The sequence below is a fragment of the Malaclemys terrapin genome, chromosome 2 (assembly GCF_027887155.1).
Source record: "Malaclemys terrapin pileata isolate rMalTer1 chromosome 2, rMalTer1.hap1, whole genome shotgun sequence".
Lineage (NCBI taxonomy): Eukaryota > Metazoa > Chordata > Testudines > Emydidae > Malaclemys > Malaclemys terrapin.
This window is the reverse complement of record NC_071506.1, coordinates 133,742,029-133,814,117: the sequence shown is the minus strand read 5'-3', so window position 1 is coordinate 133,814,117 and position 72,089 is coordinate 133,742,029. Positions and strand designations below refer to the sequence as shown.

At 43.1% G+C, this 72,089-nt stretch overlaps 1 protein-coding gene across 1 annotated transcript; it reads right to left on the bottom strand.

The window, feature by feature from the left end:
- Positions 1 to 20,191: 20,191 nt before the first annotated feature.
- On the bottom strand, positions 20,192 to 65,166 carry LOC128831407 (zinc metalloproteinase-disintegrin-like ohanin). Its single transcript, XM_054017756.1, has 25 exons — positions 64,988 to 65,166; positions 57,333 to 57,445; positions 56,117 to 56,193; positions 53,992 to 54,070; positions 51,889 to 51,965; positions 50,337 to 50,529; positions 48,930 to 48,992; positions 44,707 to 44,778; positions 43,043 to 43,212; positions 41,870 to 41,954; positions 40,309 to 40,439; positions 38,764 to 38,941; positions 37,108 to 37,197; positions 35,566 to 35,761; positions 33,131 to 33,233; positions 32,405 to 32,561; positions 30,973 to 31,053; positions 29,922 to 30,000; positions 28,230 to 28,332; positions 27,785 to 27,872; positions 27,198 to 27,263; positions 25,126 to 25,182; positions 24,838 to 24,915; positions 23,674 to 23,736; positions 20,192 to 22,664 (listed from the first exon to the last, which is right to left on the bottom strand). The coding sequence occupies exons 1-25, from the start codon at positions 65,037 to 65,039 to the stop codon at positions 22,632 to 22,634; spliced, it is 2,484 nt and encodes an 827-aa protein (XP_053873731.1). The 5' UTR covers positions 65,040 to 65,166; the 3' UTR covers positions 20,192 to 22,631.
- Positions 65,167 to 72,089: the final 6,923 nt, after the last annotated feature.

The window sequence follows — 72,089 nt, the reverse complement described above, 5'->3', positions numbered from 1 at the left end:
TTAAACGTGCTGCCTATTAATTTCATTTGGGTGGAGTGCTTCCTTCTGCAGTGGCCAGTGCATTGTCTATGCACTACCTCTCTCCCACTTAAACCCTCACCACAGGAACTAGGAGTCCTCTCCCATGCTTTTAGCTACACTAACAGTGTGGCCAGTGATTAGAACTGCATGAAAATTTTCCACTGAAACTTTTTTCCAGCAGAAAACGACTTTTCAACCAAATAGAATTTTTCATGGGAAAATGTCAATTTTCATTGAAAAGTTGGGTTCCCCACCCCCATGAAACCCAAAAAAACCAAATTTGTGTGGGTTTATTTGTTTTTGGAGGGTTCAGTGGTGTGTTTTTTGTTTTTGTGTTTTGTGTGTGTTCTTCAGCAGCACCACCACAGTCGGATCTTTGGATTTCAGTTATTTAGATGAAACCCTACAAAATGTAAAAGAGAATTTGAGGAAAACAAACAAAAAATGATGTTGAAATGTTTTGTGGGGATAAAATGAATTTCCTGACTTTCTCTGCCATGATCTCTTTGTAGGCCCAGCTGCAGGAAGGCAGAATTCATCACTTACACATGCATGATAAACTTGAGACTGGGGCTGTTCGGAGCTGGAACCAAACTTTGTCCCAGGCTCATCCCTTTGCAGATATTGTCCCAGACCTGGACAATATGTGCAGCTCCTGCATGCTAGCTGTGTCAGGGAATCAGGGATGGCTCTGGCTTTTTTGCCTGGGGCGGCAAAAAAGCCTCCCCCCCCTGCCCCCCGCGCGGGGAGCGCGGCCAGGGAGGGTGCCGAGCCCGGCCGCGGGCCCACTCTCCCCGACCGGCCGGAGCGCCGGGGGCGAGGGCGGCGAGCCCGGCTGGGGCTCTTCTCTCCCCGGCGGCCAGAGTGCCGGGGGGAGGGCGGCGAGCCCGCCGCGGCTCCGCTCTCCCTGGCGGCCAGAGCGCCGCGCCGTGCCGCCCACCTCCAGGTGCTGCCCCAAGTACATGCTTGGTGGACTGGTGCCTGGAGCCGGCCCTGCAGGGAATGTAAAGAAGGTGGAAAAAGCCACCTAGGAATCTATTGATGTAGTGGCTTCTCTGCGCTAGGGAAGGCTGGCAGAGCAGCCCTGTCCCACCCCAATATAGGGATGTGGCAGGGTCATGGCTAGTGGAGGAGAAGGAATGAGGCTATTGTGGGCGGCTGCCTTGACTTGTGGCAGCTGCTGTAAGTTAGAGCAGTTCATGAGGCTGCTCTATTGCATGTGCTCAGAGCAAAGGTGGCGCAAAGCTTAGTTGAAACTCAAAATCAGGGCCAATGAAATCTTTTGTTTGATGCTGCACGATCTCCACTTTCAGGGCTGGCTCCTGCTTGGCTTACCCAGTCAGTGGGAGTCTTTGCATGAGACCAGCCAGCAGCATTCCATTTCTGTCCTGCCCTGCTTTTTGAAATGTTGTGCTTTGCCGCGTTATGTTGCTAACACCGCATCGAGTTGCGGCAAGTCTGCATGCAAGGTCGTATCCCCTGACGGGGGACACAGCACATGTGAATGGAACACGACAAGCTGGCTCAGACCGAAAGGAAAGCTTTCCTACAACAAGGTGACAGCTTGTATTGTTCTATTACAGGGAAGGGTTAGATCAGGTGATTGCATAGGGGACAGTACCTCGCACGCCTGAAAAGTGGCTGTTTAAATTCAAGTTAAAGTTACAGAGCCCATTTAAAGCAATTTGAAAGGAAAAATAACACCATGCTGTAATATAGCAATGTACATCCCAGGGTCTGAAAATACTTAATAGGAATGAATTGATGAAAACCCAGATTGTCCCTGATCAGGGTAGCTGGGGATGTGCTGTGTAGGGAAGGGCAGGGAACTAAGGCTACAGGGAGCCTGTCTTGGTGTCCCTCTGACAATAGGGAAGAGAGGAAGCAGAGCTGAGTCTAAGGGAAACTGCACACTTCCCCTGCCAGGAAGCATAACCTGAGACAGGAGCATAACCCCTTCCTGGGGTGGCTCTGTGCTGCCCCCTGTACTCAGGGCAGTGCAGAAATGGCACAAGCCCCCCTAGGAGGCACGTGTTATCCCTATTTAGCTGCTGGGAGGGGGGAGCTGAGGCATGTAGAAATTTAGACCTAAATTTCCAAAAATAGCCATTGATTTTTGGGTGTCTCCATTTTTGAGTGCTTAGCTTTGGTCTGACTTCTAGAGAGGAGTATCCGCAGCTCCAGCTGAAGGGGTTGGGAGCTGCGGGCATGCAGCAACTCTGAAAATCAGAATCATGGGCGCATTAAGTTGGACACCCAAAAATGGAGGGTCCTGAAGCTAGTGGAGGTTCTCAACATCCCTGTAAAGTAGGATAGTGTTATAACATCCTCACCTACGGACGAACAAACTGAGGTACAGAAAGGTTAAGTGGGAAGTGTATCTTCCATACGGGAAAAGCTGCTGCGGGTCCTAGGACTACGCATAAGAGAGAACTGCCTAGTGCCTCTTTTTATTCATACCTGGGCCCTGAGCCTGCAAACTGATCCAGGCCAGTGGCCCCTGACACATGCCCAGAGTTCCATAAAAGTCAATGGGGGCTCTGCAAGGGTTCAAGGAGTCTTATGTGTGCATATTAGCTTGCAGTGTCTTGGCCTAAATTTGTCATATGCACCAATAGTCTTTCATTTGAGAACAAAACCTTTATTGGAAGTGGCTTATTTGCAGCCACCATTTGCAAAGTAAATCTCCAAACTTGATTTAATCTCCCCCACTTTGCCTTCCCTAAATTGATTCTTCCCGAAGTGGGGCGTTTAAAACAAAAATCCCTTCTCTCCACTTGCTTATGCACCCATTATGAATTTACTGTCTGTCTTTGCCAATTGCATTATGCAGCCTGGCATGATGGACTTCTTAATAAAGTGAATATTGGACAGACAAAGTTGATAAAAGACATGCCACATCTAATTATGGTTAATGAAGGTGAAAGCTTTTTGTTTTGGTGTCCTGCCCATGCCTTAAGTGCGATCCATATGTATTCTCCATCAATCATGAAGTCCGCACCAGCTCGGTGATAAAATTAAGTTTTGGTGGTACAGCAACAAAAAAAGAGAGAATGCAGGGCCAATGGTTTATAGGCAAAACAAATGGCATTTGTTAATTCTTTCTGTGCAAGAAAGGTCTGGTCCAACGCCCATTGAAATCCGTGCTAAAATTGCCATTGACTTCAATGGAAATAGGATTAGGCTTTATGTTTGCAAATTTCAGAAATGGGGCAAAGAGGTGTGTGGTTGTGTGTGATGCTGTGATGGAGTTATTTTTTCTAAAGTCGTTTGCCTATTCCTGAGTGGCTGGTTCCAGAAAACCTGCAGTATAGCAGTAGTGATGGAAACTTGTCAGTTCCACTTATTTATTATTTGTACTATGGCAGCAGTAAGCATAATTGGGGCCTCATTCTGCTAGGCATTGTATATACACAGAATCAGGGACAGCCTGCCCCACAGAATGTACGTAAGGACAGGTTTACATTACGGCAGGGATCGATGCTCTGAGATCGAGCCACTGGCGGTCGATTTAGTGGGTCTAGTAAAGACCCGCCAAATCAACTGCAGATCGCTCCCCAGTTGACCCCTGTACTCTACCCCTGCAGTGTCGACACCACGGTAACTCGACCTAAGGTACATCAACTCCAGCTGTTATTCATGTAGCTGGACTTGCGTAGCGTAGGTCAACTTACCGCGGTAGTGTAGACATAGCCTAAGACAGACAAAGGAAGTAATATCACCGTTTACAAAAGGGGATCTGAGATAAACGGAGGGCTGAAACTCTACCAAAATTTAAGCACATGCTTAACTGTAAAGAGACTTCAGCATGTATTTAAAGAATAATATGCTTGAATCCTTTGCTGAATCAAGACCTAAGCAATTAGCCCAAGGTCAAACAAGGAGGCTGTTGCAGATCTGGAAATAGAACCCAGGTCTCCTAAGTCCCAGTCTTGTGCTTTAACCCCAAGAACATCTGTCTTGTCTGCGTTCCACTTCTTATTTTTCTATTTGTATGGGACAAAATTAATTTCTAGAGCTGGTTGAAAAGTGCTTAAGTATGTTTCACAAAAAATTGAAAAATGTTCATTTCAAAAAGTTCTTAAATTTTGCAACTGAAAAAAATTAAACCCCTGGTTGTGGGGGGATGGGGGTTTGGGATGGGAGGGTGGTTTTTCCTCCCTTGTCGCTCCATTTCCGCTCTTTCCTCCACTCTCCCTTTTTCATTGTCAAAATGGAAAAAAAGAATAAAGGGAGGAAAGGGGAGAACTTGAAAGTAAAGGTTGGGGAAGCATAAGTTGAAAAATGGATAAAGAAATCTGATTTTTAATCAAAGAATTTTGTAAAGATGAATGTTTTTCTTTTTAATAATGGATGATTTTTCATTGAAAAAATATTTTTAGAATGAAAAATCCCAACCAGTTCTAGTGATTTCACAAGTAACACAAGATTAGTTGATTCCCCTCCAGCAAAAAATGTGGATGACCAAAACATAAGAACCACCAAAGAATAACCAAGAAGAAAGACTTGAATCGTGAATGGTTTCTGCTCCATGTATGACAATTATATCTCAGGGTAGCAGCTGCTGGGCAGGTTTATTGCTGGTTTCTGACTTTCCTCCCCCTCCACCCACCAAGAAATCAATACTAGATAATTTAAATTAACCAAATCATTAAAGAGGCCTTACACATTTCATGCTTGGCTCTGTTCAGTATCAGGCCTCAGTGACCAAATTGCAGATGGTATGGGTGGGGGAAATAAATGGCTGTTTAAAGGGAAGTTAAGTGCACAACAGGAAGAAAATTGGCAGCAGGTGACCTCTAGAAGAAGAAAGAGGAGAACCCATGTACCCCCAATGCAGATAGAGGTCAGAGTCTGTTTTCAGGCTTTCTGCACAGGTATTATAGTGGAGAATGTTTTGGAAGACTCATCTGAGGGAAGGGATCAGAAGGAGACCCTATTGACCGGAAGGCATAGGATGCATTGTCCTAGGGATCGGGGTTCCAAGACCACCACTCTCAAGAAGAGGAGACAGGTGGTGGTGGTGGTCGGGGACTCCCTCCTAAGGGATACAGTCATCCATCTGCCATCCAGACCGTGAAACTCTAAGTGTGCTGCTTGCCTGGAGCTAGAATTCAGGATGTGACAGAGTGTCTGCTGAGACTGATCAAGCCCTTGGACCACTACCCCTTTCTACTTCTTCATGTGGGCACCAATGATACTGCTAAGAATGACCTTGAGCTGGTCACCTTGAGCAAACTACATGGCTCTGAAAAGAAGGATAAAGGAGTTTGAGGCGCAAGTCATGTTCTCATCCATTCTCCCTGTTTGAAGGAAAAGGCCCAGGTAGGGACCATTGAATTGCGGAGGTAAATGCGTGGTTACGCAGGTGGTGTCAGAGAGAGGGCTGTGGATTCTTCAACCATGGGATGTTCCAGCAAGAAGGATTTCTAGGAAGAGATGGGATCCACCTAATGAAGAGAGGGAAGAGAATCTGCGCATGCAGGCTTGCTAACCTAGTGAGAAGGACTTTAAACTAGGTTTGCTGGGGGATGGAGACCTAAGCCCTGAGGTAAGTGGGATACCGGGAGGAAACACAAGGAGGAGGGTGCAACAGGGGAGGCCTCCTGATTCATACTGAGAAAGTAGGGTAATCGGCTAGTTATCTTACATGTCTATACATGAACGCAAGAAGCCTGGGAAACAAGCAGGAGGAATTGGGAGTCCTGACACAGTCAGGGAACTATGAATAACAGAGACTTGGTGGGGTAACTCACATGACTGGATGGGTATAAACTGTTCAGGAAGGACAGGCAGGGAAGAAAAGGTAGAGGAGTTGCATTGGATGTAAGAGAGCAGTTTGTTTGCTCAGAGCTCCAGTATGAAACTGGAGAAAAGAGACTCAACAGGCTTTGGGTTAAGTTTAAAGGCGAGAGCAACAAGGGTGATGTCATGGTAGGCATCTGCTATAGACTACCAGACCAGGTGGATGAGGTAGACAAGGCTTTCTTCAGACAACAAACAGAAGTTTCCAGATCACAGGCCCCGGTTCTCATGGGGGACTTCAATTACACTGACATCTGCTGGGAGAGCAATACAGCAGTGCACAGACAATCCAGGAAGTTTTTGGAGAGTGTTGGGGGCAACTTCCTGGTGCAAATGCTGGAGGAACCAACTAGGGGCCATGCTCCTCTTGACCTGCTGCTCACAAACAGGGAAGAATTGGTAGGGGAAGTAGAATTGAGTGGCAACCTGGGCAGCAGTGACCATGAGATGGTTGAGTTCTTTCTTCCTTTTGTCAGGATCCTGGGCTTCAGAAAAGCAGGCTTAGTCCCTCATGGAACTGATGGGCAGGATCCCCTGGGAGGCTAATATGCAGGGGAAAGGAGTCCATGAGAGCTGGCTGTATTTTAAAGCAGCCTTATTGAAGGCTCAGGAACAAACCATCCCAATGTGCAGAAAGGATGGCAAATATGGCAGGCGACCAGCTTGGCTTAACAGAGAAATCTTTGGTGAGCTTAAACACAAAAAGGAAGCTTACAAGAAGTGGAAGATTGGACAAATGACTAAGGAAGAGTATAAAAATATTGCTCGAGCATTCAGGTGTGTAATCAGGAAGGCCAAAGCACAATTGGCGTTGCACCTAGCAAGGGATGTGAAGGGTAACAAGAAGGGTTTCTACAGGTATGTTAGCAACAAGGTGGTCAGGGAAAGTGTGGAACCCTTACTGAATGGGGGAGGCAACCTAGTGACCGATGATGTGGAAAAAGCTGAAGTACTCTATCCTTTTTTTCCCTTGGTCTTCACAGACAGGGTCAGCTCCCAGACTGCTGCACTGGGCAGCACAGTATGGGAAGGAGGTGAGCAGCCCTCAATGGTGAAAACAGGTTAGGGACTATTCAGAAAAGCTGGACATGCACAAGTCCATGGGGCTAGATGCAATGTATCTGAGGGTGCTGAGGGAGTTGGCTGATGTGATTGTAGAGCCATTGGCCATTATCTTTGGCAATCGGGGGAGGTCCCGGACGATTGAAAAAAGGCAAATATAGTGCCCATCTTTTAAAAAGGGAAGGAGGAGAATCTGGGGAACTACAGACTGGTCAGCCTCACCTCAGTCCCTGGAAAAATCATGGAGCAGGTCCTCAAGGAATCCTGATCACCTTCCTCTTCTCCAAGTGCTTCAAAATGGAACAGTCAACATGGATTCACCAAGAGAAGTCATTCCTGACCAACCCCATTGCCTTCTATGATAAGATAACTGGCTCTGTGGATATGGGGAAAGCAGTGGATGTGATATACCTTGACTTTAGCAAAGCTTTTGATATGGTATCCCACAGTATTCTTGGCAGCAAGTTAAAGTATGGATTGGATGAATGGACTATAAGGTGGATAGAAAGCTGACTAGATCGTCAGGCTCAACGGGTAGTGATCAATGGCTCTGTCTAGTTGGCAGTCAGTATCATGCGGAGTTCCCCAGAGGTCGATCCAGGGACCGGTTTTGTTCAACATCTTCATTAATGATCTGGATAATGGGATGGATTGCACCCTCAGCAAGTTCACGGATGACACAAAACTGGGGGGAGAGGTAGATATGCTGGAGGGTAGGGATAGGGTCCAGAGTGACCTAGACAAATTGAAGGATTGGGCCAAAAGAAATCTGATGAGCGGTTCAACAAGGACAAGTGCAGAGTCCTGCGCTTAGGACGGAAGAATCCCATGCACTGCTACAGGCTGGGGACCAACTGGCAAAGCGGCAGTTCTGCAGAAAAGGACCTGGGGATTACAGTGGATGAGAAGCTGAATATGAGTAATCTGTGTGCCCTTTATGCCGTTAGCCTTCTTGGCAACTTGGGCTGCATTAGTAGGAGAATTGCCAGCAGATCGAGGGAAGTGATTATTCCCCTCTATTCGGCACTGGTGAGGCAACATCTAAGTATTTCATCCAGTTTTGGGCCCCCCGCTACAGAAAGGATGTGGACAAATTGGAGAGTGTCCAGCGGAGGGCAAAAAAAATTATTAGGGGGCTAGGGCACATGACTTGTGAGGATATGCTGAGGGAACTGGTTTTACTTAATCTGCAGAAGAGAAGAATCGGGGCGGGGGGGCGATTTTGATAGCGGCCTTCAACTACCTGAAGGGGGGTTCCAAAGAGGATGGAGCTCGGCTGTTCTCAGTGGTGGCAGATGACAAAACAAGGAACAATGGTCTAGGCTGGATATTAGGAAACACTATTTCTTTAGGAGGGTGGTGAAGTACTGGAATGGGTTACTTAGGGTGGTGGTGGAATCACCATCCTTAGAGGTTTGTAAGGCCCGGCTTGACAAAGCCCTGATTTAGTTGGGGTTGGTCCTACTTTGAGCAGGGGGTTGGACTAGATGGCCTCCTGAGGTCTCTTCCAACCCCAATCTTCTATGATTCTATGAAATAAAATAAATAAAAATGAAGGGAAGGAAATAATGACCCAAAGTATAATCAAACAAAAATAAAGATTATCAGGTCATGTTCATCTTCTTCCATACATGTATGCAGTATATTCTGTATCTGCTGTGAATATCTATGTATGCAGTATTCATATATTGTGTAGACATATATACAGTACATATAGGAATCTTAAACTGTCTGAGATTTATGAAACCTGAAGTTTGTGTTTGATGGTCCTTGATTTTTCAGGGACTAAGGTACTAGATGTGTCTCAAGTTCATAAAAATGACTATTTTTTTAAAAGTGGCCTAGGTGGTATCTTCATGTCTCAATAGAATATAGTCTACAATCTAGAATGGCATGGGGCCTGTCTACTTGAGAGATGGCCTCTCTCCACGTACCTACTGCCATAACCAGCAGACTCTGCAATGCCCCATCTCTGCTCTATGCCTGATACACATCCCAAGTAAACCAGCAGAAAGATTTACATTGACTTCAACAGGCTTTCCATTATGCCCTGTAAGAGGGTCTGATCCTGCACCCACTGAAATCAATGACAAAGTTCCAATTGAGTTAAGTGATGCAGAATTAGATCCAGAGAGAGGTGACTGGAGGTAGTATGTTCCTGGGGAAAGCCCCTTGGCTCTGAAGTAGCCTGAACTTTATGGCATGTTGGAGAAACCATCTATCTGGGAGGAGGACTTCTGGGGAGAGCTGATGGGCTGGGGATAGAATTTACTGTTTTATTTGATAGCTCACATTTGCTGTGTCATGATGTGGATGACATTTCAATGTGGTTTGCAAGTGTAACTGTTAGGGTGCTTACCACTGGTGTATAGGAGAATCTAGCTGAGTCTTTTAAATGTGAAAAGAACTCTCAATAATGTTATAATAATGCTGTATCTTTTTTTTTTTTTTATTCCATCAGTACAGACAGCAGCAATTCTTTTCAGTCAGGGGACAACATTTGCTGTGTTTGCAGCTATACTGCATTTGTACTAGCTACTTGGAACCACTTGCTGACGTGCAGTTTCCTGACTCCATCCAGTGGCAAAGAGGAGGAAATGCAAGATGGTTCTTCAGCGGCTTTTAGGAACTAAAGACCCCCAACTTCATTCCATGTGCAGCTCACATGACCAGCATACAGTATGTATGTGCCTTTTGTCTGTCTCAGTGTGATTTGTTTGTGCTCTACAGTGGAACACGGGATTTATCACATTGGTTCATTAAGTCTGATATCCTTCCCTCTGGCGGTAGTCCAATTACTTCATCCTTTAGAGCAGGGGTAGGCAACCTATGGCACGCATGCCAAAGGCAGCACGCAAGCTGGTTTTTTCAGTGGCATTCTCATTGCCCGGGTCCTGGCCACCAGTCCCGGGGGCTCTGCATTTTAATTTAATTTTTAAATGAAGCTTCTTAAACATTTTAAAAACTTATTAACTTTACATACAACAATAGTTTAGTTATATATTATAGACTTATAGAAAGACCTTCTAAAAATGTTAAAATGTATTAGTGGCACACGAAACCTTAAATTAGTGACTAAATGAAGACTCGGCACACCACTTCTGAAAGGTTGCCGACCCCTGCTTTAGAGGCAGGTGGTGGTGGTTTGATTGTAGATAGGCAGAGTATTCTTTCCTCACCCTTGGGGAGGTTTGAAATCCAAATGCAGATTCCAACCCACATCTTGCACCGTGAGCCCATCCCCAATGAGATCCATTTACCCTTGGCTTGGCAGGTCTGAGTCTACTATGATTCCACAAGCACAGAATATGCTACCGAACCCATGCCGCAGATTCATGTTCCACTTCTTAAAAACAAGAACAAGATCCTCAGCTAGTGTCACCTGGCCTTAGCAACCCTCACCTGCCTCCCACTTAAAGGGCTTTTAAAATTCCTCCAGATTTGTTGCCCTTGTCCACCTCTGGCCCTGCTGAGGTATGTGCTAGCTCCTTGCACTATGTAGAACTACTTCTGATGAATGCCTCATGCTAAGTACGAGAAGGCAGGCTTGTAGCATGGCTGAGGGATAAGCAGACTCTCCCTTGTTGCGGTAACACAGGTGTAAAAACGGAAATGGGGATGAGGCTAGCAGTTAATATTGGTTGACTCAGCTTGGAAGGATTTTTGTTGGTAAATGTCAAACTACAGTCTATGGCGCATAGCGGCTTACTCATGAGTAGCACCTTACTCCAGGAGTAGCCTTGTTAGAATGAAGGAGACCACTGTACCTTAATAACTTTTAAAAAGCCAGCATTCTCTCCATATTGCTCTTACATGCTTCTGGATATTTTGCAGATATTTGAATGGTGCATATGAATGTGACACTTTCCCTTGGGGATCTTTGGGCCAGCAGATGGACTATACCTCTCAAAAATCCATGCTGGTTTGCATTTTTTAAATAATGAGCAGTCAATATTTCCCTGATTGCCACATTCCCAAGAAGCGAGGCAATTGGATAAAACACACTAACCTTCTAAGGCAGGAAACTGGCAAGGTAAATGAAGAGTAAGAGTAAAATACATAAGTACAAAAAGCTGAGAGGCAGAAGAAATTCAGGATGATACCAGTTAAAGCTTGCATTCATTTCTAGGTAATGATATATGGGACTGACCCAAAGTCCACTGAAGACCATGGAAAGACTCCCATTGGCTTCAAAGGGTTTTGGATCAGGCCCTATTTAAGGGTGGTGTGGGGGGAGTTGTCTGCCAGTTTAGGCTAAGCAATGGAAAGCTATATGGTGTGCACCAATAGTCTATGCAAAAGCATCCTTGTGTTATTGTTATCTCTTCCCTCTTGTTTGTTTAATCCACCTCTTGTTTCATGCCATTAGCCAAGACTGTAAGCATGAGACTGTCTTGTTACTAAATATTAGGGCTGGCCAGAAAACAAGAAATCTTTTTTCAAAAATATAGAAGTTTTCAGATTTGTTTGCGTTCTGATGTGGAATGAAAGCAAGACCTCTTTAAAAATTGTCATGGAAAACCAGAGAGACACCTCCCAGAATAGCGGTGGTTTAGACCAGGGGTTCTCAAACTTCATTGCACCGTGACCCCCTTCTAACAACAAAAATTACTGCCTGAGCCCAAGGGCTTCAGCCCCAGGCAGTGGGCTTTGGCCTGGGCAGTGGGGCTTGGGCTTCAGCTTGGCCTCAGGCTTCAGCTTTAGCCCTGGCCCCCAGAAAGTCTAAGCCGGCCCTGGAAACCCCATTAAAATGGGGTCGCGATCCACATTTTGAGAACTGCTGGTTTAGAGCATTCACCTGGGATGTGAGAGACTCAGCTTCAAGTCCCTGCTCTGCCAGATTCATGCTATAGAGACTGACTGTGCCTCCCTCTCTCTTGCCAAATGAATAAGAACATGAGTGTGGCCATGTGAGGTCAGACCATTGGTCCATCTAGCCCATTATCGTGTCTTCTGATTGAAGCACCTGGCACTGGCCACTGAGACAATGAACAGAATCCTAAAGTGATCTGTCCTCTCTTGTCCAGTCCCAGCTTCTGGTAGTCACTTGTTTAGGGGCATCCGGAGAATGGGGTTGTGTCCCTGACCATCTTGGCTAATAGCCATTGATGGACCTGTCCTCTATGAACTTACCTAATTCTTTTTTCAACCCCATTATGCTTTTGGCCTTCACAACATGCCCTGGCAACAAGTTCCACAGGTTGACTATGTGTTGTCGAAGAAGTACCACCTTTTGTTTGTTTTAAACCTGCTGCTTGTTAATGTCATTGGGTCACCCCGGATTCTCCTGTTATGTGAAGGAGTAAATAACACTTCCCTATTCTTTCCTCCACACCACTCATGATTTTATGGACCTCTATCCTAACCCCCCCTTTGTATAGGTAAGTATTGATACAAAATGGAACAGCTCCAACAGGAGGGATTGAGAGACTGACTCCATAGCCCAATGGTTAAGATACTTCCCTGGGATGTCAGGCAGTGCAGCGAAGCAAACTGGGGTCTCCCACTCCCAGGTAAGTGCCCTAACCAGCGAGCTATAGAGTTAATCTCAAGCTATCCTGTTGGAGAGTCTGTGTGTTTCTCTCTGGCCCAATTAATATTTAACTATTTTTATACAAGTGGAACAGATCCAAAAGGTGAGACTAAGCAAGAGAGAGGGGGACTGTATAGCTTGGTTTTTAGAAATTCATCAGGGATGTAGGTGATCCAGATTTAAGTCCTCACAGGGACTTGACTGTCTCTCATACATCCCAGGTGAGTGTCTTATCATTGGGATTTAGACTATTCTTGGTCTTTCTCTCACTCTCCATGACCAGAAATTCTATCGCGGACTTGAGAGACCCTTTCAATGAATGGACATTTTCTAACAAAAATGTTTAGTCAAGAAATGCTCTACTAAATGTGTGTACAGCTCCTAGCACAATTGGGTCAGGCCTGGCTGGGTAGTACTAGTGACAATGGTTTTGGCTCAGATGGATTCATACCCCCCAGTGCAGAGATGGATAAAAGCTGTAAAATGTATGGATTATGAACATCCTACAATTCTGGCACCAGGATCTGTCTTTGTTAGGAATGGTTCAACCCTCGGTCATGGTGCAAATCAGGGGAGAAAGGTGGGATCCTATCTCTTGTAACAAGCACAGCTTGGCTGCACTCAGGAATCTGGCCCTTTCTATGCGCTAATAGGGCCTGATCATCAAAGATATTTTAATTATTAGTGGCGTCCAACTTGAGACACCTCCTAGAGACCAATGTGCTGTGCATCTGCAATTCCCTTAGACTTCCATAGGAGCAGTGGGTGCTCAGCACCTCTGCAAACCATGCTCTAAGGACCAGGTACGTGAGTTGCAACTAGGGTTGCCAACCCTCCTGGATTGTCCTGGAGTTTCCAGCAATTAAAGATGAATCTTTAATTAAAGATTGTCATGGGATGAAACCTCCAGGAATACATCCAACCAAAACTGGCAACCCTAGTTGCAACCAGTTGTTTAGCCTGCCTTTGGACAAAAAGGGAACAATTTCTCCCAAGCTATATATATTTCCTGTCCTCAGTTATCTCCTTTCTCTGTATTCTGCCAGCCCTCTGATAGATGTCATTAATATTTCAGGTTTGTTTTCCATTCTGATCCATGCCCGCAGTGCACAGCTGACTCTGGCATGAAAAATTCACAGCGAATTACAGCTATCCGGAGATCTGGTGATCGTCAAATGATTCAGACATGTGGGTCCTGCTGTGCTACGTTTCCCTTTTTAGGACACCCTCCTGCTCTGTTCTGTACCTGGTGGAGCGTAAGTTTATTTGCTTTCCATTTCAAGCTTTTGCTGTTCTCAAATAGTTACAGTGCAAAGATCAATTTAGGTGGAGTGCTGCTTTTGATATCTAACAAAGTAGAGACATATCCACTTCAATTTTTTGGCTGTACTGTGGCAACATTATTATTTGCATTAATTACTGTGGTGCGTAGAGGCCCCAGTGCCCTATGTACTGTTCAAACAGAATAAGGGATGGTTCCTACCCCATAGGTCTTATGGTTTTAACAGCCAGGACAGACATGTGAAACAAAGGGAGCATTATAGATGAGGAGCTGAAGCATAGAAAGCAAGTACTTAGCATCCACAACTGAGGGCAGACTTTCCCAGAGAGATCAGCACACTACGTGCACATCTTGGTGCTAAGCTCTTCTGAGAATCCAGACCCTGAGGATGCTAAGCTCTAGAAAATCAGGGCCTAAGTGACTTGCGGAAGCTCACACACAGTCTGTGGTAGACCCAAGAACTGAATCCAGATCTCCTGAATCCCATCCCTCTAGACTATCCCTCCTCTTTGTTTTTCTTCCTGTGCAAGTCTCGGGTCTTACTTCTACAAAGCCTCGTCATCTGGAAACTGTCTTGTATGTCAGGGATTCTCTGAATCAGCTGATGTGTATATAATGTTTAGCAAATCCATACAGCACTAGAACATAAAATGCCAGTAAGCTAGGATTAGGAACATGTTCCCCTGTAATATTTTTAAAGAGTAACGTGGAAAATGCATCATGCTGGTGCATTTTAGGACAGAACAAAATGGGTCCAGCATGGTGAAAAGGGAGTTATTTTCCACCTGCATTCAGTAAAAGATCCAAAGATAAAACCTTTTTCCCCAGCTGCAGTATAGGTTAAATCCAAATAAACCCTACATGGACAGGGCCCATTAATTGAGAACATTTTTAAGTCCTTGGCTGTGGCTTCTAGGCTATTTGAAGTGCAGATGCCCTCCCTGAAGTCTTCTGATGCTATGTTGCTCTCTAATGGAATGAGCACTGCATCCATTTACTTGCCTATCTACCATATAATGCATCTGTCATCATGTTGTCTGATAGTCTTGGAGCAGTTGGCTTTCCTTGGGTCCTTTATCTGGTAACACTGAAGTGTTTCAGAAGAATGGGGACCAGGATCCAAACTATACCTGCTTCGTAAATCTAAAATCTCCCCTTTATCAAAGTTGTGACTGTGAGAAATGGAAATTAAGGTACATTTCTTTTGCCTCCTTCTGATTGTGTTTTGTGGTTTTTACTTAATGGGGCAGTGCTCTAGGTAATCCCAATGGGGAAACCACCACTGTACTTAGCTAAATAGTTGCAACTTCAATAGAGGAGTCCATTTTAGATTTACAAAGCAGGGGTAATAGTTTGGATCCATGTCTCACTTCATCTGAAACTCCAAAGATTTTTCTTGGAGAGTGTGAAGGTTGGATAATTGGCTCTGGTTCATGTTTGGCTGGAGTGAAGCAAATCTCTCCACTGTACACTAAGTCACTTCTCCTGGTGGGCTTTGATTTCTCTTGTTTGAAATAGATGATCCAAGTTCCTTCTCTTTCAGTGTAAGGAGACATTGACAAATCCCAGGGAAACCACTTCCACTCTTTTGATAGCTGCTATAGACGCATCCATCAATCCTCCAGCCTCCATTTCCCCCCTCCCCCCAGACCCTTTGAAGGCTGGAGTCATGTATTATGCAGAATTATTTATGGATCTAATACCAATTATCGCATGCTGATAGCCATGCCACTCTTCTAACATTTGATCTAAACTAATGTAACCTGGTAGCCATGGCAGTTGCTGGCAGCTCTACAGATAGCACTGTGCCTCACTGAGGCCTTCAGTTTCACAATCGCCTAGAGGAAGATTAAAGGCGTCCAATTATGCAACACTTGGGAAGCTTTCAAGAAGTGGATGATGGAAGATCGTCATCCCTCTCCCACTAATAAGTAGCTAATTGCTGAGGCTCACACATGGAAATGTACCAGTATACAGCAAACTACCCTGCTGCAAGAGCTGTTTCCGTCCCATAGAAATTGTGAGCCGTTAGGCCCAGTTGGATATTGGGTAGTGGACAGTAGCTTTTAGGGTCTGGATCTTCAGCTGCTGTCAGCTGGACTATCTCCATTGATTTCAATGGACGGTGGCACCAGCGCTGAGTTAAAATTTTTCAGGCACATAGTTTACTCACATATTTGACACACACATTTCTGGCCATTCACAAAACGGCCAGAGCTGCTGGTGCTGCTTAGGGTTACCATTCGTCCGGATTCTCCCGGACATGTCCGGCTTTTTGAGTTAAAAATAGCATCCAGGGGGAATTTGTAAATGTCTAAAAATGTCCCAGATTTCCCCCCCATGCAGAGCGGGGCACGGCTGACAGGGCAGCCGGCCGGATCCTGCCACTCGCAGGGGGCTCCGGCAGCCAGAGCCCCTCCTCCCCCTCCTGCTGGGCTCTAGAGCTCCTCCCCTCTGCAAGGACTTTGTGGGTATGCAGGGGAAAGGGAGTGGCCGCTTTTTGCAACAAAATTTCTTGAGGACTCGGGAGGGTGAGTGCAGGGTTTTAAAGTCAATGGAAACAGCAGGAGGGGCTCTCACAGCACCAGTCCAGAAGGAGAGGGTACTGGAAGGGGGGGGAGCACTTATCCAAGCCAGAGAGGGGATTAGAAGTTCTTCCTTTTGTTTGTAGTAGTAGTGTAGTGGAAGGGGTGGTGCATTTCCCCCACAATTCTCCCTTACTTGAATCCCTGAATCTGTGAAAGCTGACCCTATCTCTGTTAACTACAGCGGGGAAGGAAGCTATTTTCCTGTGCCGGGAACGTCTTTGAGAGAGTGAAAAAAATGTTCCAAGTTGGGATAAAAATTTCAAACTTTTACAAACTGGAAATTGGAATTGCAACATTTCATTTAGAGAAGTTCAAATTTAGTCAATTTTTTCAATTTCAACCTTGGTTTTTTTTAACTTTTTTTTAAGACTAAAATTTCAAAATGAAAAGTCATTTCAACTCAAAACAAAATTTTCTGATTCAAAAATGTTGAAGTGGGACATTTCTGACAATTTTGGAATTTTTTTCACCACTTTTTTTTTTTTTTTTGGAGTCAGGAGATGCATTGGAACTGCACCTGTTTCACAAACTGTTTTGGATGCAACAAATAGGCATTTTTTGCCCCCCCCCCCCCCCCTCCAAAAAAAATTCACTGAAATTCCCAACCAGCCCCAGTGTTTACTCACTGATCCCACCAGGCCAAGATCTCTTACACCTGTAACTGTAAAATATTGCACCGTGGTCATGATGCCAGAAGCTAGGAATGGGCGACAGGGAATGGATCACTTGGTGATGACCTGTTTGGTTTGTTCCCTCTGGGGCATCTGGCATTGGCCACTGTCAGAGGACAGGACACTGGGCTGGATGGATCTTTGGTCTGACCCAGTATGGCCGTTCTGATGCTGTCCAGTGCTGGTGTGGAATAGAACAGGCGCACAGGGTGGCTTGGCCCTATGCATGTTGAGCACATGGCTGGGGTGCTCCCTAGTACTAGGATTGAAACCACAGATGGGAACAAATAGTATGACGAGGGTCTCACTTAAGAGAGAGGAGTATGTCTACACTGCAATCATAGGGTGTGTCAGGACCCACAGCTCATTGCACTCAGTTGATTCAAGTTAATGAACCTGGCCTCCTGACAGGCTAAAGACTCTAGCAGTTAAATTCTTAAGCCCTGCAGCCTCCCAGGTTGCTGGCTGCTCTGTAGTGTTCCTTGCCCACAGCTGTGTTTCTGGTTGCACATCCTGTTCCTGTTTTTTGGCTCCCTCCTCACTCCTGGCACTTGCTCCTGCCTCTGTCCCTGGTCCCCACACCTGGTCTCTAGCTCCCATTTCTTGGTTCCTGCTTCAGCTGATACTCTGGTTCCGACCTCTGACTTCCAGCTCTCAGCACCATCTCACTCCCAGGACTTAGTATTGGCGTCTGACACTGGCTCCGACCTGGACTTGGTATTCAGCTCCTAATCTCGTCCTGGTCCCCTGGTTCTGCCCCCACCCCAGTTCTGGCTTGCTCTCTGGACTTGGTAACTTTCTCCTGAGTTGGGTTCTGACTGTATGCCCGGTCACCCAGTTCCAACCATTAGGCAAGTCTGTGCACAGTCCATTCCTTACAGGATACAATTACAGCTTCAGCTGACTGTGATGCAGCAGGAGAGTGAGAGATGGGAGCCCCAGGATGATCAGGCCTTGTTCCCTGTGGATTAAGGAGAGGTTAATTAGAGCACATGGAGCCAATTAAGGCCAGGCCAGAGACCTAATAACCCCCTGCTTCAGTCAGACAGGAGGTGGGAAGGAGAGCTGACTGTAGTCTGGAGGGGTACTGTTATTGACCAAAGGATCAGAGTACCAGGGGAAAGGAAACCTGTGCCAGGGGGAGTCCCTCTGCTTGGGCAGGAAGACCAAGAGAAACCCTGTCCAAGGGCAAAGAGGGTAAGAAGTCCGCTAAACTGAAGGGGATGGGACCCGGATTAGGGGGCAGACCCGGGTCCCTTCTCCCACTCTGCTTCTCCCCGACCAGGGCACTAGCAGAGCCATTGACACCCAAGAATAGGGGCAGGGGCAGTGCCCTGACCCACCACATTAAGAAAAAGCATGGGACCCACCACTGGAGTGTGGGCCATTTGCCACATGATGTAGCTGAGCTAGCTTTAATCAAGCTAGGCCAGGTCCCAGAACGTCAGTGCGGCCTAGCCACATGAGTAATTACCCAGGGTTCCAGATGGATTTGTAAAAGCCACACTGAAGCTTGTACTGCTGTCTTCATTGATCTGGGTCCCGAGCTTAAACCTAGTTAGCTATCTCAAGTACATCAGCTCAAACTGCAATTGCACCCTGTGACTGCAGGATAGACATACCTACGTTTCCAAAGATGCACCTGTTCTCTGGCCATGCCCCCTTTTCAGCTGAACTCTGGTGACAACACAAGGGTTTGAGACTTGACAAACGCTCAGACCTACCAGCCCTCCAGCATAGCCTTCATTTGCAACTGCGCATTATGTAATTGTTGCCAGATCAAAGATAGCAAATATTTGGGGGCAGAGCCTCAGATGGTGTAAATCAGTGCAACTCCATTGGCTTTTAATGGAGCTTTGCTGACTTACACCAGCTGCGGGCAGCAGAACAGGCCCTGGAAGTTTTGTCATCTGAAAATGTCACAAGTATTCTTCCATCCTGTATATTATTGGCTCAGATTGGGCTGCTTTCTGCTTGCAGTTGAGGCTTTCTAACAGCAGATGTCATGTTTGTATAACAGAACAATGGGGATGTACAAATATACTCTGGAGTTTATATGCTATGGCTGGCAGGAGTCTATGCTAGAGTAAAGATAGAGAGCAACATATTCATAGATTCTAGGACTGGAAGAGACCTCGAGAGGTCATTGAGTCCAGTCCCCTGCCCGCATGGCAGGACCAAATACTGTCTAGACCATCCCTGATAGACATTTATCTAACCTACTCTTAAATACCTCCAGAGATGGAGATTCCACAACTTCCCTAGGCAGTTTATTCCAGTGTTTAACCACCCTGACAGTTAGGAACTTTTTCCTAATGTCCAACCTAGACTTCCCTTGCTGCAGTTTAAACCCATTGCTTCTGGTTCTATCCTTAGAGGCTAAGGTGAACAAGTTATATGCTATTGCTGCATACATGCGCTATTGTCTGGAAGACTGGTCCAATTGAGAAGCAACTCTTGAGCATTGGGCGTTTGCTTTACTCATTTCAAAGTGCTCCGATACTATGATGATTGTGGTCATATAATTATCTATATAGCCACCAGCTAGATACATTAGCTGGATAGACCAAGTGAAAGAAGGTGGATTTTTACATCAAGCATTTAGGGGTTTTATTCTCTCTGATTCAGAGCAATCGGGCCATTTCCTCAGCTAATACAAACTGAATTCAATGGAACTATGCCAATTTACATCCGCTGAAGATCCATCCCATTGCATTAATACAAAACTTTGCTGGGCACTTTGAGCAAAATTTGGAGTCCCGTGGATTTTATAGGATTATAAAGTATCCCACTCCTCTTTCATATGTATTATGTGCAATGGAGAATGTTCTACAAAAAATACTCTGTTTTTGTTAGAACATTTTAATACAGAAATCTTTGTAAATACATTATTTATAGGTAATAAAAATAACATTTTAAAATCTTCATACACCATGTTTAAACTTGCTTATATTAAATACATCTCTAAATACAAATGGAGAAGAAATGATCCCATAGTAGGAGACGCAAATGGTCTCACAATAAAGTTGAATCTAAAAATAAATGTACACCCAAAACTGACAGCTTACAAGGCAAGTAACAAAACATTATCATTTCATAGCTTTGTTCTTTATTTTATAGTGCTTGATTGACAGCCCAAAGGAAATCACAGCATAAAAGGAGGAATGGATATTTTTCACATTTTTGTTTTTGTTTCAGAGAAACGTGGGCAGGTCAATACTTCTATCTACCTCTTTTTTTTTTTTTTTTTTAACGTAGCTGTTAACTATCAATAAGACTTTTGTAAGCCAGAATTTCAACTAGTGCAAATTGGCACAACTTTGCTAACATCTATGCAGCTTAGATTTACACCAGCTGAGAATATGGCTCATTTTAAAGAACAGGCCAAACGGAGTGCTCAGAACCTGATCGGGATTTGAGTTAGGAGGCGATTCCAAATTTCACGTGGAGGCTAATTCAAGGCTATGACTTCACTTCGGTGGTTCTCTAGCCGGGAGAAGATCTCCCTTAGCAACACTTTTGTGCTCAGGTGGTGGAAATCTGCCATCCTGAGCCACATCCTAACCAGTTCTGAAAATGAAAGGACCATTCTGCTTTTGAATCTGACCTAGAACCAAACTTGGTTCAAACTGGAACCTCTATGAAATTTTGGGTGCTTTGGATACAAGGTTAATCTTATTTTTTGTAACATTTTTCCTTGACACATACTCCCATGTGCTTTAACCTAAATATATTGATGCTAGTAACATCAATCATATCAATGCCACAAGTATCAATAACAGCAGTGCCAGCAGCCCAGAACTAATGAACAACCTTCTAGTAACATCTTAGTGTGCAAAGCCCCATACCCAGGAGCAGTCTTACAATAATAAATCAATGTGCCCAGCCTAGTACTCATTAGCACACTTACAATAATACAGCAGAGTGCAAAGAGTAATCCTACAATTAAGAAAATACCAGTGTGTCACTGCCAGGGCCAGCTCTGGCTTTCTGGCCACCCCAAGCAAAAAAAAAAAAAAAAACGTGGCAGCCAAAACGGCAAAGCAAGAAAAAAAAAAAAAAAAAACCTGCGGCGTGGCCAGAGCCAGGGTGCAGAGGGACTCCCTGCCCTGCAGATGTGCCCCGGCTAGCGGGGGGAGGGGGATGGAGCAGGGGGGAGAGAGAAGGGGGGCGGCCAGGGCTTCAGCGGGGCGCTACCACGCGGCCCCTCCCGGCTAGCGGGGGGATGGGGACGGAGCGGGGGGAGAGTGAGAAGGGGGGCGGCCAGGGCTTCAGCGGGGCTCTGCCACGCGGCCCCTCCTGCCGCACCGCCTGCCGGGAGGGCTCCGTGCCGCTCCAGTCGGCTGGGAGGGAAGGACGCAGGCTGCCCTGCTGGGCTTGCTGCAGCTCGCTCCCGTCCTCCACGCCGCCGCCCCCTACAGGGCGGCCAGAGCGGAACAACAACAACAACAACAACCAAAAAAGCGGCCGTGCCGCCGTAGGATTGGGCGGAATGCCGCCTCCTACAAGCTGCCGCCCCCAAGCACCAGCTTGCTCGGCTGGTGCCTGGAGCCAGCCCTGGTTGTTGCTGGAATGGAGTGGGTGAAGTAGATATTTCTGGAACTAAGTGGTGAATAAAACAAATTAAGGGATTTTATTTCATTGTCCTTGGAGTTCAATTATGGCATCTGAAGTTCCATGTCAGGCTGGCAAAGCATGCTCTCCAGGAGACCTGTGATCCAAGCAACTAGCTGGTTGACTCTCATACAGTCTCTGATCATGTCTCCAATCTTCCCAACTCAAAATGGCTCACTGTGGGGCCTTTTAAGTGATTGAGAATAAAGGGGTACTATAATCCCAAAGGATCTTTTCCAAACCAAAATACTTCTCAAGCATTGCCAATCAGTGCAAGAGCTAATGAACTGACCAACAGGAAGGTAATCCAGCCTCATGCTTCAATGATACAAGCTGACTTCCTCCAAGGGTCAGGAAGGAATTTTGTTCTACTATGGACAGCTTTGCACCTCCTTTTGAAACATCAGGTATTGTTCACCACTGAAGGTAATGTTGGGTCATTGATCCAGCTATTTTGATGGTCCTTTAACTTTACATGTAGTTTGCAATTTACAGACTTTCCCAAATCTTAGACTATAGAATCATAGGACTGGAAGGGACCTGGAGAGGTCATCTAGTCCAGTCCCCTGCACTCATGGTAGGACTATTATTATTATAATATAAGGTATTATCTAGACCATCCCTGATGTGTTTGTCTAAGTTGCTCTTAAAAATCTCCAATGACAGAGATTCTACAGCCTCCCTAAGCAATTTATTCCAGTGCTTAACCACCACCCTGACAGTTAAGATGTTTTTTTTGTAATGTCCAACCTAAAACATATACTGAGCTGGTTTAATAACTCACATATGGTCTACCCCTCAGTGCAGTTTGCTATTCCCCTAGCTTTTCGTCAGGAAAGCCAGGAATGGCAGGCTGATGTCACTATCCAAGGACTACAACATTATTTGAAAAAACACATTTTCTTTCAAGGAAATTGCTAGTCCATTTACAAAAAAAAAAAGTTATTGGTACTATCATCATTTCCCCTTGGCAAAGGCAGGAACCACAAGGTGAACAGAGATGGAAACAGTCCCTCAGAATGTCAGGAATCTCGATCAATTCTTCTTCAGTAGCTTCATACTCTGGGTTTGACTGGTGGTTTTAAAGCCTGAGTGAAAACAAACAAATGAACAAATCAAGTGACTGGCACAAGATTTTCCACAAATTCTATTCAGCATTGCACAATGTGGTGAGATGCATTGTGGGGGAGGGGGGATTCATATCTCTGTAGCCTCAGAATAGCCATTGCTGCAGATTCTAGACTTGATGGACAAATGGTTTGATCTTATATTCCAGCAACCCTATTATGAGCCAGATCTCGTACCTTTACTCATTCTGAATGACACCTTACTCTGAGAATGGTTCCACTGAATCACATGTTGTATAAAATGCTCCTCAGCATGAGTAAAGGTAATTGAAATTTGGCCCACAGTTCTACAGAATAATTTTTGTATTGCAGTAGTACGTAGAGGCCCCATTATGCTAGACATTGTACTCATATATAGCAACATGACAATCCCTGAATGAAAGAGTAATCATTCAAAGGCACCGACTCTGCAGAGACCTGTGCACATGCTGAGACTAGTCAGATGCTTAAAGTTAAGCATACAGGATAAGTCTCTGCAGGGTCAGAGCCTAGATCGCGTGCAGAGTAGTGCTGCTAAGATTCTGTACTTTTATCACAGGATTCAAACCTTTCACTGTAATGCAAACAGGAGAAGAAAATTAGAAAGTAAAAGCATTTTAAATACCAACTACTGGACTGTGCTGATAACAGTATTGACAGCTCTGTGTGTCCAAAAATCTTGGTTCTGCGCTGCTCCCCCATTTCTCCCCCCAAAGTAAGCAGACTGGATTCTCTTTGTCTTCACATTTTTGAGCCTTTAAGGAGTCATATTTTATATCTCTTCTCCACAGCCATGAGTGCTAAAAACTTACTGTTTTTGAGTTTGTTGTAACATGACTCCAGGAGGATGGGCCTTGTGGAAAAAAATACCAGGAATCCTGCAGCTCACAGTGAAATCCTGAATTGGCAGCACTGTGTTAAGATTTATCTTGATCTCTATTTTGCCTTCAGTCATACTTGGAACATCAGGTGTATGGTGCACTTGACTTACCTGTGGTGGGGGTGCAGGTTTGCCCTTAGGGACTGGTGAAGGAGTGGACTTCGTCTGTGCTACCTGTGACAAAAATATAGTTGTTTTCCTTTTAAAGTGAGTACAGAGCTGAGGTGCTATTGGGGTTCTCTCCCATATTTACCAAGACATTTCCAGAGACAAAAAGTAGATAAGCAAGTAGCATTGTGATCCTAAATATCTTTCCCCTACACACATAACAAATGTAAACAGACAGAAATACACGTCTTGATTCTGGAAAGCACTTAAGTATATGCTTAACTTTATGCATGGGATATAAATTCATCTCTATCAGCAAAGGGTGGTCAGTAGGGCTATTCAGCTACTTAAAGCCAGGCACGTGTTTGAGGCAATGACTGAGGAAAGCATCTCTATTCTGGATGGCACTTAAGCACATGCTGAACTTTAAGCATGTGCTTAAGTCCCATTTGAAGTCGATGGGACTTGCACTTAACTTTAAACACATGCTTGTGCTTTGCTGAATCAAAATCGTAATGAAAAATCCTTGCTTGTGCAAGCTGTAGCGTTGACTGTGATGGGATTACTAGCAGGAGAAGAAATCGCTAGTCTGAATAAGGACTGGAGGCTCAAGCCCTGTGACAGCAAGAGTTTGAGTGGTGGTTTGGTTGGGTATTTTGCTTTTTAGGCAAACTTCCTGGCCTTTTTCTCATTTACACCAATGGTGCCTTTCTACAGCTCTGTTAGTGCGATGTGGCCTTAGTGTAAATGCAAACCAGACCCACTGTGTTTAAAATTATTTTCTCCTCAATTGTATTAAAAAATTATCAATGACCTCTTCTCTTCAGTATATCTGAGGCCATTTTAGTGACTACTCGACCCGCTATACATAGGAACACTGCAAAAATGGGACCTAACAAATCTATTAATTATTTGTATCATTAGCCATCCGAGTCACAGATCAGGACCCCACTGTGCTAGGTGCTTTACAAACACAGAACAGAACAAAAAGATGGTCCCATCCCCAAAGAGTTTACAATCGAATTAGCTTCCATCAGTTTTAACCATAAAACTAGAAACTGAAAACACTGGCTAGTGTCCACTACATCATGATTATATCACATGTGTAACTTGGTTAGATAAAATACATGAGAAAAGAATGGACCAGGATTATGGAAGTCTACTTACAGAATTGCCCATGCCAGGAGAAAAATCTGGTTTGGCAGTAGGAACTGGAGGTGGTGGAATGGTTGGCTTTACGATAGGCTGAAAAAGAAGAAAATAAAATGTTTGCTCTGAGATATTGTGCGTGAGAGAGAAAAAACATAAAGGCCTCTGTCCCTAATTCAGAATTGTCCCAACCTTACAAGTCTAGAGATGAAATCCTGGCTGCATTGAAGTCAAGGGGAGTTTTGCCATTGATTTCAATGGGACCAATATTTCACTCTTCTTTAAATCCACTTACGAGGTTCTCACCATTTTTGTATTTTGGTGGATGGCTGGCCTGCCATTGGATCTCTCCTCTGGGATATTCTAGGGAGCAACAATAAGTTACAATATGTTAGTGTTGCAGAACAAAAAGACAGCTTACAGTTTTCTGGCAGACAACATGCTGAACTATTAACATCAAACAGCTGAATATAGCACAGATTGTAGTACTTGACATCTAGGACGCTACTGATAAAACTTATCTGTTCCCCCAGGCTTTTACCAGAGGGGATGTGGTGGCAAATTGAAGTTGGAGTTTTTGTCCTGGACTTCTCTTTAATCCTTTGGAGCTGACGTATCAGTTTAACTATTTGTGTTTTTAATTGCTTTATAATTGATGAGCATGCACCTGAAGATGGGAGAGGGTTCTTTTTATAAATATCAAGATAAATCCGATCCAATAAGCATTCTTTAAGGTGTATGCTCTGCCTGCAGCCTTAAACATTCAAGTCTATGAACTCTAATCATTGTAGCGCCGAGATTATTTTGCTCTGGCTCAGATGTCGCCACTAGAGATGGGCCTGAAACACGCAAATTTGGATTGGGAGGGGGGAAGGGGCACAAATTTCCCAAAGCGTTAGGGATTGTTTAGATCTAGAGCTTTGTTTTGGGCCCATTTCTAATCACAATAGGGCCAATCCTGAAAGATACAAATCACCTACTTCGTGATGCTGAGCATCCATGAGTAGATGATGTGGCACTAAGCATTTTGTGGAATCGGGCTCAGTCCTGTCTCTTGGCCAATATTTACAAAAGCCTTATTAAAGTGGCATGGCTTTGTATATTGAATCTACCCAAAGGACTTGCCTAGGAGGCAAATGGAAGTCTTTCCATCGTGTCAAGCTCTTATAGCTCATAGGTGGCCTCATAGCAAACTCATGAAGGTGCACAGAAACAAGTCCATCAAGCAGACAAACAGAAGACTTGCCTAGACATACTGTGGAATTGAAAATTGGTGTAGGAGTCTGTAGACCTGGGATGCTTTGCAGTTGTGCATATATTGGATCAGTAGCATATGCTTTGCAGTTGCGCATATATATATATATATATATATATATATATATATATATATATATATATAATGGATCAATAGCATATCAAAATATGTGATGATAATCTTTTACTCTCTGAGGCCTATTCTTCCATGATATGCACATGCAAGTCCCCTGTTAGCATTAATGGGAGTTGGACACCCATCATCAAAGAGGAAAGATCTCCAAAATGTATTGAAGTATATTAGAGCTAAGCAAAACTGGTAGCAATTTTTGCACAAGGTATATTTTTATTTGTTTCTAGTGATTTCACACCCATTACATTTTTCTTTCCCGCAAAATTTAAAGAAATTACTATCTCTGCATCAAAAGCTTAAGATTTCTATGTTAGACTTTTTGAATTTTGAAAGGGTCCGTTTTCCTGTGAAAACTTTGAAACCTGGCAAACTTTTCTGTGAAATGTGCTCCGTTCTTCAGCAAAATGAGAGAAGCATTAAAAGGTTGAGAGCATTTTCACCTTTTCTTGTGCATATATCACCTACTGCTGCTAGCAATTAAAGGCCAGATAGGAGCTCACAGGCTCTCACTGTTGGGCAGCTATTCAGTTATTTTCTCAGTTGCGAGTTCTTTGTTCCTGACTGAGCAAATTCCTTAGGCATATGCTTAACGTTAAGCCTATGAATAGTCTCATTGAATAAGCAGATAATGAACAGATTGGCTAAGTAGGTACATGAGTGCTTTGCTAGACTGGGATCTATAATCCTGGGATGAGTTGCCAGTGCCCATTTTGCAAGGAATGCATTTGTTTGGATATGAATATATTCTAGACAGCAGGCGTGGGCTGCATTATTCCCTCTTTCTAACCATCTATGTTAGCCCTGAAACAACACAGAGGGGCCTGATTCAATGTCCACTGACATCAATGGAAGTCAGTCCACTTTCCATGGACTTGGGATCTGGCCCCAGCGGGGGCTGACCATTACATCCCTTTGAATGCTGTGTTTGGCTTTATCAAAAATAAAATTGTTTTTTTTTTTTTTAAAGAAAACAGTCTCCAGTTGTGCTTACAACATAGACTTGTGGCTTGTTTGCCTGGTGTGGAGGAGTGGGAAGGAGGAATCTTGTGTCGTGGACCTGAAAACAGGAAAAGAGAAGCAATTTGACATGAGCCTTACTTTAAAATCTTTATCTTGCTTATTGATTTTGCTCGCAGCCCCCCACTCCAGACTGACAAAGTACAGAAATTAGACTCTAAGCCAACTGGTCTACCCACTAAGCTACACTCACACCCTACCAAAGCTGGGAATGGAACTCAGGAGTCCTGATTCCAAGCACTCTGCTCTAATCACTAGATTAATCTTTAGATTCAGGCCCTTATTAATTATAGAAGATTAGGGTTGGAAGAGACCTCAGGAGGTCATCTAGTCCGATATCCTGCTCAAAACAGGACCAACACCAACTAAATCATCCCAGCCAAGGCTTTGTCAAGCCAGACCTTAAAAACCTCTAAGGATGGAGATTGCACCATCTCCCTAGGTAACCTATTAAGTAACTGCAGATAAGTTTTGAAATTTTAGCCATTCTATTACAGTGATGCGATAATATATGTGGTGCACCAAGCAGTCTGTAACTCAACCATACATCCAGATTCTCACCTGGACAGGTGCAGCATTCTGTCTTCTCTTCTGTTCTTGCCCTGAGAAGCCTTGGTTTGTCTCTCCAGATACACCTCTGCTCTGGCCACTACAAAGACATTCCATGTGACTTATAATTTGCACTTCGGTTTGTATGTGTTATCTCAATTGTCTTAAAAAAAGAGGCATTGTACCATGGAAAGCATTCCGCATGTTGAGTTTAAATAGCTGACTTACTACTGACTTATATAGCAGTTTACTTTTTTAAAGAGCAATGTATGGACATTAATTAGTCCTGAGAGGTCAGGGTGAGACCATGGCATTTTCAGGTTCCGGGGTTGACATCTCACATCCTTCCTGCACAGTTCAGAGAAGCCTGAGGGAGCTAGGAGCCCATCTCCTACTGAAAAGCTCCAGCCTAAATTCCTTCAAGATTTTTTTGATTCCAAAAGGATAAACATGGTACCTCTGAGCTTGCTTCTTCTTAGCGTTTCGGTAGCGGATGATTAAAGCAGCGCTTATCACAATGACGGCAAGGGCAGCTAGCACACCGGCAATGATGGCGAAATCTGCAGAGATGATACATTGCAACATGTGACTGTTTCTCAACAACACTGAGAGGTAGCATAGGCATGTAGATATGGCCTCCTCATTTTCCTACGGTAAGGGCTTTCTTAAGGCTAAATTGTGTTCCTGTCACAAGCAGCCACAGGAGGGAGACAGACTCCACTCTGTTCTTCTGCATGACTAGGTAGTGCTGTGTCTAGCTGAATCCTGGGTCTGGGCATGTAAGGGGAGAACAAGAATTGCATGTCTGCTCGATATTCACTCATCACCTCCCAAGGGAGATGGGCGGAAGGTTGGAGAGTAGATCAGGACATTGTGTCAGCCAGAGGGCTGCCAGGGGGAGGAGGATGTGTTGCAGAAAAGGCTGACGCAGCATATTGCTCCAACCAATGAAAGATGGAAGTCCAGAGAAATAGTGATTTGGAGTGGTGTCTCTGAGACACAATTTTCCGTCTCCCCAGTGCCTCTCCTGCGGATGTGTAATGTCAGATTGTCGGTACTGGGAGCTCAGCCTTCAAGCTCAATTTCGCACATAATGACCTTAAAAAGCTTCCTATTCAATAACACAAGTTGGGGAGAGGGCAGGTGAGGACTTAATAAAATTCAGTATGTTTGGGTGTTTCTGTCTTCAAAGCATTTTACACATACTAATCCTCACAGCGCCTCTGTGGGACTCTGGACCAAATTCAGAATTGGTGTAGAAGGCTTTCCTCTAACCAACCACAATAGGTATGCAGCTGCTTACACCAGTTCTGCATGTGACCCCCTCTGACTGCAATTTAGCTTTTTATTTTGTTGGAGATACTTGAAGGCAGGAATGAGTCATCTTCGCTGCTTAAAAAGGTGTTTCTACCAGGGGGTGACTAACATATTAGCTATCCTGCTGTAAAGTTCTAGTGGAGAAAACGCACCGTAGTTTTACCACGAGGCAAAATTACGGGAAGTCAACTGTGGGCAAGCGGTTTAGTGTTGTCCTCACCTAGCTACTCTGTGGTAAAAACTACAGGGAGATGGTCTCTACCAGGATTTTACAGGTGTAAAAAACACATTTTAAAGCAGTGAAGACAGAGCCTCCTTCCTTCCCCTCCCTCCGCGATGTGCCAATTCTTTAGGGCTATCAGAAATAACAGCTTTTGTTAGTTACTCAAATAAGCAGCTATGACAGACATGCAGAGAGCAGATACGTGGGGAAAGAAGGTGCTGTCTCCTGGTCTACACTAGGAACTTAGGTTGGTATAACCGTGTCATTCAAGGCTATGAAGAATCCACACCCCTGAGCAAGATAGTTAAACCAACCTAACTCCTGGTGTAGATAGCACTAGGTCCATGGGAGAATTCTCCCATCAACCTAGCTACTGTCTCTCTGGAGGTGGACTACCTACCCTGATGGGAGAACCCCTCCCGTTGGCATAGGTAGTGTCTTCAGTGCTGCAGTGTTTTAAGTGTAGACAAGCCCTTATGGTCATAGCTTCAGCTGGTGCGAATCCCTATTGTTTCACTAAAGTCAGTGGAGCTGTGCAGCTCACACCAGCTCGGTTTGGCCCACAGTTTATAGTCTGACCAGTATCTCACTTTATCACAGCCTACTCACATTGAACTGTTGTAGAGCTATCGCAGTTGGGTGGTGCCCATCCTTCTTCACACTGGCATACCAGTTCATGGTCACACACCTAAGGAAACAGAGGTCTGATATTAGTCTTTAAATCAGGGTCAAGAGAGTGAAGAAGCTGGCTTAATGCCAGTGGCTAGTGTTAATCCACATTCTTACCAGTGTAAGAACAGAATTTGGCCCATTATACATAAGTATATCAGGCCTGATTGAAAGCCCATTGAAGTCAACAGGGATCTTTCCACTGCCTTCAATGGGCTTTGGATCAGGCTTTCAATGATGGTCCCACTGCAGTGAAGTGTAAAATTCCTATTCAGATGGATGAGAAGTTAGCTCACGTAATCATAGTACTGACTTCTTACAATGCACATTCACAGGCTTGATTCTCCACTCTCTTGCACCTCGTACAGTCCCGTAACCATATGCAAAGCCAATGCAGAGTGCTCCGTGTCCATCTCCATGGCATTTTACACCAATGTAAATTACTACACAAGGTGTGTGGCAGCAGAGAATCAGGTCCTACATCTCTAGACCTCTGAGCACTTTATAAAGGAGGGTAAGGCCTGGCCTACGCTTAAAATTTAGATCTCTCTAACTACATTGCTCAGAGGTGTGAATTTTTCCCAGGGATAGAGCCCAGGTCTCCTTCCTTCCATCCAGTTTGCTACTCCAGGACTATGTTCCCTCCTAAAAATCATTTATGCTATCATTGTATGTGATCTCCTAAGCAAAGGTACTGATATATTATTGGGTTACACATGCTCCTGTGAAACCATAATTTGTTAGTCTCTAAGGTGCCACAAGTACTCCTCTACTTTTTGCGGATACAGACTAACACGGCTGCTACTCTGAAACCTGTGAAACCATAGGAAGTTTCGGACTCGGTTCATTTGGATTCTTTCATTTGATCACACGTTCCCAACCCCCTGGACTTAAAAAAATCCTATAGCTGTTACTGTAACATCATGACTGGGCTTTAGTTCACACACAAGAGCTTTTCTTAGTGTCATTGGCAATAAGACTCAAATCTTACTGCATGGCCATTGCACTTGGCGGAACAGTTGGTTGACTTGTAGGCTCTCTCGATATCAACACATTGTCCCTTGCTGCACACCTGAAATGCAAAGTGCATGTGTGATCAACAAGAAGGGACTTTCAGCTTTCATAAATTGCATCACAATGTAGTAATTGTCTCAACTATAATGTGGTGAGTAGTGTAAAGGGGCATTAAAGTGTGTGTACAAATGTATTTTACATAGACGTAAAGGGTCCTTAATAGAGCTAAGAATCAGACACTGTATAAAGAAAAACAGTGTGATTCTCAGTTACACCAAAACCACTGTACACTGCTAAGGGTGTTAAAGTGGGAGTCAATTATATTGACTCCACATTTCAAGCTACAGCAGCATACAGGGGAGTTCATGTAAATGAAAATTGGGGCCCAAAGCATTATTTTATTGTACCTAGGGTTGGTAGAAATGTTATGAAACTGGAAATTTTGATGTCATTTTTCATTGAAACTTTGAATTGTGAATAGGTTACTAAAAAGGGAAAATGTGTGTTTATATTAATATCCCCCTTCCCTGTTTTCCAAACCAGCTTTGACTGTGGCTAAGAGGTGTTACTAAATCTTTTATATATCGTGTGCTGAGTTTGTACAGCACCTAGCACAATGGGGTTCTGGTCTATGACTAGGGCCCTGAGAAACTATCCCAATACAGCATCCTCACATTTATCTGAATAACCTGGGCTGGGGGGGGGCACAGATTTTATTTGGATAATCAGGTGTTGGGATAATCAAGATGGCAGCCTTTCATCCCAGTGCCCTTAGTGCTCTCTCTTGCAGTCGGAAACAGCTGGACAGGGTATAGACTTTGCTGTAATCACAAGTCCCGCGGCCCCGTTCCCCCCGGCCAGAGCGCGGCAATCCAAAGTGCCGCCGAAGACTCAGAGCGCCGCCTGGTGAGTACAAGCCCCACGAATCGGCCCTGTACTTGCTAAAGCCAGCCTTTCCAGCGGCTGGGCAGGGGGTTCCACTGGGGGAGAGGGGTGCGTGCATTCCAGCGGCTGGGCAAGGTGGCTAGCTGGGGGTTTGCACACAGGCAGTTGTTTTGGGGTCTGGGATGAGGAAGGGATTTGGATAATGCAGAGGTGTGAATAAATGGGAGTAACATTCTTATGAGCTTTAGACACCTTAGACTCCACATGTCCCATTAGTAACTTTATCCCAGTGCAGACTGTAAAATGCAACCAAATCAGAAGGTAGCACTTTTAATGTGTACAGGAATAAATGATGGCACAAAGAGTGAGGTAGTAGAAAATCAGACTTTACGCAGTTGAGTCACCTTGAATATGACTTTTAAAAGTCCTTTTTGTCTTGTAAGAGTATCTGTGATTATAAACAAGAAACAACTAACGAAACAAATGGAAAAGAAACGATGGGCATAAAAACTTCTTTCACTAACCATTCCATTGCCACATTTAGTTCCAGCAGCGACCATGCCTGTGTCTTCATTATTGTCGTTGGGAAAACTGCCTTTACATGTGTCAAAAGATAGTAGGTTTCCAGCTGTAGGCATTTGTGAACCACCAGTACAGAATAACTTCCCACACTGTATATCTCTGTGAGGAAAACAAGAGTTTATTTTCTAGAATAATGTCAGAGCACAGCAAAACTCAGGGATATGCCATATCCCTGAGTCCACACACAGACTAGAACTGAAATAACTAAAGATTTGAATAATAACCCATGTTATTTCAGCTCCAGTTTGTGTGTAGACAAGTCCTGGTGCTCAATTCTCACTGACTTCCATGGGGAATTGAGGCTGCTCACAGTACTTTGCAGGACAGAATGTTTAATTTAACTGAAACCCGCTTCAGATTCTCTTCGGGTTCATTCTTCCTTACTCAAAAGCTTCTCTCTCTCCGACTGATCTCACTCTAGTTTATTATGCGCTCTTTACCTGAATCAGAATTGTATTTAGAAACTGTACTTCTCTTTCTTCATCAGAAACTGCCCTGCTTTACTGCAACCTCCAGCTTAAAAAGAGAAAAACAAACCAGCCCCAATATGAAAGGAAGAGCTGTTAGAAGAGAGTTCTCCTAGTTTCTTGCCTCTTCATATGGACATGAATTACCTCTGTTTCCTAGAACCCCATAGACTTCAATGAGGTAAGTACTTTTTTGCTTACTTTTTTGCACAGGGGATGAATGTGCCGTTCCCCTTTTTGCAGTGTCCATAATAAACTCCGTTCTGGTTAGTCCTATAACAAGAGTCTACAGCTACTGTAGCACCTAGGAAGGAGGCAAAGAAGACAGACAAGCTATGAAGAGCATGGAAAACAGTATGCCATGGGCCAGATCCTCTGCTGATGGAAAAGTGGTGGAACTCCATTGACATTGCCAGCTGAGGAAATGATCTATTCTGTTGACATCACACATACGTCTAATCGGATTTGCAGTGGCACATCACACAAATGAATCCTGCACTATAGCAGCACCCATGATGTTCTAGGTGCTAGCATATCTCTGTAAGAAATAGACGAGAGGGATAAAGTACATTCAGATCAGTGAGTGTATATTTGGCCAGAGGACATGGCTGGGACACACCAATCCCCAGCTTTTCATTTTGACTCCTTGAGGCCCATGGTGTAACTTCAGGTGGCTCTAGATTACGCTGGAGGACCAGGCTAGTTGACCAAGTTTAGGGGAGGGCAAAGGTGAGCTTTATGCCCCTCTGTTCTCTGCCTCACCCCCAACCTGCACTGTCTGTTCCTTGCACATAGCTGAGGATCCGGTCCCATGTAAACCTATATAAATGCGGGGGTGCATGGCTGTAAATGAGGGCAACATTTGCAGATAAGCCTTTAGTGCCTGAAACTGTGAGGTAGGCATGGTCCAGTGAATAGGGCACTGGAGTGTAAGTCAGGAGGCCTTAGGTCTATTCCCAGCTTGCCACTGACCTGCTGTGTGGCCTTGGCCATGTCCCTACCACTCTCTGTACCTCTGCTGCCCCTGGGTATGCATTGCCTATTTTGACTATAAGCTCTTTGGAACTGGGACTCTCTCTTACTGTGTGTTAGCCCAGTGCCCTGCACATTGGAGTTGCTAAGTGTGATGAAATTAATAATACCCAGTGAAGAGCAGCTGACACTTCTGAGGGCTGGGTTTTAAGACAACAAGCACAATATGCTTATGATCTAAAGATTAATTTGAGTTCTTTGTCTTCTAAAACATCATCAGTAATGATGCAGTTGGAACCTAGTTTAGAATTTGTTGATAACAAGCAAGGGAGAATGGCATCTTGTTTGCTCTCCCTGCCCTGTAGTGCCACAAAAATAATTTTTTGATTATTAAGTAAAAAGGGAGCATGATCATCATCATCATCATCACATCAGTGTGAAAACAGAGAGATTTCTTCAATTTATCATGTAAATAATTCCCCACTCAGTCCCTGGCTACCTTTTTTCCAATGTTGTGCAAAAGAGGAATTGTTTTCCAACTTCCTCTTTCCCCAGAAACGCATATTAAAAAGTGTCTGAAATGGGGCACTGAGCTTATGAAACTGGTAGGGATCATCTGATGCAGTGGCGGTGTAAAAATACTAGATTAAGCGCACACGACACAACAATCAAAAAAACCCCAACGGAATGAAATCTTTAAAGCTTTCTTCCTCCTTTTTGGGGGAAGGAGGGGAGGTGTGTGATAAACCAGCTGCAAATACTGAGGGTTTCTCTACAAAGAAAAGTTAGTGAGGAGTGATCTAGGGTGTGAATTTAAAGCCCAGTAGCTACTCTGCACTAACTCACTTACTCCACATTGAGGTTGCCTTTGGTACGTATCTACATAGCCGCACAGTTTGGACTACAATACGGTGCTATAGCTCTCCTGCGTGGACACCGTTGGCACAAACAAAAAGATACCTAGTTCGTGATCCTGGACCTTTTAGTTCACGCTGGAAGTGTCCACGTGGGGCAGTTACAGTACAGCACACTAGCGCATGCTAATAAACACTGCAGTTCACACCCCGAGAGTCTGAAGCCGGCCACCATCAACCATTTGACTTACCAGTAGGGTGCAAGAAAAACTCCGTGGCTTGTACACACAAGCACTCAAGGAACCTCAGTACCAACAAATCTGCGCTGAGGCATTAAGACAGAAAAGGGAAGTTAATTTCACTGCACTCTCTCTCCCTTTTTTAAAGGAAGTATTAACAGATTTCCAAAAAGCTTCTGTGGGCTTTGTTTTCTAAATGAATGTGACTATGAGAAAAGGAGATTAACCAGGTTCTCCAATGGAAGAAAGGCTTAAAACTACCCAGCCCCTTCATGCCTTATACACATGTTTTGCCATGCTGGGAAAGTGGTAATTGAATACTTGCAAAAACCAGTTAATCCTGATGATAAACCGGGCTGACAAAGTAAATACAGGGCTGTAAATACAGCCCCCTCCACAACAGGTGGAATGTTAAGACTCTAGGACTACACCTGCATAACTTCATAGCACAATTATATTGACGTATTGGCTCCCATTCTCAAAATGTACTTGACAAATTGTCACACATCTGTCCTAAACTCCTCCCCTCACCTTAAACAATCTGATTAATTTAATGACAGCATCCACTCACCTGATCCCCAAAGAGCAATGCATTGGCTCAGCAGGGTGGGGCATTTCCCCATGTAACAATAACCCTGGCCATCTCTGCAAGGGTATCCATTGACTCTGAATCGATCCACTGGGCACTCGTGGGACTGGCCAGTACACAGCTCGGGCAGGTCACAGTCATGCTTTATAGGTCGGCAAAGAGTCCCTGCTCTTTTAAGCTGTAGCAGAGAGAGAGCGCAGTGGTCTTAGGCATGCCATTCCCCCAAGTCATTTAAAATACCCAGCAATGGACTTACCCCAGGGTTGGACAGGACTTAAAAGTCTCTCATGGTCTGAACACCCATGTTACCCATTAAGAGCAAAGGGTGAGTTTGATGTATCTGAAAACCAGGCCACCTGGAACCAATTGTGCAGTCCTTCCATGCATGCCTCCCTCCCTCCCTCCCTCATTGAAACTAGTAGAACTTCCAATTCCCAGAGAAATCAGTGGGACTTGTGCATATATATATAACGACTGCATCATTGGGCCCTTTCATGGAGCCTGCTAATCAATGACATTGGCAGGCATCCTATAAACTCACTGGTGCTAGCTATAAAATGCTTCTAGGAAGTGATCTTTAAGAGTCATGTGCCATTGCTCTGAAACACCTAATATAATTTCCAGGGAGAGGATTACTTTAGCTTTGGTGCAGATCAGTTATTTGCTGGCTACTGTTATTTCCAATGAGGTTCAGAGATATCCCTGGTTAAGCAGCAACCGCCATTTTAAAGAAGGCTGGAAAAAAATAAGCTACATCATACTATGAGAATCAGAGATGTGACAAACCCAGCACAATGGGTGTTAATAATAATGCAAATAAACTACTTTGCGGTTTATAGCAAAAGGTATTCGGCATATCACACAGGGACAGCCATGGGCCTTGCCGGAGTGGCAATGAGCATTGTGTACCTCCTATGCTCTCCCCTACACACCTTTTCTAAGCACTCCTGGCTGTGTTATGGCTAAGTTAGACTGCAAGCTCTTTGGAGAAGAGCCCTGTGATTATTTAGTTGTCCTTAACATACCATTGCCACCCATGACTTAGTAGGAAGGATATAAGGGAAATGGATGATCTTGTGGTTAAGGGACAAGCATGAGAGTCAGATGTGGATCTTATTCCCTTCTCTTCCACAGCCACACTGCATGAATTACATAAACTTTCTGGGCCAAAGCCTCAGCAGGTGTAAACTAGGGTGGTTCCACTGACTTCAATGGAGCTATGTCAGTTTATACTAGCTGAGAATCTGGTGCTCCATGCATCAGTTTACCTATCTGGAGAGATGAGGCAAACAGGAATGTTGGGAGGTTAAGTTAATTAACATCAGGTTGAATTAATCAATATCAGTGGAGCACTTTGAGGTACTCCCTGTGGAAGGTGCTTGAGAAGTGCAAAGTATGATTATTGTTACAATGCTGCATCAATGATAAATAATAGCCATTGTTTCATTTTAAAGGGGTCCTCTGGCTTTGCGCAAAAACACCACCAAAATGTGAAGAAATAGCTGAGAGCAAAAGGGGTCTCACTTGGCAGTTTTCACAGCACTCTCCAAATGCACATTTGACATTCGGCTTCAGCTTGCACGTTGCAGCTTCACAGCAGTTATTTGTGCATTCCTGTGAAACAATAACAGAGAAAGTTATGGGCACGGTACAGTGCTCTGTATTTTGTTTTTTTTTTTTCCCAGTAGCACATTTCTGATAGGACAGCCTGTACTTCGCTTAAAGAGAGAGCAAGACGCATTTGTACAACACGTATCTAAAATGGCTTTACGGCAAAGCAAACTGATACTGATCATTCTTTAGGAGGATTGTGCGTGACAACGAAGCATGCTTGATTATAAAACTCCAGAATCAAGTGGTGCAGGGAACGGCTGATTTTTTTTTTCTTCTTAGGCACAGATCACATACAGCTTTTCCTTATTGTAACTGAATCAGCTTGCAATTCAGCTCCGCCTCACCACTCAGCTTTCTGCTGTCCCCCAACACACACATTCTGCCTTGACAATCAGCTGGAAACGCGGTGTTCTTAGAAATATGTTTCCACATAGCTGTTTTTGTGGCCCTAATGACTGTACTGTGTGTCTTGTGGCATTTGAATGGATATTCCATGGAAAAATGCTACTGAAGCATATTCTGGCAGAAGTTCATTCTGGGAGCGAGCAAGAAAATTCTTTCATTTGGGTCGGCCTTGATTCTTCCAGCTATACTTCAGAAGCACGTAAAACTCAACAAGCTGTAATGCTGGCTTAATTGAAGATTAGGGTTAATTTAAGGTGCATTCTGAGCTCCCTAAGGCAGCACTGACTGAAGCTCCCCCTTTGCAAGACTGGTAACCTTCCCTCCTGCAGAGTTCCTCTGCTTCTCAGGGTTGAAGACAAAGGGCCTCATTTTCAATTACACTACTGTGTAAAGGAGCCTTAATGTAGGGGTAATTGTGAAGTGGATGGAAAATGCTACCAAATCAGCACACCTCCCAACACTGCCAGTGGCTAAAGTGGGACAGGTCCTGCCCCCAGAGGTGGGATACTGGTGCGGGGGTCGATGGGGGCGGAACGGGGGAGCTGCAAGTCCATCCTGCGCTCACTCAGCACTGGCAGCACCTGCAGTTCCTGTACTGCAGGGCTGGCTGGGCTTGGCTCCAGTGGTCTGAGCACATGCCTGGTTTATGGAAGGGAGGGGGTGTGAAAGGCCAGTGAAGGGGCAAAGCTGGGAGTGAGGAGAGAATGGGAGAGTAGGGAGGGGAGAGGCTGCCAGGGAGGAGAAGGGGGACGGGGAGCAGGTCATAATGCTTGCAGCCCAGAATGGGAAGCCAAGCCCAGAGTCGCTTTAACTGGGAACAGGGGCATTTGTGAGTTAAAATGGAACAGCCCCATGAAACCTGGGACTTTGGAAGGTATGAAGCAGAGTAGTAGCATTTCATAACCTTGTTGCACTGGGCTAAATGGCTACACAAAGGGCAGAGCAATAGAGAATCTGGCACCTTCTCTGCAGCTTGGAGTTTTCTGCACCCTCAAGTAGCAGAAAGTTTCAGATTTCTCCCAAGACCTCTGGACAATCAGGGGTTACTTGTAGAAGAGTGAGGTAGACTTAAAAAACAAGGCTACGTTCAAAGAGCCAGAAGCTTCTCTAGGGTTTCTACCTCTCGATAAATATTATTTTTTCACAACTATTCATAGGTACCTCTGGAGTTCCACAGTCACATTCTTCTCCTTTCTCTACAAAGTTGTTCCCACAAACAGGGGGTGCTACTATGTCTTTCAGTGCAGGCATATTGGTAATGCATACTGGTGTTCGGTCCAAAATGTATTTCTGAAAATCCTGGAGGCTGCATGCAGTAAAATCCTTGGGGATGTTGTAGCTGCATAGATGAATCAACATGATTTCAGTGACAACTAATTACACAACAACACACAGAGAGGGTATAGGATATGAATGAAATGAATGCCCTCGTCCCAATTAATCAAATACAGTAGTTTCCCCAAATACTCTTAAAAACCTGAAACATTTAATTTAATTTCTGGGCGTTTACAAATATTTTTGCTGGGGTGAAAAAGTAAAAAACAAAAACAATTTTTTTTTGGAGATACTGATAACATGGAGAGATCATCATCTTAGATCATAAATTCCTAGCTCTATAAGACCAATGTGATACAGTGGTTACTTCTGGCACCTGAAGTACCCAGTTTTCCCTACTATGGTCCTGTGGCAGCAAGATTAATCGGGGATCTCTATGTCTCAACCACCAACATCCTAAAGTTTCAAATCAATGTTGAATAGTTTGACCTCAGGAAGTTCTCCTCCTCTCTTACTGGAGTTTTGGCACATGGACTAAAGTGGCAGGATTTGTTTTTCTTTTTTTAACCAAAAATATATTGCCTCAACCACCCATGCTTCAGACATGAAAAAGGAGGAGAAAAATAACATAACAAAAGGGGAGAGAATAAAAGACGTGTGGTTGTAAGAGAAACACTGGTGAAACAATTGAAGAGAGAGAGTGGGAGGCTTACACAGAATGAAAAGCCACATTTCTAGAGGAGTCAAGCTTGGTCTACACAAATTGTAATCAGCTGGGATCTGATTCAAAGCCCGTCTACATCAATGGGAGTCTTTATGCCGACGTCAGTGGGCCCTGGATGAGTTGAGTATAGATGGGATCACTGACAGAAGTGCGGCAAACCCACATTAACTAAATGCTGAGAAAAGAGCAATTCTGCAGCTAAACACAAACAAAAGGAAGTGAACCATCATCACGAGTATAAAGGGAAGTTAATCTTAAGCAAGCCTCTGTGGGAACTGTGAATATTGATGTCTAGGAGAAGTGGGTTATATAAAATTGTACTGGAAACCTCAGGGATGCTTTCAATTGGCTGCTTATTGGAGAGGCAGGTACCTAGGGCAGGTCTCTCTATAAGAGAAATCCACTTAAGTTACAAGCAAGATTTTCAGGATCTGAAACAGGATATGCAAAGACCGGGTAAGTTCTGTCTCACCGCAAACACATGAAGAGTCATGCTTTCTGGGCGCATTGTTTCACACGGTATAGTTATTGTAAGTGTTTGTGGCATAGTTGACAGATCCATTTCAACAGTACACTCTGAGCCTTATCCAAAATGAAGCAAATGGAAAGACTCCCATTGACATCAATGGGACTTGGATCGGGCCTAGCTGTATTTTAAAGCACTCATGGACTTTGTTGTTCCCTTATTGCAGATGCAAATGCCTCACCTGAGTTGTGCTGCCATGATACAAGATCCAGAATTGCATTTGCAGAAGCTAGTATCATGATTCATGCCAAAATTATGCCCCATCTCGTGTGCCATGGTGGCTCCAATTGAAATTGGATTGGAATTATGGTCCTGAGGTGATGGGAACAATAGAACTGTCAGTTATTTCTATAAGCCTGCAAGCCGATTTGGAACAGAGCACAGCATAAGAGAAATGACATGGCTAAGAAATCGGAATCCCAAAATAAATATCCCCAAATGCAGAAGAACTGGCTATTTTACTTTGTATAAACCTGGAAAGGGATTTTTTTTAGTTGTTTAATAATTGCATCTTAATTAGAAAGCAACAAAATTATTTAGCTCAAAATTCTCTCTCCATCTGTCTCTCTAGACTGGAATTTTCAAAAGAGTCTTAAGACTAGAAACTATACCAGTACAGTTAAAGCAGTAAAACTCTTTGCCTCCCTTCAGTGTGGATGCAGTTAAACTGGTATACAAGTGCTTCTGCCAGGATAGCTTATTCTGGATCAGGAAGTGAAGCAAACTATAGCAAAACATGGCATCTTTATACCAATATACCTGTATTCAGATTAGGGTTTACACTGGAATACCTATATCAGGGGGAAAAAATCACACCCCCAACTGATCTAAGTATATTCTTAGTGTATACCAGGCCTAAGAGAGATAGGCAGACATTTTTTATTGAATTGTAATAGGAATTAGGCACTTAAATCCCTTAAACTTCTTTGAAAATCCCGGCCCCTCTCCCTCTGTCTATCACATCTAACACTGTAATATGTTTACATGTTATTAAATGATGTGTGGTAGGGAGAAGTGATAAGGGGTAAAGAGAACGACTCTTGCTAGGGATGATTCATGTTTTTTATATCTCTTGTGGTTGTCTGCTTTTAAATATATGCTAAGGGCTCCCGGAACTCTAGCTGGCTATCTCTTTGGTAAGGAGTTGCTTTTGGGTGGAAATCTAAATAAATAAGCAGTTTGATAATAGAATGGCATAAAAGTCAAGGTGTGCTGCATTATTCCAAAATCCCCATCAGACACTGCAGTACATGCTGCTACCTCTTGGCCCCTGTGTGTTCTAAAGTGTGTTCTGTCTGGTTTCACATCCAAATCTCAACTGCTTTAAAAATCAGGGGGTATTTGGTTTTAGAGATTTGGCTCGGTCCTTTAAAGCATTTGGCTCAGTCAGTGAACTTTGGGTCCAGAGGTGAACTTCCCCTGCTTTCAGGGAGAGGTTTTGCATCTAATGTTCTGGTTTAGGCCCATATCTAGTAGTTTTTTTTTTTTTCCAAACCAGTTCATCCATCTCTAATTTAAGATGCTCAGTGTTGTGATTTGGGGCATCCTGGTCAAAACTGATTCCATCGTTTATCCCTTTCTTTTAAATCGCGGTATATGGTTCTGCTCTCCCTTATATTAGTTTATAAATAAACAACTCTGTACGCTCTTCAGCCTGATGCAGCAATGAAATGTACCCCAAATAATGCCATTCCAGTGACGGTTGCCTGCTGGTTAAATGTTACCCAAAAAACCAACCAGACCTGAACAATGCCTGAGGAATGAGTAGAACTGCACATGGTTCCCACAAAGGCCAGGCCTACTGTTGGCCCATCAAAGTCAATCGCTCTGTAAGGAAGCAAAAACACACAGCGTGAAGCCCAGCGATCTGTCACAAAGATGCAAATCTGATGACGTTGCTGGTGGTTTTGTTGATTGAACTGGAAGTTCCCTTAGGCACGGTCCCCTTAGTCAGAACCATGTGATGGGGAGAGATTTTCAAGGGCACAAATACTTAGGAGCCTGACTCTCATTGGCCTTCAGTGGGATTTAGGCACTTATCTGTCATTTGTGCCCTTGACTCTCTCCCTGAGGGTCACAAATACGACACTGCAGCTGAATGATCCTGAATTTTGGATCTGAATTCCAACTTTGCAGCTCAGATATATCCAGTTCAGCAAAGCACTTAAGCACAGTTTTAGTTTTAAGTGTGTGAGTGATTTCACCCCTTTTCTGCAAGACTAGATTTATCAAAGCATTTAAATATTTGATTAAATTTATCCTGATTCAGCAAACCACTTAAGTACATTTTTAATGCCAAGTATGTGCTTAAGTTCCACTGATATCAATGGGACATTAGCACATGCTTAAATGTAAACATGTGCTTTGGTAAACCAGGCCCAGTGGGCTCGTGCCAGAATACTGAATTGGGCACCTCTCCAAAGTTTGGATTCAGATCAGAATCTGGGTCTGAGCTCTGTATTTCACGCCCAAATAGCTAGATAGCCAGCTGCAAAATTCATATCCAGCTCTTCATTTGGATATTAAACTTCCCCCCTCCAAAATGCCTGGGTGCTTAGGTCCATCTCTATTCATTCATTTTATCTGCATTTATACCAACACTTTGCATGGTACCACATTTTATAGTATTCCTGTTTTGCCGGAGCTCAGACTAGATGAACATAACAATCTCTTTTGTCCTTAAAAACCTATAGGTGAAATGCTAGCCCCTTTGAAGTCAGTGGCAAAACTCCCGTTGACTTCAACGGGGCCAGGGCTTCACCCTATCAATTTGTGAATATTACAACTCACTGTCTGAAATGACAAAACTAGGACCCTTATAGACTGCATCTCTGGTTATCTTTGTAAACAAGTTTCTGGGTACAAATTCTTCTGGCATATTTAGAAATAGAAGTGGAAAAGGACATGATATGTACGTGAGTAACTGAGCATTGTCATTATTCTTCCGTTTCAGCAGTTTGGTTTGACGCCATGTTGAGAATTTGTCCAAGGTGGTGCCGGCTGAAGAATTCACAGTGAACGGATCCCCAGCTGACCAGATTTCTAGACCAATCAAAGCCACATGAATGTTTATGGCTTTATAAACCTGCAGTAAGGAGAGATCATGGACAGAAGAAGTAAGAAGAAGTAAGTGAATAACGTAGCTGAAGTCGACGTACTTAGATCGACTTACCGTGGTGTCTTCACCGCAGTGAGTTGACTGCTGCCGCTCCCCTGTCGACTCTGCTTGCGCCTCTCGTGGTGCTTGAGTACAAGAGTCGACGGGAGAGGGCTCGGGGGTCGATTTATTGCGTCTAGACTAGACGCGATAAATCGATCCCTGCTGGATCGATCGCTGCCCACCGATCTGGCCGGTAGTGTAGACATACCCTAAGTAACTTCTAATTTTTTCGGACAGCCGGGACTTATTCTGATAACATTTGGTCATTTCTAAAACTAGATGAACTTTTCTGAATTCTGAAATTCCAATGAAGTTTTGAAACTTAAAAAAAAAACAGAAAAAATATGATTTTTCTTAATTCCACCTCTTCCCCCTTCCCTCCCCCCTCCCCAATTTTTTGGACCAACTGAAGAAACTGTCAAAATAAGTCCCATTTTGGAATTGCAGCAGCATATTTAAAGAAATTACAATCTTAAGAGAGGAAAAAATGTGGAAATTTTTCACACCTTCTTTTTAATGAATTCTAATCAGTTCTTTGTAACAATTGCTAAGACACTGACACCATAAACCCTTCCTTAAAATATTTGATTTAGGTATGTAATTCTTTCTCCCTCACTTCTGAACATACAGCAGGGGATATTATAGACATGTGGCATTCATTCGGGACTAGATCTCTAGCTGCTGTGCTAGTAAGGCTCCTCTAAGAGCAGTATAATACATGGGGCATTAATGTAAATGAGCATCAGGCACATGGAGTTGAATGAGATCGATTTATCATATGCTTAAAGTTAAGCACATGCATAAGCATTTGGAGGATTGGAGCCTAACTGTATAAAAATGCAGTCTATAAGAAACTTGGCATAGAGTTTCCTCTTAAGGAAGAATTTTCTTTGAAAATTTGATGGAAATTGAAAGGTTTTGTGAGGAGCTGGTCTTTTAATTTAAAAAAAAAAAAGACCTTTGTAGCATTTATTATAATTTTGCCTTTTACATGAGCATGGATTGCCACTGACTTGACCTCGTGTAGTAAGTTGCTTGAGTGCAAAGATGGTGTAAGCCACTATGTTGATTTGGCAGCATTTCATACCCCCTTTTCACTGCTGTGAATAAAATGTGCAAGGCATGGAGCAGTAAAGAATCAGATCCAGTGTCGACAGTTGTTTTCAGCCAAATCATTGTGGACTATGAGAAAAAATTCATTAGTTTGATATCATGGTTCTGTTGCTTTTATAGATGTGAAGGCACAGATTCTCCTTTCATTTTTTCCATCTGATCCTTTATTTCTGCTTTATTCACTTTCATAAATGCCAGCAGATCTGATTTTCTTCATTCTTTTCTAGGTGTAATTACAGAAAACTCCCGAGATTGCAAAACTTAATCAATTCTGTAGCATTTTTACTTAATAATAACACAGCTTACCATGTTGATGTAATTGATTATTTCAAAAACCCGTGTTCTTATACTCGTCATGTTGCGGTTGTACTTCCTATACTGCAAAAATAAATATGAAAGCATCAGTAACAGGATAAGGGGAAAAAATAAAACAATGATTGGGGAAAAATGACCTGAAACATTTCAAATAAAACTGCACCACAAATTAGTGGTCTTTGTTAAAGTGAAATGAAGGTATTAGTATAGCAACTGATCTCAGTTTACTATTTATCTCCTGTTCGTATCATATTGTATATTTCAAATCCCTCACATTGTATGATATTCATCCCTTGCAGAGGGAGAGCACAAGGCCTACTGAAGTCCCCCCTCTTATGCTCTATTTTGTGCATTTAAGTGAGACTTCAGTGGTGCATAGGCCTTGTATTGCCTGTCTGCACAGCAGTGAATTTCACCCCTTAGTTGTTGAGATGTGAATAGCTATTTGAGAGCAGATGGTGATGTTAAGAACATAAGAGTTGCCATACTGAGTCAGACCATGGTTCATCTTGTCCAGGTGGGGTGACCATATGTCCCGATTTTACAGGGACAGTCTGATTTTTGGGTCTTTTTCTGCTCCTATTACCCCCCACCCCCTGTCCCGATTTTTCACACTTGCTATCTGGTCACCCTATGTCCAGGACCCTGTCTCCAACAGTGGTCTGTAGCAGAGCTTCAGTGGGAGTGTACAAAACGGCAATTATGAAGTGATTTCTTCAACTGTCTTCAACTCCCAGCTTCTGGCAGTCAGAGGTTTAGGGTCACTCTGAGCCTAGCGTTATGTCTCTGACCATCTTGGCTAATAGCCATTGATGGACCCATCTTCCATGAACTTATCCAGTTCTTTGTTGAATCCAGTTATACTTTTGGCCATCACAATATTCCATGGCAGCGAGTTCCACAGGGTAAATGTTCATTTTAGGGTGACCAGATGTCCCGATTTTATAGGGACAGTCCTGATTTTGGGGCCTTTTTCTTATATAGGCTCCTATTACTCCCCACCCCCGTCCCGATTTTTCACACTTGCTGTCTGGTCACCCTAGTTCATTTTGTGGAAAAAATACTTCCTCTCGGTTTTATTAAACCTGCTGCCTATTCATTTAATCAGGTGCCCCCTAGTTTTTGTATCATGTGAAAGAGTAAACAGCACTTCTCCATTCACTTTTTTTGCACCATTCATGATTTTGTAGACCTCAATCATATTCCCCCTTATTTATCTCTTTTCTACATACACCTACACGCAGCACTATAGGTACTGCAGCCCGCAACACCTACTGTACTGTAATCACAATAGTGTAGGTTGAGAATTTAAGGCTCAGGGACTAGGCCCCAAATCCTGTCCCTCATTCTTGTTTTTCTTTGTCAAATAACAGCCGTTCTAGATATTAAGCCAGGTCTTCAGCTGATGTAAATCAGCATAGTGCCATTGAAATTAATGCTGAGTTACACCAGCTATGGATCTGACCTATTATTTTTAATGCACAGTGCCTAGAGACTAGGATGACCAGCACCTGTAAACATCTAGTGGTACGTCTACACTGCAGCTGGGAGCGAGTCTCCCAGCCCAGGCAGACAGAATTGTGCTAGTGGAGTTTAAGCTAAATATCAGTGTGAACTTCATGATTTGGACTGCGGCTTAGGCTCTCAAGCCTAGGAGGTCTGGTGGGCTTACTCTAAGGGGCCTGCAAACACTTATTATCAGGTGTAGCATTACCATAAGTGTTTATTAATATGAAATCATTGGCATTAGTCCTCATAATAAACACGAAGGGCTTGATCCAAAGCCCATTAAAGTCAGTGGAAAGACTTTCCTTGATTTCAATTGGCTTTGGATTGGGCTTTACATCTGGTAGTGTTTTGTGTGCTAAAATAGAAGGTACACACCCCAGGCCTGATTCTGATCACAACCGAAATCCACTTTTCACCACTGATTTCAGTTGGTTTAATTCTGATTGACACAAGTGCAAGTGAGGAAGAATCAGATTTGTAGAGTGTTAGAGGATGCTGTACAAAGGTGACAAAGTAGCCTCAACTCATACAGATCTGAGTTTCTTCCTGTCTTTTTAGGGTCTGGTTTACATTAAAGCCCCTTTACACTGTTCTGGCAGAATAAGGAGCCTTAGACTAGGTGTAAAGTAAAGTTCCACTCACTCTAAGGCCCCTTTCCACTGGGGTGGAAAGGGGCCTTAGTACAAATGAGAGTGAGGCCCTTAGAATCTAAAAAAAAAACAAAAAAACGGTAATAGCAGGTTTTATGAAAATTAGTTTAAAAGAGATTGCTCCTGGACTGATGTCAAGTTTCTGCCTTTGGCAAATATTTAAGGCTGAGTAAACTTCCCCCTGAAAACTGGGACATATGATGGAAGTGTCATACTTTCACAACACCAAATATAGTAATGTTCTTAGAAAATATGCTGATGGGGGGGAAAAAAGAAGAAACGACGATTTGGAAAAAAAATTGTTCTAGTTTTTGTTCATTATTTTTCATGCCAAGATGATTCGCCTTTCCTGGTACTGCGCTGTTTTAGTTAATGGAAACACATTCATCCGTGATGTAGCTTCCGAGTGTTGGGTCCAGTGGATGAGAGGAGCATGAATGTGAGGAGATGAGAGGAGCATGAATCAGTAAGCATGAAAGTGTCTATCAGAAATATTATCAGCTGTGGACCTGATCCTGCAAACACAGGTTGCTTAACTTTAAGCCCATTGGTTGCAATCGAGACTACTCTTGTGCTTGAAGTTTAGCACGTATTTGTTTGCAGGATCAGGGCCTTTTTATAATATCCATATTTTACCTACACAGCAGGTTGTGTAACCGATCAGCTACGATTCTCTCGTATTCAAAATCTCCTTCTTTATTTGCAAACCTCTCCTGGCCCATAAATACTTTTGGTGGCCATAACTCTCTCTGCTCCTCTCCATATTCCCTCTGCTCAGGTGAGCCCCAAATCTTTGAAATGCTGCTGAAAATACTTGTTAAAGGTATTAGGGACGAGATGGTGGTCAGGATCACACAGGCTAATGAGCTGATCCTACACGCTATTCTGCACATGTGGACCCCTGTGCTTCCACAGAGTCCCACTGAGGCAGGGGCGGCTCCAGGTACCAGCGCACCAAGCGTGTGCCTGGGGCGGCAAGCTGCGGGGGGCGGCCTGCCGGTCCCTGCGAGGGCGGCAGTCAGGCAGCCTTTGGCGGTATGACTGTGGGAGGTCTGCCGGTCCCGCGGTTTTGGCGCCAGTTCGGCAGCGGGTACGCCGAAGGTGCGAGACTGGCAGACCTCCCGCAAGCATGTCGCCGAATCCGCGTTACCAGCGGACCTCCTGCAGGCATGCCGCTGAAGGCTGCCTGACTGCAGTGCTTGGGGCGGCAAAATACATAGAGCTGCCCCTGCACTGAGATAGATGGGGGTTCCACCTGGGCACAGTGATTTGCTTGTGTGGAGCAGCTTGTGGGATCAGGGTCAAAGTGTGTCATGTGGCTGGTCCACATTGAGGGTGACAGCCTCCTACTACTACCAGCTAGCTCATATGATATCCTGCCCTGTGCCTCTTAAAGGCACAGCACAGAACCTGCAGCTCAGGGGGACGGAGAAGACTATGGTGGCTAAGTCACCTTCGGGTCCTGCCTGCTCCAGGACGCCTGATATAATGTAGATAGCCCTGGGGGTCTGTCTCAGTTATGGCAGCCTTGCCTGGGATTCTGCAGCCCCTGCCCCAGCACGCCCCATAAGCTAGGGCTTAAGAAGGATCTTCAGAGGACAGACTTACAGCTGTCTCCCTCAGTGCCTGCTCTAGGGGAATCCTCGCATAGCTAGAACTGGGGATTTTAGGTCTTCTTCATTCCACTGTAGCGCTCTTATGTGGTGCAACTGGGGATGGCATGTGGGTTAGGCTCTGACACTAGTTGCAGGGCAACAGAGATCCAGGCCATACACGTATATTGTCATCCAAAAAATGTCAATGTGTTGACGAACATTTTCCAATCAGTCTTACTCGAGATCTATATTTGGCTGTCCATTGTGAATTTCAAATCTTCATAGGGCAGGATCTTCCTTGCTCAAAGTTGGCTTAACTCTGCCCACCGCTAAAGTCAAGGATAATACTCCCATTTATCTCAATGGGAGCACAGTTAGACCAGTGCTGAGTGCTTTGAAAAATTAAATCCATAGTTGTTGTTGTAAAGGTAAAATGAAAAATGTTTGTCTGAATACTCACCGCAGCATTGTCTACAACTATGTAGACTTCGACATACTTCTTTGCTTTCAGGTATTCCTGTTTCTAAGAAAAATATTTTGCAAAATATTGTTAGGACCTGTTCCAATCTGCCCCCTTTAGATTCAAGAAGAATATTTTATAATCATATAATCTCTCTCTCTCTAAATTACTGAGAGTGGAAATGCTGTCATCCCCATTTTACACTTGAGAAGCTCAGGGTCAGATTTTCAAAGGTATTTAGGTGCCTAAAGATGCAGACAGGCACCTAGTAGAATTTACAAAAGCACCTAAGTCAGTTAGGTGCATAACTTCCATTGATATTGTTTGGCACCTAAGTCTCATTGACTAAGCCTAAATACCTTCGTAAATCTAGCCCATAGTTCTTTTTAAAATGAAATTAATTAAATTTTGGCCTTAGATCAATGTGCAACTCATATTGACCAATAATATTCAAACCTGTAGTGGGTGAACTCAATCCATTGATTCCCCATTGGCAATTGCATGCTTGTATCTGCAGGCAGAATTTGCCTTTATTTGTGTTTAAAGCTGCCTGCTACTATGTTAATTAACGTTGCACAATACTAATGAAAGATAAATTGGGTTGCCTCCAGCTGTGTACAGGTTTCAACAGCATGAGTCACATTTCAGATCTGTGATTTCATATTAAAAATGTGTACCTGTCAAGGCCACATTTTCAAAATGCCTCCAAAAATGTGTGTGCAAACTGTGCCATTTCCATGTGGAAAATGTGCATTTGCAGATGCAATATTTGCACATTAAATTTGGGGCATTTGATGTGTAATTTGGATGGAACTGCGCATTTTTCATGCATAGGGACTGATTCTGATGTAAAGGAGCTGTAACTGAGGATCAGGCCCGTGGTTACAGAAGCTGACTTTAGGATTTTATCTGTACTGCTTTAAAACTAAATTAGCTGAAAACGGATAATATTTTCCTCCCTTTCTAAGCTGTGGGTCCCAATTAAAACAACAAAGTGTAGCAACCTGCATGGAACTTGGAGGGAGGAGCACAGGTTGCAGGAGAGAAGTGTTCAGAGCAGGCACCAGGAGTCAGTCTGTGTGCACATGGCTAGAATGCTAGTCACAGTTGCAGAATCTCTATAAATAGGTGCTTTAATGAAGAACCTATTTAGTCTTACAAGCACGTAATTCTCTTGTGGAGTTACCCAGCACAGACAACATGAAACACAGATTGCCTCTATTCCAGCAATAGCATGGTGAATCCCTAACTACACCTAAGATCCTGTCTCACATTGCCCTTCTGGGTAGGAATAATTGATTATTTATTTTCAAAATATGGTGTAATTCACCACTTTATGCCAGAATCACAAAACTAATTCTCAGAAATGTTCTTAGTGATTTAGTTTATCTTCAGGTCGGTACTCACTTCCAGACTGGTGCTGGATCTAGAGGACTTTTTGATGGGATCTTCTAATTCCCACGTAGTGTTGGTTACGCCGCAAGTTTTTGGGCCTTCAACATCTTCCAGGTTTTCATATTTAAAGACTGCATGTTCCTCGCTGTCTGTGAGCTTCAGGGGTTGGATAAGGTATCTTTGACCATGGGTCTTGAAATATCCTCTATGAAACATTTTTTTAAAACCTTCAGATTAGAATGAAGGTGAGGATCTTTGAGAATCCATAGGATTTTATCAGAATAATGATGACTCACATTTGTGAAGCACTTTTCTCCCCTAGTATAAGGATCACACTACACACTAGTGTAATGGTACATAGTAGAATTTTAACAGCCCTCAGATACAATATACAACAGGAAGTAAAAAATGCCATGACAAACTGAAATTCTAGGGGAAATTAGGTTAGAAAAGTAAAACTACTCAAACTGGAATTAAGCCAGTGGAACAGAATTTTGTTCATGACTTTTATACTGATAAGATCTGACCAGAAAATGGAATTTTGATTCCATGGGAAATTTGATATTTTGGCGTTTGTGTTCATCCTAATTCAAGAAGAAAAGATTAAAATTATGCAGAACTTTTATTTTTAATATTTTAATTGGAAATGTCAAAATGTTTTGTTTTGACATTTGTGATCAAAATAAAATGTTTTCACATTCCAAAATCAGAAGGTTTCATTTCAGTGTGTTAACATGAAACAAAACATTCAGACAGAGAATTCTGCTGAAATCAATCTTTCCCAGAAAATTTCTGTGTGGATGAAACCCCATTTTCTGATGGAAAAATATTCCTTTGAAAATTGTTTGACTAATGTTCCCAGCCCTTCAAATTGTGCAATGGAATCTTTAATGGTTACAAAAGGACAGATCTTTGAATTGATTGTCTCGTGCAAAAGACTGGATCTCCATCAACACAGCTCCACCTAACACCATATTCAAGCACTGGTTCAGCATTGAATGAGAAGATTCAGCATTTCCTGCTGAAGCATCAACATAACTTCCTACTACAGCACATCGGTGTTCCTTTAGTTTCCTATCTAGTATTAGAACCAGAGTGAAAATATGCCTTTGCACCCCCTCCAAACAATTGCTGATACCCTCTAGCTTTTTCTTATCCTTTTCCCTTTTCTTTATAAACAGTTTTCTTCAGAAGGAGATCTATAGGATAACTACTCAGACCCATTCTCATAGTGATTTCCAGGGGTGGCTCTATGTTTCTTGCCACCCCAAGCACGGCAGTCAGGCGGCCTTTGGCGGCACGCCTGCGGGAGGTCCGCTGGTCACGGCGACCGGCAGGCCGCCCCCCGCGGCTTGCCGCCCCAGGCACACGCTTGCTGCGCTGGTGCCTGGAGCCGCCCCTGGTTATTTCACGCTTATAAAGCTAAACCTTTGAGATCTTACTGATTCATAGCACTGGCTGCAACTGTGACTGTAAATAAAGAGCAAGTGAACAAAAAGCCTTGTAGATTAAAAAGTACATTCTTGTATCATTTCACTGTGAAGACCATTAGCAACAATCTTACTTCAAACCACTGCAGGCACTGATGCTTGCTTCTGAGTCATTATCATTTTGGATGTGACCGTCGTAAAAACAGTGGTCCTGTTAGGAAGCAATGATAAATTGTCATATTGGGCCAGATCTTCAGCTGGTGTGAACTGGCTTAGCTCCAATTACATCCGTAGCATTATGTCATGTTACATTATCTGCGGATATGTCCCATTTGGAGATTATAATTTTTCTCTGAATAGTGTAGTTTTTGTTTTATATCAAATCTGAGTTACGGTGTTCTGGTCAGAAAGGAGACTGGTACCCCTTCCACCATCCACTTTCATTGCATATGCTTTCAAAAGGAAATTGTGACCTGTGGTACCTCCTGCTTGAAATGGAAATAGAGGGTGACAATTCCCAGGTTAGTTACAGCAGCTCTGTTGTTGGTCTGTTGGCACAAAGGTGCCCTAACTTTGGCAAGTCTAACCAGCACAGGCTTTCCCTTCCATAGAAGAATCTTCCAGTGGATTACAGTTGCCAAGTTTATTTGCCTTCTGTTGGCCTGATTCAGCAAAGCACTTTTTCATGTACTTAACTTTAAACATGTGTTTCCCATGTTCTCAAAGTTAAGCATGTGCTTAAATGTGGAATAGGGTTAGGATTACCCCTGTATTTAAAGTTAAGCACATGCTTAAGTGCTTTGCAGAATCAGGGGTCAGATTATGTTCTTTCAGTATGACCCCAATGCAGGAAAGCACTTAATTATGTGCTTAACTTTAACACGATTAAGTCTTGTCAAGTCCCATTGAAGCTAGGCCATTAAGAATATGCTTAAAAGTGAACATGTGCTTGAGGATAAAATTTTCAAAGATGCCCAGGTGATTTAAGAACCTAACTTCCAATAGAGCCACGTGGGTTCAATGGGATGCCTAAGTCACTTGGGTACTTTTGAAAATGTTACCCTAACTACTTTCTTGAATACGGGCTTGTGAAATGGCATTTAAACCCACATACAAATGTACTTCTTTTATTGCTCATGGATGCTGGGTTTCACATTACGGTTTAACATCCATTCATCATGATATGTCAGCTTCTTTACAATGAAAGAATCATTGACGAAAGGAACATTATTAGAGAAAATAATGAACAATTGCTGTACACTTCATGCTGATGCAAGGAAACCTGAAAAACGTTTAACCACCGAGCAGTATGAGCAAAGGTGGAATTCCTCAGTCATACAGCATGTCAGATGTCTGTGCAGCATGCCTTGTTTGGAATAATCTTTAACCAAATGCAAACTTCCATTTGGTGAGAGAAATAAATAGAACAATGAGGAATGGCCTCTGTAATATTAAGAGGAGAAATCCTGAAGTCCTTACACAGATTTTACCCATCCAAATTCTATTGTTACTCTCCAGGACAAAGAATATTTATTTCTGCATTTAAAATTGTAATTGTTAAAAAAACATACAATGAACAATGGCTTAAAATAGAGGAGTTTTGTAGTTCAGTGGGTCAAGACCCACAGACATACAGTTAATTAAAAAAAAAAAAGAACTTGTACAGTGACTGCCTTTGTGCTTATAACTGAGTAACTGATTGGTCATGGTCCAAGGAAGCCATCTGGTATAACCTGTAATACATTTTAATGCATCTGCTGTGTGGGTGGGAGGCAGAGTACGTGTGTGAGTGAAGGTGTGTTTATCTGAATTCATGATCTCACTGAGATTAGGCTCTTTAAATGAATAACATTGCTCCTTTTGTGAAACTAAGTTATGCATACAGAGCCATAGAATGTTTAGTCTCAGTGGGCCCCATTCCCTTTCCTCCGGGAATTCCAGCAGGTCAGGAGATGTGTTCATAAGCTATAGACATGAAAAATGTTTTCTTTGTTATAAAGAAAGCTATGGTTCGGATTCTCAAGTGGTGTAAATCAGTGCAGTTCCATTGAGGTCAAGAAACACAGCCTCAATCACTCATTCATGAAGGCGAGTGAAACTATGTCAATTTATACAAGCTTAGGATCTGGACCTATATCTTCCATTAAAGAGTGGATTGTGCTGTTGCTACTATGCCGGTGAATCCCACATGGAACACCATGTGATTACAGATTTGTAGAAGAGCCTTCGTATGTTACCTTGATCTGAGGGCTTGTTGTCACTTCTCGACCCTCATGTGAGTAATGAGTTTCAGAGTAGTCCTTGGCAAATAGATCCCTGGAAAGAATACAATGGGCCTGTTATTCCAGCTAATAATGATGCTGGAGTAATCAAGGGAAGAAGTAATTACATAATGAGCTTCAAACCATTTTTTAAACACTAGCATGCATACTGGTGTTATTTTTAGCATCAAAAGACTAGAGAATTAAGGCCGCTGAACAGTTAGGCCTCTTCACAACCCTTATCCAAACAAAGGGAGATTTCTAAAGTCAACCCAAAGCCCATTCATTGTATTAATATAAAATAACTTCCTGAGAGTAAAAGACTATACCATTTTTAAATACATACACGGACCTGATTCTTTCTTGGGCTACACCTTGGATAGTCATTTGTGCCAGTTCAAAGTGAGTGTGAAACGCTACTATTCTGATGTGTTCGTGCTTTCCACCCACTTTGACTAACATGCAGAGCAATGGAAGATCTGGCTCATCTATGTACAAGACACACCCACATATAGAGATTGAACAATACTTTCCATTATTACCCTCTGTTTCCAGTTATTTATAACTTTGTCAAACTTTAACCCGTGGGGATGAAATTGTCCACACTTGGTTTGTAGTTGAGGCTGATTTTTTTTCACTGTAAGTATAGCTACATTTAGAAAGACATACATATAGGTGTAGATACAGAAATAGAAAACACTAATTGGTCCTGCTTTGAGCAGGGGGTTGGACTAGATGACCTCCTGAGGTCCCTTCCAACCCTGATATTCTGTGATTCTATGTGGACATGATATCCCTGGAATACATTTTTTTAATTCGGCAACCACTGAATACACTGCATTCATTTTGCATTCAGACTTGCTTGCATGCACACTGATCACCAATGACTCAATCTTGCAAGTTTCTGAGCACTCTGGTCCCAGTCCACAAAAGCACTGAAACAGATGCTTAATTTAAAGTAACCAGAGCAGTCCCACAGAAGTCAGTCGTGAATTGGGGCCCAATTCACTTCAGCTAGTACTAATGTTCCAAACCTCTATGAGCAATTTCGACGGATCACCATCTTTTTAAAGAAAGGAAGCTAACACAAAAAGGCTTCCCAATTCCTCTTCCTCTGCTCCCTTCAAATAGTTTGATTAGATTAAAGCAGGGACTAACATTTATTTATTGTTTCTGTTTCTATTTCTATTTCTGATACATTTAATATAAACCGATTGCCACTTTAAGGCATATTTACACAATCTTTAAAAACACGCCACTTAAAACGGACCTAAATTGACACAACATCAAACATAAAAGGAGGGTGGTGAAACACTGGAATGCGTTACCTAGGGAGGTGGTGGAGTCTCCTTCCTTGGAGGTTTTTAAGGCCCGGCTTGACAAAGCCCTGGCTGGGATGATTTAGCTGGGAATTGGTCCTGCTTTGAGCAGAGGGTTGGACTAGATGACCTCTTGAGGTCCCTTCCAACTCTGATATTCTATGATTCTATGATAAAGAATTCAAAAGACACACCCAGCCAGTGCAAAATAACAATTACACGTTATTTCATGTTTGCTCTGTATGATCCGATAGTGTTCTGATATTCTCTGTTTTGTATTATAGCCTCTTCTCTATGTACCTTGCATATACTATATGTATAGGCTAAGCTTCTAAGGCCAGGATGTGTTTCTTATTTTGCAATATTAATTCAGAACCCAGTAAGATTTAGAAGTCTGATCATTTGTAAAATGTCAGGACGACTTCTTATTATTACTATTATAATATTTTTCATTCTGAGAGAGCCTAAGTACCTGCAAACAGGAATCAAAGCTGCAGGAATGTCGTTACAATCACAACAAATGTCTTATATCTGTTTTGGAGTTTTGTCATGCTAGCCAGGCTCTGCTATAGTGCCACTGATTCTATTCTATTCTATTAAGGCTCTTATTCTGCTGCCATCATTATGATATCTGAGAGTTAAAATTTCAGATACACCCATCTCTTAGGATCCTAAGTCCCATTTGCTTTTAGAAACTGTATCCTCAGTGCTGTATAGTACCTCTTTCCAGTGACCTGGGTGATAGAGAGTGATAATGTTATAAGAAAAGAAATTGAACTTACTTATTTTTTTCTAGATGAAGTATCACTTTCTCGCCGTTGACTTTAATTTCATATTGCATCCTGTCGTCATATCTTGCCTGCAAATATTTGAGTGTCATAATGTCGATAGCAATAAGCACCAACCTCACTGTGAATTTACTGGTCTTGAGATGCCAACACCAACTCTGCCACGACAGTAAACCCGCTCGCAGTTCTAGACTAAGCATCAGTTTTTAAATGACTTCAATAAATTGAACTCTAAAATCTAAAGTCTGCTCTCAAAGGTACATGTACAGCTCTGCTGACTTCCATAAGAGTCTCTACTTCGCTTAAGACCCAATTCTGGAAAGCACTCAAGCACATGCTTAACTTTAAGCATGTGAATAATCCCATCCCTATTAATCCAAGCACCTAAGCATGATCTTAACTTTAAGCATATGAATTGTCTTAGTTGAACTCAGTGGTATGTTATATCCCTTTCCCGTACCCTTTATCTGTCTTGTCTATTTAGATTGTAAACTTTTCAGGGCAGGGACTATCTACTACTCAGTTTATGCAGTGCCTAACACAATAGGCACTTGGTGGATCACTAGGCACTATCTCAATAATAGTAATAATTATTAAAGTGCTTAAAGTTAAGCATGTGCTTATGCTCTCCTTTGTTGGGGCCTTTATCCATAGATCTCAAAGTACTTTATAAAGTACAGCAAGTCTCACTACCCCATTTGACAGATGGAGAAAGAGAGACCAAGAGAAGTTAAGTGACTTACTCAACATCCCCCAGCAGGTTGGTAGCAGAGCTAGGAGTAGAACTCTGTCCTGAACCCTCTGATTTGTTCCACCTCCACCCAAAGGTAGATTTGAGGGTGTGGCTGTGCTGCATACTTTGGATCTAAAACTCAACACCCTGAAATGCTAGGTGCTTCGGTTCTACTGTTTTCCACTATCCACCGAGCTCTACTTTTGAGCAAAAAGTGCCACTAATGCCAACTAATGAGTTGGTTTACACTGTGAATAAATGTATGGTCATGAACTAGGAGGAGACTCACCAATCACATTTAGACTTTGCCACCTACTTTTACTGTGAGACTATCATGGCCTGCCCTTGCAGGGGAATGGATTCAATAGTATGATCTGATGTCTGGATCTAACTTGTCTTGAAAGTTAAGTACACTCTGATCCAAGACAAAACTATCCCATTCCCATGCAAACAAATAAAAAATGCCTCCTTTATTACCCCATTGTTGGGATTTTGATTTCCTGCTACATCTCTTTTATGTAACGTGTGTAGTTTTTGTGGATATACCACTTCATAGTCCTTCACCCCAGGTAATTCCCTTCGTGCAGTCCCTAGGGGAAACAAAAAGATTTGTCAAAACAAATGTATTTATTTTTTAAAATTCCACAGTTTCTAAATGCTGTATCATTTTATTTAATTTTCATGCAATTCATAGAATCCTATTCTAGCACTGCACGATTTCGTTTTTTCACAGAAATAGTTCCAGTTAATCCTCCTCCTGTAGCATGTTTCACCTATTCTATTTTACTGGGTGTGATTATGTGCATGTGATAGTTGAAAACTTTTCTCTTTTCTGCTTTTGATTGTCGTCTTTTTCTCTCCTTTTGTTCAGTCCTCTCCTACTCCCTGCTCCCACTTTTTATTGGGGTTTTATATAGGAGTATGGAATATGTTTTGTTCCTTATAAGAACACTTCATACCAGCTGTTTTGTGATCAATATAGTTGTGTAGAAGGATGTTTGTAGGAGAAAGAGTGGTTCGGAGATTTTAAAGCCAGAAGGGACCATTACGATCAGCTAATCTGGCTTCCTGCATAATACAGTCCAAGTGATATTGGCCACAGGAAGGAACTGTAAGAGATGGCAGCAGTGATATCAGACCCTTAGACGGAGGGAGTGCCCATCATTGGTTGATTGGATTCATAGTCTGTGTTTGTAGTTAGCCCCTCAGCTGCTGCTAGAATATCCCGGGACAGCAACAGCCATATTGGCTTTTTTCTCATCTTCAGCTGGCCAAGAGGTTGCAGCTATCTCTTCTGGAAGCAGAATTGATGACCACCACGTTTCCTTAGAACTGAGCTTCCATATTGCATTCCTCGTGCGGAAACTATACCCAGTCCATAGCACAAGCAGGTGGGCGCCACAGGGTGCTGAAACCAAATGCAACACTGGATTGTGCGGCCAAAATTTTCAAAAGTGACTAGTGATTTTTTGGTGCCTTGGATTTTGGGTGTCCAACCTGCAGCAACCTTAGAGGGCCTGATTTTCATTAAGGGCTAAGCAAACGTGCTCTGAAAATCAGGCCCTGCTAAAACATCTGTCTCAAGTTGAGCATTGGAAAAATTGGACACTAATCTCTTTTGAAAATTTAGCCTGAACTCATTAATATTAATAGCCTGGGCTGAGACTGCACCTTTCTCTTGAGGATATCAAAGCATTTTCCGTGCATGGTTAATTCTCATAACACCGGCGTGAGACAGGTATTTTTATTAGCCCTATTTTATAGGTGGGTAAACTTAGGCATAGAAAGGGTAAGTAAGTTGCATAGTGAGTCAGTGGCAGAGCTGAGAATAAACCCCAAGAGGCTAGATGGCTAGGCGTGTGATCTAACCATTTTTCTCTGCCCCTTCTCACTTGAGTAAGTTGGAAAATTTCCATCAACATGTCTTTTTTTCCTATGGAAAATGGCTTGTTGATGAAACAGAAATTTTTGCCAAAAAAGTTCTGGTTTTGTCCCCAAAAAAGAGGGTTTTCACTGAAAACATGAAAATCTGAATCTTTGTATGCCAAAATCAGAAAAATTTCAAAGGGAACTATCCTAGGGAAAAATACATTTCACAGACCGCATACAGATGCTTGCATACTAGAAGTATCAGTTGGTAGAATATGGATATTTTATCCAGCAAAGCGTATGTATTAGTATGGTCAAATCTCATTAATTACCTCCTCTTTAGGCTATTTAAATGTTCTACGGATTCACACAAAAGCCCTGTAGATATCCAAGACCAGAGTGAGTTAAATGCTAAAAGGCCCTGAGGCTATGAAACTTTGGTCATGACTGACTGACAGCACACTTCACTGTGAACAGCTGTGCACAGCACTACTCATCATGCCAGAATACAAGAAAACCAGTTAGGTAATCAGGGAACCTCATGGTTAGTCAGTACATCAGCATGTGCACATTTTGCAATACCCAGCAGTTGTCTCCTGTGCCTGTGCCATTATTCCATGGGAGAGCTGCAGTCTGTATTAAGGGTCAGATTGTACTTTGATAGGCACCTGCCCACACTGGGGCCATTTCAGAGCTGCATCAACTAGTGTTAGCTCGAGGGTAGATAGTTCTTTGGGGCAGGTGCATCCGGCTGTCCCAGGGACTGGTGAGTAGGTGTGGGTGGGGATTGTGTTAAGGAAGGTGCAATAAGTTACCCTTCTCCCCTTGCCCTCCCCCGCCCACCCCGTGCATCTGGCTATCTTCACTGGTTGATGTGCAGATGGGAGCAGGACCATGGCTCTTTTTGGGTGGATTGCAACCAAATGGGTGATAGCAAGGAGTTAACCATGAGCTGAGGAAGGCCCGGGGGCTTCAATTGTACCTTCCCTATGCAGAGCCGGCTCCTCATTCCTTCTCTTGCTCCCCTTGTGCTATCACGATCTAGCCCTAGTCATGTTGCCAGTGCTTTTTTGCCAGTGTGTGTTTTCTGTCCTACCTGAAGAGCAAAATTCTCCTCTCAGGGCTCTCAAATCTCTATTGGGTATAATGCTGAGCTCAGCGCAAGGGTAGGAGAGCAGATTGCATTTCAGATGGGCATTGTGGATTTGGCTGTGGGAGCCCAGCCCTTATTAAATTATTAGCTAAGCCTGTAGATCTGGCTAGATGTGATCTTGCTTCTAGATCCCTCTGTCGACAAACTCAGACCTTGGAGCAGTGCACAGAAGAAAGACTGGGACAGAGCATCTGTTTCAAGGCGCATGAGTGTTTTTGAAAAATCTGACCTATTTCATGTGAACAGACTAATTTCTGATTGTTTCTGAGTGGGAGGAATATAAATAGAATTTCCACTCAGGCTGCACAGGATTTGTGGCACCTGTGTGTCTTTTATGCACTAGGGCCAGCTAAAGTCTGTTTACTCTAAATATTATTCCATCATGCTGTACACCGGCCTCTGCTGAGTAACCCCATGATCTTAACTCTGGGCTCACTCCTCCAACCTTCTGTACAACCCATTTATTGCATTATATCTGAGGCCCCAATGCAAGAAAGCACTTAAGCCCATACTTAAATGTAAGTCCAATGGGACATAAGCACATGCTTAAGTATTGTCCTAAATAGAAATGCTTTCTTGAATCAGGATCTAACTTAGTTTTTAATCTCTTTGCAGCAGAGAACTTGTACGTATTGGGTAGCATCTAGCATACCATTAGGTACGATTAGCATATTACATAATAGCTGTAACAGACCAGTTGCATAGGGGCCTTCAGGAAGAACTTGATTGTTCTGGATTGCTACTGATTCCTTTGTGATGTTGATCATTACTAGACATATGTGGGTATATACACGAGTCAATCTATCTTCCTATCCCAGGTGGCTGCTGTGAATCTTTTACTCCTGTATTATTTCCATCTACCATGATCTCCCTTTCAACAAGCTTTGAGAGAGCAGAAGCCATATGACTGATGCACTGGACCAGCGGTTCTCAAACTGTGGGTCGGGACCCCAAAGTGGGTTTGAATGGGGTCACCAGGGCTGGTATTAGACTTGCTGGAGCCAGGGCCTGAGCCTCACCACCCAGGGCCAAAGCCCGAGCCCAACCACACAGGGTGTCGGGGCTCAGGTTACAGGCTCCCAGCCTGTGGCTGAAGCCTTGGGCTTTGGCTTTGCCCATTTCAGGGTGGCAGGGCTCGGGCTTTGGACCCCCTTCCTAGGGTCCGGTCGTAATTTTTGTTGTCAGAAGGGGGTCGCAGTGCAATGAAGTTTGAGAACCCCTGGTCTAAACTATTCCAGAGAAGATCTAGCTTTGTGTCCTCTGGACACTATTCTGTATTCACAGAACAAACAGCTCAGCTAAAACTGCTGGCATTTATTCACTTTACTTTATGAGGCAATTAGAAATAGTCTCACAATGGAAGGGAAGGCCCCTTTATCATTCCCAGCAGAAAGAGGATGCACCTGGCCCCAGAGTGTTCTGGGCCAATGGGCAATATGTCTCCTAGTTTTTGCATTGCTGCTGCTACAAGCAGTTGCCAGGCTGCGAAAATATTTGGTAGCCAAAAATGTTCTCTTGTGCTGCCTTCTGAGCAATATTAGCCATTGCATTTGCAAAGTGATCGGAAGGTAAATGGCTGTACAGTGCCCACTACTTCAGGTATGGAACAATGACTAATACTGGTACCACTGCGGTTCAGCCTATCCTAGCTGCTGGATCTGGATCAGAGTATTACGGTTACTCTGCACCTGTTAGATCTCCATATCCGTATAGCTTCTTTGTCACCAATCCAGAACTGAGTCATGAAATATTCTCTAATATCTATGGTAACAGCTGCTCTTGTTTTCCAAGCTGCTCTTGTTCCCTCATCCTCTAATCCAGCGGTTCTCAAACTGTGGGTCGGGACCCCAAAGTGGATCACGACCCTGTTTTAATAGGGTCACCAGGTTTGGAGTTAGACTGTCTGGGACCCGGGGCTGAAGCCCAAGCCCGAATCCCCTGCCTGGGGTCAGACTTCGGCTTCAGCTGAGGGCGGCAGGGCTCAGGTTACAAGCCCCACACCTGGGGATGAAGCCCTGGGGTTTCAGCTTTGGCCCCCCGCTTGGATGGGCTCACGCTTCAGTCCCCCCTCCTGGGATCGTGTAGTAATTATTGTTGTCAGAATGGGGATCGCAGTGCAATGAAGTTTGAGAACCCCTGCTCTCGATGACAGCCACTCTCCTGTTTTGGACAGATCGTGCCCAGTGTGGGTCATACACTAGTATCAGTATGATGTGGTGTGAAAGCTCTTGATATCCCTGTCTGGAGCATGGAGCCACATCCAGAATCCATTAGGATCACTAGAGTGAGAGGGCATTAGGATCTGCAGAACTAGAATCCGGGTGTGGAGCTCCTGGGTCCAAATTGGAATGAAAACAAAAAAAATTCAAAGTTTCCCACAAAATGATTTTGGGGAAGGGGGGGGGAATTGTTTTGCACCAATCAAAACATTCCATTGTGTTAAAGTTGAAATGTTTTGCTCTGATTTTTGACTTTTTAAAATGTTATGTTGTATCATAATTTATAATATAAAATAAAATACATTTTGAAATGAAAAGTCATTTCAATGCATACCTTCAAAATGCTTTGTTCTGAAAAGGTCAAAATGCTTCATTTCAACTTTTGTTTTTAAAAAACTGAAACTTTGTTGAAATTGACACATTGCCATGAAAAGTTTCTATTTCAATGACATTTTTGACCCCTTGTGGCTGGTGGCATTTGAAATGGACTGGGCAAAGCACTGGAAAATGTGCTGGAGGTAGGGAACATACATGTACATGATGGAGGTGGCAGGAGAGACATCTTGGATGACCCAAATGGCCTTTTTCCATCTCGCCTTGTGTACGTGGATATGTTGTATGTCTGTCTGTTTAGTAGTGAAGTATGTGGTAGAGCAGTGGTCGGCAACCTTTGAGAAGTGGTGTGACGAGTCTTCATTTATTCACTCTAATTTAAGGTTTCGCGTGTCAGCAATACATTTTAACATTTTTAGAAGGTCTCTTTCTATAGGTCTATAATATATAACTCAACTATTATTGTATGTAAAGTAAATAAGGTTTTTAAAATATTTAAGAATCTTCATTTAAAATTAAATTAAAATGCAGAGCCTACCAGACTGGTGGCCAGGACCCGGGCAGTGTGAGTGCCACTGAAAATCAGCTTGCATGGTGCCTTTGGCACGTGTGCCATAGGTTGCCTACCCCTCTGGTAGAGGTATTGTGGTAGTGAAGAGCTTACTAAGGGTAAGAAGAGTTTTTCAACTTCTGCACATGAAGAACATCAGTGTATCACGACCTGATTTTCAGAGGTGCTCGCACATGTGACTTCCCTTGAAGGTGTTCAGAGTCCCAGAAAATCAGATTCTATCCTTGAGATATCACAAGGCCTATGTACCGCATAAGGCCCCTTTAATCCTGTTGCCTGGGGGTGAATTTCACCCTAAGGGACAAATTTTCAAGGGTTCATCACCTACATTTGGGACCAGAATTTCAAAAATAGGTCAGCTCCTATTTTAATCACATAAATAAAGGCCAGGTTTTCCTAAGCGCTCAGGACCCAGCATCTCCCATTGTGACACTTGTAGATAGATTTTCAAAAGAGCTCAGCACCCAACGAATGTTACTTTCTATGGGTCTGATTTTGCAGCTACTCCATTTGAGAAGTAAATAGTTTCCTTATGTAAATAGTTTCAGTGAAATCAATGGGTCTCTTCAGTGAATAATGTGAGCGAGCACTAATCAGAGAATATGAGTTCCTGAAACAGCCCCTAGCTTGACTTTGTCTAAAATAGGAAAAGTGGTTGAGTGGTGTTAGTAAAATCAACCTAACCAAAACTTCCTATTGCAGATTCACAGTAACGCCTTTAGCTTGATTTTTAGCAAGTCAAATTACAGGCTCGATTGCTCAAGTTAGGTTGGGTTTAGCTAGGTAGCCTGATCTAAACCTGACCTTTTCTCTAGTCGAGACAAGCCTTACAGTTTAATACCTTTGGTATGTATTTCATATGAGGATTTTTAGCTACAAGATTCTGGGTGTGTTAAGTAGGCAGTTATATTTTGTTCTGTTTCTAATAGTTTTCCTAGAGTCAGTTCTTCAGAGTAAATGTACAGTGTCATCTTGTTTTGCTTCAGGCATGATTTTAACTCAGTTTTTTCTGAGCAAGAAATGTATTCTGGATCTGTTACAACAGGTAAAATATTGGTGATAAGGCATAAATAAATACTGCAATTTCCCAACCATCTTAAATCAGGAATTAACACCACTAGTTAGTGTGGATCTACACATGAAAACGAAATCTGTTTGATCAAGATATATAAAGTCTCAAGGGGAAGATTTTCAGAACTCTTCACAAGAAAATGCATATAATTCCATACACAAATCTGTTTAATTCTGTACATAATATGTGTGTGCACTGAAGACAATTACATGTCCAAGTGACCATGAATTGCATGTGCGAATATTTGTGCATGTCGTGGTCTGAAAATCTGCTCCTGATTCAAATAGCAAGCAAGCAAGCAAGAATACACTCAAAAACTAATGTATAGCACCTCATATAGAATATGGTTAAATAATTATACTTACTTAATATTGAAAGGATTTAATATATAATTATTTAATCATATTCTGAGTGATCTCAAGGTATTATCCTGGTGCTGCATAAATATATGTTTATCATTCTATTTCAATTGCAAGTAGACGACTTCTGTTCATTTAATTCCAATAAAATTATTTCTTTTACAATTAAAATGTTGTAAATGCAACAAATTAGCCAAGTTGAATAAATTCTCTCACAATTGTCGAAAAATGGTTTTCTCACTTCCTCAGAACAAACTTGTTCCAAGTCTTGAGTCAATCTTTGTCCAGTTTAGTCAATCGGGTAAAATGTTTTCTTTACTAATCTGCCTTTCTCAAGAATTTTAATGATTACTTTTTAACTTTAGTAGTGAAACAAAAACCTCTATATTCAGCAACGCCATTGTCTTCAAGTGACTTCATTTGGTGTGAGTACAACAAATGAAATCATGGTTCTTCAGTATCAGCCACCTGTTAATAATTAAAAACTCATAAAAGCTATAGAAACGTATTTGTCACTGTACTTAGCAGCGATTTGATAAAAGGGGAAAAAACTTACCTCGGTGTTGAGAAAGGAGCAAAGCTGTAGAAATCAGAAGTACTTTAATCATGTCAGCTAAGCCTGGAAAGCGGTCTCCTTGCTTGGAAAAAGACTGGCCTCTAGCTTCTTCCTACTTTAACCTGCCCTGCCTTCTGCAGTGAAGGAGGGAGACTGGGTCCTTCAGCTTTATTCTTGTTCCTACATGAGGAAGTGTTTACTAAAGGTGTTGCACAATTTTCAAGTTACAGCAATGCCACTACATGCGGAAGTTCCTGCCAGTTAGTTGGTGTCACTTGAATTGTGATATACTGATTGCTTTTTTCAAATGATTTCACAGAGCTACTGCCTCTCACCAAAGGGACTGGAATTGTCCGAAGGCTCTTTTTTAGTTTAGCCTGGCTGGTAGAAAACAAACATGGCAGCTTACAATGCAGGGGGCTTTTCTTTTTATGCCGTTAGAGTTGGGATTATATGTATGTTCATGCCTTTACATGTAAATACGGGGTTAGGGAAGAGAGGATCAGAGACTGTGGAATGTTGAGCACCTTATACTTCCATGGAGAATTAAAGATATGCAATGGATTTCAGCACCACAAAGATTTCAGGTCCTGACTTATCACCATTTAATCAATGTGAATTTCAGTTTGTGCTGATTAGCATTTAAATTGTAAGGCAGGGTAGGGCTCTGAGCAATAAGTAAGGGGAAAATAATGGCCAGTCTGTGAATCATTTCCATTTTATAAACACTGCACTCATGTCCCCTCCCCCATGACGCCTGCATGAGTAATGTTCGCTTTGGGCTGATGATGTAGCTTTGGAATATATTGAGAAGTGAAAATGGAAATCATGAAATCAATGAGAACAACCTGGAAGTCAAAAATCTAGAAGGAAAGAAACAAAGTAAGTTTCTACAATTTAGACCTTGCCTACACTACAAAGTTATACTGCTTTAACAATATCGGTGTAACTAAAGCAGTACAAACCCCCTAGAGTAGAAGCAGTTATGTGAATAAAGGGGCTTTATGCCAGTTTAGCTTTGAGAAGTGTAATAACTATATTGGTATAAGCCATCTTTATACGATATAACCCTGTCCACACTCGGTTTTTCCCCCTACTATACTATATCAGTAAAAATTCCATCTCCTAACAGAAGTAGTTATACCAGTAAAACTTTCAAGTGAAGAACAGGCCTTACTTAGGTGTTTAAACATAGTTTTAGGTGTCTATCTCAAAGCATCCTTATTTGGAAATATTGGTATTAACCTCCATGTTTTTCAGTTCTAACCCTTGGTTAAAAAGCTTTGATAACATGTATTTAATCTACAGGGTGCAGTGAGAGTTAGGGGTCTGTCTGTCTGTCAGTCAGTATTGTAAGTCTCAATACATTGAGCTTTCCTTAATAGTCTAGATTCACAAGGATTAGTAAAACAAGTCCAAGGCTGATTGCAATATGTAAGTCTATCAGTAGAGGTAGCAATTTAATAAAAACTGATTCCAAGACAAGGGCCCAATTCTCTGTTGCCTGATACTTTTTGTAGTCATTACACTAAGCTAAAGCTATTGCAAAATGGGTGTAAAACTCTACAAAATTAGAATGGTAGCATTTTGCAATCACTTTGCATTTACTTTGCACTAGTGTAAATGACTACATAAAGTGCAGGGCAGTGGAGAATCTAGCCCAAGCTTTGGCACAGTGACAGCGTTTTTTTACAAAGTGTCACAAATGTAAAATCCTTCCTCACAGGAGATCATGTGGGCCAAACACCCTATCTGGGCCCTGGTCCTGCTTTGGGATCTGCTAGTGCAAACCCTGTGGCTTATGAAGAGACACACTGGCTTCAAGTGAACACTGCATGGGCCCAGAAGTCTGTGCTAATAGAACCTGCCACAGAATAGAGGCCTAAAAGAGTTGAAGTGCACATATTTGTACCCAATATCTTTGTTCCCCTTTCATAGAGGTTTAAAAAACACTATTTAATTAAACCTCCCAACACCATATACAGTGTGTCCATTTCCCAGATGGGTAACACCGAGGCATTTAATTGAGGGAAGTTAAGTGATTTGCCCAAGGCCACACAGTGGCAGAACATGGAAGAGAATACATGGAACAGTCCTGATCTCCAGCACTGGTGACTAGGTCTATGCCCCTCCTATATTCAAAGAATGGAACCCAGGCATTTTGACAAGCCACAATTGTATTCTTAAGTTATTATTGATGCCAATGATAATCTCTAATTCTATTTGTTTCTGCTGATGTGATCTGTCTTAATTTCAGACTGTATTTTGCCCACGCAAAGAACACCACGTTGGACGGTTCTCTCCCATCTCCATTAACGTCATGCCTCTTGCGATAGGTCTGTAAGGAGCGAAACCTCATTGGGACAAAGTTGTAATGCAACACCCCTGGGACAGAAAGGCTCTTTGGAGGTAAGTACTTTGGGGCACTCCAGCTTGGTGACACAGAATGTTTACTTTCTGCAAGACAGCTGCCTCCAAATAAAGCAAGAGGTGTAACCAGCCATGGTTGCTCCATACAGGGCAAGAGCCATCAACACTAGTACCTCAAGAGGCCTCATTGTGAAGGGTGTGTGCACACACAATGTAACTGTATTTTAATAACGGCAAACCTCGCAGAGGGGTTGCATGGTTTAATTCGTGTTTGCAAGGTGTCTAGCTGATGTAAGGTATTTGAGAGGTCTTATGCAAGTGAGAAAATATGTATCATTATAAATAAAGACAGTGTTGCCTACTGCATAGACCATTGAGTTGGGACTCAGGAGACTTGGAATGTATTGCCACTGGCCTGCTGGGTGCCTGTTGCAAGCCACTCTGCCCCTCTGTGCTTTGATTTCCCCATCTGTAAAATGGGGATAATGATACTGACCTCCTCGAAAACATTTTGAGATCTATGGATGAAGAATGCTATAGATGAGCTAGGTATTTACTTGTTTGTTTGCTTGCTTGTTTATTGTAGATGTGCATAGAAATCTGAGAACATTTTTGTTTAAAAGAATACTTATAAAGTAAATTTACTGGGCCATATCCTCAGTTAGTATAAATATGGTTGCACTCGATTGCCAAAAAAATTATCTTCATCTGAACAATTTTGCTTACAATTGTCTGGCTTCTTCCCAAGCATTCATCCCAAGGCATGAACTCAATACAATGCCTTTGAACATCATCCGTGTCCATAGTGATCTCATAAATTAATTGTTGTTTTTTAAAAAAACTGTACTTTCAAAATCTAAATGAATACAAATTAATCCTGAAGACGGTTACGGCATGCCAAGAAGCTGACAATATTAGCACCAGACCATGTGATGATGCACGAAGTCCCTGGATGGAGTGGAAAGGGCTTTGGATGTAACTTTAAATGGTTATCCTCTTGTTTCAGGGATTTCCTAATGGCCTAATACTTTCTAGCGTCTCTCTAGGTAGGGGATCAGAAATATATTCATACAGTATGATCTGATTGGCATGTAAGCTATCATTTGCTTTTTCAGTATCATTCATCCTCACTGTAATGGCCAGGCAAGTAGATTTTGTTCCTGGGCTGGTAAAATTTTATCACAGTTTTTGCAAGTTTGGTTTATTCCACCTTTAATTTCGATAACTAGCATCTTTGCATCTCACCGCTAGTTAGTTTACCTTAAATATGCATCACATGCTTTGTTTAATGAAAGGAGGAAAAAGCCAGATGTGTTATCAAAATCCCACAATAATCTATAATCTCTAAGGGTGAAATTCAGCCCTGTGCAGAGGCCCAACACAACCCTATGCTGCATTTACATCCTGAGATTAGGAATTAAATGTGGATTAAATGCAGAAGGATGGTCCAGTGGTTAGGATGCTAGGCTGGGACTCAGGAAAACAGGGTGCCATTCTCAGCTCTGCTACTGATTCCCTGTATGACCTAGGGCAAATCAATTAGGAATCGGTTGTCAAAGGTTTTGAGATGCCTAAAGATGCAGATGAAGCACCGAACTCCCATTAATTTCAATAGAAGTTGGATCTCCGGGCCTCAGTTCCCCACCAGTAAAATGCTGATTATGGCACTTCCCTATCTCACAGGAGTCCTGTGAGGTTCATGACATTAGCAGATGTGAAGTGCTCAGTGCTTAAGGTAATGAGGGCCATGCAACTACCATAGCAGAGACTTTATGCTGGCCCCATGCACAATTTCAAGTGAGTGGTTCAACTTCTAGTTTTCAGCAAATGGGGACTGACTGTTAATAAGTTAGTCCCTGCTGGTATGTTTTCAGTGAGCATGTGACATCTGAGACCCAATTGCCATCCCAGAACATTCCTTTGGTGATGGGCAAACTGATTTGGATGAAATAATAATGCCCATCTTCCCACTGCCTTCTCCACATTTCCTTTCCCAGAACTCAAACCCAAGCTACATCCAAAAAAAAATATTTCTGAGATACAAATTCATTAAGCTTTTGCATGGTCTCTGAGCATCAGGGTTCTAGGCCGACTGTCCCTGTTTGCTCCTTTTCTCTGTTCTCAGCTACATTCTAACCTTCCCCCAACATATTGCTGCTTCTTGCCAGCCCAGCATCTCCTCCCTCCTTCTCTACAGGTAATCTGTAGCCCAATTAAGTCAGTGAAAGCCTTGCTATTGGCTTCAAGGGACTTTGGCTCTGTCCCTCATATCCCTCCTTAAAACCTACTTCTTCCATGAAGCGTTCCCCTCTCTTGGTCTCCCTGCATTCGCCTAGATTACCCTGTTTGGTCTTACTTGTAATAAGGTGCAATCTCACAAGTGCAGAGTCTCTCCTGTGTGATACTGAGTCCCCTCACTTCCCACTCAGGTCCATTTAGAATCTAAGGAAGGGCCTTAGATCACAAACTCTTTAGGGCTGGGCCCATGTCACGCTTTCTGTCTTGTGGAGCTGCATATGCATAATATAAGTAGATGATAATGAAAACTCTGTCCTAGGTCCCTCCCTCTATTCCTTCCTTCTCCTTTTATTTTAAAGGAATTCATTTATTATTACAACTTCCTGCCCGATTCCACTATGTCTACTGTGTTTTGCTTACCTCATCCTTCCACCGCATCAGTACGTAAGAGAAATAAGACTGCCACAGCACGTGTTGCAGGAGGAAGCATGGCAGAAGGGGGAGTAACTCTAACTTTTCCTAACAATTTGTCTTAATAGGGGCCTGATTCCTCATTGCCCTGCATCCCGAGCCATCATTTGCACCAGTGCAAAGTGTGCAGTGTAAATGATGAGGCAAAGCAATGGAGGATCAGGCCCTGTTATCATCAAACTCTTCTTTTAGAAGACGTTCCTTTCTCCTTTAAAATCAAATCGAAATGTGGCTTTGCAAAGGGGCAGCAAGTCGTTGTGCTGGCCTCAGAGTGGAGAAGGAAGCGAGTCTATGACTCGGGGCCTGTCTACACTACCAAGTTTTGTTGACAGAACTTAGGTCGATACCCAAAATTCGACAGAACAAAAATCACCAAAAGAGTGTTCACGCTCCCTCTGTCGACAGATCATGTCCACACCGGGGACACCATCATCGGCAGGATGAGCAATGCACCGTGGGTATGTATCCCACAGTGCAGTGTTGTGGGAAGGAAGAGCTGATCGCTGCACATCTTGGGATTCTCTCAGAGTTCTCCCACAGCCCCCTCAGCTGCCGAGAGCAGCATCATGAACAGCTCCGTGAGCTCTCCGTGCTGAGGAATGGCAAAGCAGCTCAGCAGTCTGTCCCCCTCCCCGCCCCCGCAGCAGCCGTCTGCCTGCTGCTGTGTTCCTAGTGCCGGGCAGAACAGGAGCAGTCCAATGATTTGCCCTTTATTGGTTCCCCAAAGGGAGCAGCGCACAGATACTTCCCGGAGCTTTGAAAGGGGAGGGCAGCAGAGATCAAAACACAGAGCAGAGCAATCCGGGCAGGCAGTGTGGGATACTAGCGGAAGCCAGTTCTCTCGACAAAACAATCGGCAGCGTCTACACTGGCTCTTTGTTGACACTAAAGGGAGGGGAAAAGACAAAAGTCTCTCAGAGGGATGGAAGTTTTTTGTCGCCAAAATTGGGCGTTCTTCGCGACAAAAGTCCCACTGTAGTGTGAAGAAGTGAGGTTCTTACCCACGAAAGCTTATGCTCCAATACTTCTGTTAGTCTTAAAGGTGCCACAGGACACTCTGTTGCTTTTTACAGATTCAGACTAACATGGCTACCCCTCTGATACTTGACTGTAGTGTGTACGCTCTTGCTGTTCTGTCACCAAAAGGCAGTTTTTGGCGACAAAACTTGGTAGTGTAGACAAGGCCTCCGTCTCACAACCTATATCCTGGTCTTCCCATGCTCCACCGAGGAAGCACCCTACTCCAGGACTATAACTAAGGCAGTATACCTGCCTCTCTGGCCCAGCATATCAGTGCAGCCATTCTAGCCAGTGCATTGGGGGAGTGGAGCAAAGGCTAACTCCACTCCATCCCACCAGTGGATCTACTGTCCATGCTTCAAACACTGGTATAGTAAGCCAGTGCTAACAAGTTAAAGGGCCGGTTACACTTTCTTGGTCCTATGTGTTGCCCTGCAAGCTGGGTCACAATTTGATCCTTAATTTTAATTTGGGGATTTATGTCACTGGGAAAAGTTCAGAAGAGAGTCAGGCACATCCCTTTTGTCTGTATTTATTTATTTGCAAAGGGGGAAGCAGAAATAGTTGTACATGGATGATGCTTCTGCAATGGGTTCTGATTGCTTGTCACATACAGCACATACCAAATATTTTACCTGATCTTTCCTATCAGTCTAATCTTGCTACCACTGAAGTCGATGGGAGTTTGGCTTTCAGCTTTTGGGCCCTGATTCAACAAAAACGTAAAAGTTCTTCAACCAGGAATGCACCCATTTTGCATTAGGGTGACCAAATGTCCCGATTTTATAGAGAAAGTCCCGATATGCGGGGCTTTGTCTTATAAAGGCACCTGTTAATTCCCGCCCTGTCCCGATTTTTCACACTTGCTATCTGGTCACCCTACTTTTCATACATGTAAATCCTTACAAAAGATACAAAGCAGTGAAGAATCAAGCCTACTAATGACTTCAGCGAAGTCACTCTGTATTTACCCCCTGTGTAACTGAGATGAGAATTTGGCCCT

What these genes read in the sequence shown, in the direction of transcription:
- LOC128831407 (XM_054017756.1), bottom strand. Translation starts at nt 65,039, where the DNA reads ATGATTAAAGTACTTCTGATTTCTACAGCTTTGCTCCTTTCTCAACAC. An exon ending in CAACAAGCCCTCAGATCAAG is followed by an intron (nt 51,966 to 53,991) that starts GTAACATACGAA and finishes GCTTCCTAACAG; the next exon opens with GACCACTGTTTTTACGACGG. An exon ending in TTCATCCCCTGTGCAAAAAA is followed by an intron (nt 32,562 to 33,130) that starts GTAAGCAAAAAA and finishes TTTTCCTCACAG; the next exon opens with AGATATACAGTGTGGGAAGT.